Below are 72,089 nucleotides of genomic sequence, written 5' to 3'. Positions count from 1 at the left end.
TCCCATGCACAGTTATTGTGAGTTCTATTTCAGACTGCCTACAGGAACCAGTATTCGCCTGTGGCTCCTGTTCCTGAATACTGAAGACTCTCTGTTGCATAAGAAGACATTACGGATATCTACAAGTGTGAGTGTATCATCTACCACTGGTTGTATGTCCAGCATACCCTGTCTACTCACTCCATGAAGTTCTTAGATGAACAAGATCTTAGGCTGACATATAGTCTCTCCTTACAGCTCAGCAACTCATAAGAACATAAGAAAATGCCATACTGGGTCAGGCCAAGGGTCCATCAAGCCCAGCATCCTGTTTCCAACAGTGGCCAATCCAGGCCATAAGAACCTGGCAAGTACCCAAAAACTAAGTCTATTCCATGTTACCGTTGCTAATGGCAGTGGCTATTCTCTAAGTGAACTTAATAGCAGAGATCATGATTTCAGTACCTGAGGGACTTCAGCCCTGCCGGGCACATCAGCTCACTGCTGCCACCTCTGGTGGTTCTACTTCCAGTCTAATAAAGAACTATCTGTGTTTGTCTCAATTCTCCAGCCTAGCTGGTGGTCCCTCTCAGGATTTCCATTTGAGGACGCTGTCATCTGCCATCGGCCCAGGGATTCACTATTTCTACTGTTACTCCTTACACTAATAAAGCGGTATCATCATCTGCCACTCTATGGGAGCCAACCCACATCAGACCATATCAGATAGCCTACTCCCTGTGAGGATCATACAGGTTGCTGGCTCCTCTTTCTACAGGAACAAAGCATAATTCTTTGCCAACTCCTCCCTTCTGTGTTACGGTCCTGCCCGCGAGGAGCGCGGGCAGGCCCTTACCTTCATGCGGCTAGTCGAGCCACCGACGCTGCTGCCGCGGTCCCTCCACGGTGTCCGGGCTCCTCCCCGGCTGCCTGCTCCTCCGTGCAGCAGGGCCGACCCACCGCGAGCTCCCCCTCGTGGCCGGGAACCCCGCTGTCCGTCCGGGCTTCCCCCGACGTGCCTCTGCCTTCCCGGGGTCCTTGGCCGGCAGGGAGGGCGTCCCTGCCGGTGCCCGTGCTGCAGTCTGGGTCCTCGCCCGGCAGGGAGGCCGTCTCTGCAGGTGCCTGCAGTCTACTCAGCTTTACAGCCCCTGCAGCCAGCCTTACCTTCTCTCCTGCTTCTGACTCCACGGCTGGAAGCCACTCCAGCAGCCTGCCACTTCTCCAGCTTCAGGGCAGGGCTGCCTCCATGCTTGCCTGGCTTCCATGGCTCCTCCATGTGGCTGGGAACGCCACCAACAACTCAGCACTCATCACTCTGGCTTCCTAGGGCGCGAGCGCGCGCCTCCCCTCTGTTCTTCAAGGGCCAGCCAGGTGTGGCCCCTGCTGGCTCCTCCCTGGGCGTTGTCCACCTCAGCTCTACAAAGGGATTCTACGTTCAGTCTGTCTTTGCCTTCGCAAGGAGTTGGTCACTCCTGAGACCCTCGTTCCAGGAGCTGCCTTGTGTTCCAGCCTTCTGCAAGGTCTAAGTGTTCCATGTTTTCCGTTGAAGCTTCCTGTCCAGTGTTCCAATCCTGATGTCTTCTGTTGTTCCAGTCCTGATGTTCGCCTGTTCCTGCCTTGAGGTCTGATTCCTATCCAGTATCCATGATCCAGTCCAGATATTACAAGCCTTGCACCTGTTCCTGAAACCCGCCTGAAAGCTAAGTACCTTGCCTTGAATCTCCTGAAAGCTAGCACCTTGATCCTGTGTCCTCTAATGTCCTGGTACCTCGCGGCAAGCCACGCCATGGTCCGTGACCAACCCTCGGGGCGGGCTGGTTAGGGCCATCTTTGATGCAAGCCATGTACCTCGTTTCTAAGTCTCTGAGAAGTCCTTGTACCTTGATCCTGAAACTTGCCTGAAAGCTAAATACCTTGCCTTGAATCTCCTGAAAGCTAGCACCTTGATCCTGTGTCCTCTAATGTCCTGGTACCTCGCGGCAAGCCACGCCGTGGTCCGTGACCAACCCTCGGGGCGGGCTGGTTAGGGCCATCTGTGATGCAAGCCATGTACCTCGTTTCCAAGTCTCTGAGAAGTCCTTGTTCCTGACCCTGAATCCTGCCTTGGCTGCCGATGCGCAGCAACCAGCTTCTTCCCTGTTACCTTGATGTCGGTGCCAGATCCAGTTCCTGATCCAGTCCATGTATTCTGCCCTTCGTCTTGTCTGGCTCCTGAGCCTTCTGGTCCTGTTGGTCCCTGGAGTGGCCAATAGGTGGGATTCGTCCCTGTGCTTTGGAGCTTCCCTTCCTGCCAGCCGACGGGGCTTCGGATGTCAGTATCCCAGCATCGGAGTTCGCTTCGCCTGGATCTCTCCTGCATTCTCCTGTTCTCAGCGTGGTCCGCGACCAGCCTTCCTGGGCTGAGTAGGGCGCACATGGGACAGGGTGGTCCGTGACTCAGTCCCATGGGTGGTCTGAGTAGGGCGCCCTGAGAGACAGTGCCCATGTCTTCCTTCAGCCCTTGTTCCTGAGTCTACATCTGCACCCTCAGTACCTCACTTTTGAATCTACCTCCGCACCTTCAGTACCTTGCTTCTGAGTCTACGTCAGCACGCCCAGTATCTTGTCTCTGAGTCTTCGTCTGCACTTCCAGTATCTTGCTTCTGAGTCTACGTCAGCACGCCCAGTACCTTGCCTCTGAGTCTATGTCTGCACTCCCAGTACCTTGCTTCTGAGTCTACGTCTGCACTCCCAGTACACTACCTCTGAGTCTACGTCTGCACTTCCAGTACCCTATTCCTGAGTCTCGTCTGAATCTGTTCCAGCCTTCGCTGTCCTGGCCTCTGTCCGGCCTGCCGCTTCATGCCGTACCCTGCGGCAGGTCCGAAAGGGCTGGGAACGGTCGGAGGACTGTTCACAAGACCAACATTGCGTTGTTGGGTCTTCCGAAGCGTGCAGGTCCGGAGGAGGGCCTGTCGCCTGGTCATCACTCCAGTCTTGCTTCCGTCCTACCCATGCTTGGGCATGCCACGCCTCCCGCGGCCCTCTTCGGAATCCTCTGGGGTCGAGCCGCGGCCCAAGGACACACCTCTCTCAGGAAGTGGGATCGCTCTCCTAGCGCTCCACAACATTCTGGGGGAGCAGAGCACTAACAGATTGCTAACCTCTCCTCCTACAGGAGCCAAGCCTATCAGATTGCCAACTCCTCCCCTCGGGAGGAGCTGATCGCTATCAGATCACTATCAGATCGCTCATTCCGCCCTCCTGGTGGGGTGAGCGCCAACATTTAATTCTCCCAGATCAGTCCAGACAAGTGGGATATGTCCTCTGGCCAGCAGATGGAGGCAGAGAGAAAAGCTCAAAGCTTACTTTACTACCTCTGTAAGGGTCTGGTGCTGCCCTCAGCTCTTTAGTATCTGATGGCAAAACTAACACAATCAAAGGAAATTGTTAGTTTTGCTTTCCAAATCACTGTAATTGCCACCTGATACAACCACCAAGTTCACTCCATGGTTATTAACTCAGGAGCAAGAATCCTACACCAAGCTCATAATTAAACTAGCTCACTATTAGATTTCTGAGCTTAGCAGACAGACAATGAGCCCTTCATGCTGTGGCGTTTTTGGATGGGTTATGGAAAGGCAGGACTAAAGGAAAGGAAATTAGCCAGCAACAGGCAAGTTTAAGTTTACCTTTCTTATCATCCATGCCAGATCAGTCCAGGCAAGTGGGATGTCCCAAAGCTCCACCCACTCCAGGCGGGAGGAAGCCATGATTGCTCTCAGAACTCCTGCATCCAAGGCATAGTATCTCCTCACCTGCATATCCCTACAGAGGTGCTCAGAGCAGGGATGCTGTGGGGACAAGGACACTGTCCTGCTATTATCCTCTAGAAAGAGAGATGCTGATTTTGCCAATGAAGACTCTTTCCCCTCCTTGAGTGGGTTCCTTGAATCCTGCAAACTCTTGCTGAAATGGGTCCCTGGCTCTTCTCCTCAATTACTCCTGAAATTGATTACTTAGAAGCCACTGTGCTTTAATAGGACACAATAATATACCAAAAGACCTATCTGAAAAGAACCTGGTCACCTACAAAAATTCCACAGGTTTCATATAACTGAAATGAAGTTACCATTTCCATTCTGACCTACATTGTCTTACCTCATAAGTGAGAAAAGCCCAATTCCGAAAGCAGTGAAACACTACTCTTGAGACAAAGGGAATGTATTGGGCACAGAGATACCTTTCCTTTAAAATGACCACCACCTTGACACACTGTTTTACTACCTATGTTTAGGGGGACAAGCTCTGGAAGACAGGGATCATATGTTTTGGCGGGCAGTTATTGGTTGTAGAGGGGGAGGGGCAGGGGGAGGAAAGGACAGAAGGAGGGGCAAGTGGTGGGTATTTCTCTTTCAAAAAGTTGGCAACCCGATTAGCACCATTCTTTTTCCCCCTTGTTGAGAGAGGGGCAGTTTTGAAAGAAGCTTTTTCCATGGGTAGACACCCCTTTAGCCGCAGAGAATTCCTTTGAAAATCACCGCCCCCTCCCCACATGCATTGCTTTGACAACAAATGTACAAATAGTCCTGACAATAACGTTTTGAGATTCTTGAATCTGAAGAGTGAAAATGAGAGACAATGAGGATCAGAGATGGAATGGGAGAGGGAGAAGGCTAATCGTGTAGTTTCTTCCATGTGAATGAGGATACAGCACCCTCTGGTGACTCTTCTTTAGGAAGGCAGTGAGGACTCAAGACCAGAAAGTGAGCATTATTTGGACTTCTGAACCAGCTAATCATTCACTTGACTTCTTGACCATGGCCCCTCCCTTGGTCCAGAGAACTGGGAGAGCGAGAATTTCCACAGAGACAGAAGCGCATAACCTAGATTCAAGCTAAAATGCAGATGAGGAGAATAGAGGTTGAGATGTTAAGAGCACCTTGTAATGCCTCTTTGAACATGCTCCAGCCCTCCTTATTTCGGTCGCATTCGGGAAGCAGGCAGAAATACCTCAAGGATGAACTTGTGTCTAACATATATCCCCTTAAGATTCCCAGTCAAAGAAGCATGGAAATCTAATAGGACACTCAGGTGCACAAAAAGAGGTATCAGTAGTAGAAAAAAAACAGAAGGTAACATTGCCCTCTGCACAGGTCAATGCCAAAAAACCCATCTGGAGTATTGTGACCAGTTGCAGAGGCCACACTTTTGTGAGGATATTCAAAATATGAAGGCAGGACAGGATAGGGGGAACCAAGATGGCGGCGTGACGCTGGTGGTCTCAAGCTACTCCCGATTTTTCTTCTTATTGTCTAAAAAATGTATCCCAAATGTAAAGGGAAAGTTTGGGTTTCCCCCCTGATACCCCCCTTCCTGGGCAGTAACTCATTCCAACTTACATGTCCGTTGGACCAGCACTGGTTGGGACTGGAAAAAGCTCTGTTGCGAGCCTGGGTGAGGAAACGCCTGTCTCGCCAGGAGAGGCATCTCTCAGTCCTGAAGATTTTTGGCTTCCTCCATCAAAAAGACTTTCCACTCCACCTCCTTCAGAGATGCATTCTGATGATGTTCTTCTATCTCCTCTGTCAGTGGGGGCTGTTAGTAGAGCGGCTCCGGAGCATTTTTCCATCAACGCTGCTTGATGAAGTCAGCGGGGAGACCCTTGTAGATCCCTTGTTATCTTCACCGTTGTCAGCTCAGGGTGAGCCCCTTCCAGCAAACTTGCAAGAATTGGTGGGCAGTTCAGTGCTGTTCCTGCAGCTTTCCTCTGGTGAGTCTTCTCGTTTGATTAGCAAACCAGCTGTCGTAACTTTGGATGACATCTGGATTCTGTTGGAAGGCCTTGGTAAATCCCTCATAGACTCTAATAATAAAATTGACCTTTTGTCTTCTAAATTTGAGGTTTCTAAGAATGAATGTGACTCTCAGTTCCTGGACATTCAAGGAAAGCTGGCTAATGCTGAAAGCAAGATTAAAGACTTACAAGTCTTCATTGCTGCAGTTGTTAAGGATTCGAATATCCTATCTCAACAAGTGGAACTTTTAGAAAATCAAGCCAGACAGCTTAACCTTCAATTTCTTAATTTTCCTAAAGTTTTTGGAGAGTCCACACTTACTCGGGCGGATTTTCAAAGCCCTGCTCGCGTAAATCCGCCCGGATTTACGTGAGCAGGGCCTTGCGCGCCAGCGCGCCTATTTTCCATAGGCTGCCGGCACGCGCAGAACCCCGGGACTCGCGTAAGTCCCGGGGGGGTGGGTTAGGTAGAGGAAGGGAGGGGAAGGTGAGGGGAGGGAACAGAGACAGGCTGCGCAAAATCGGCAGCCTTGCGCGCGCGCCGATCCAGGATTTTAGAAGATACGCGCGACTATGCGCGTATCTTATAAAATCCAGCGTACTTTTGTTTGCGCCTGCTGCGCAAACAAAAGTACGCGATCACGCTGTTTTTAAAAATCTACCCCACTATGCTTAATAAGGGGTAGATTTTTAAAAACAGCGCAATCGCGTACTTTTGTTTGCGCAGCAGGCGCAAACAAAAGTACGCTGGATTTTATAAGATACGCGCATAGTTGCGCGTATCTTCTAAAATCCTGGATCGGCGTGCGCAAGGCTGCCGATTTTGCGCAGCCTGTCTCTGTTCCCTCCCCTCACCTTCCCCTCCCTTCCTCTACCTAACACACCCCCCCGGCCCTATCTAAACACCCCCCTACCTTTATCCATGGATTTACGTCTCCCGGAAGGAGACGTAAATCCACGCGCGCCAGCACGCTGCTGGCGCGCCGAGACCCGACCCAGGGGCAGTTCCGGAGGGCGCGGCCACGCCCCCGGAACGCCCCCGAGCCGGCGCCACGCCCCGGGCCCGCCCCCCAAACGCCGTGCCATGCCCCCCAAATGCGGCGTCCCTCGGCGACGCCCCCGACACGCCCCCCGACACGCCCCTTTTCAGAAACCCCGGGACTTACGCGAGTCCCGGGGTTCTGCGCGCGCCGGTGGCCTATGGAAAATAGGCGCGCTGGCGCGCAAGGCCCTGCTCGCATAAATCCGGGCGGATTTATGCGAGCAGGGCTTTGAAAATCCGCCCGTAAGTATTTTGTAGATGTATTATAATTTGATTCAGCGAAAATTCCCTCTATAAATAAAGCTGTTTTTCTTTCTTCACAAAGAGGGAGCACTCAGAATCTTCAACAAGCTTCCTTCAACATTATTGAAAAATTGTTTGAATTTCTTGAAAGTTCTGGGATTGAGATTGTTGAGCACTGTTGGTTTCTTTCATTTAAGAGCAGGATGTTAATGAGGTAATAAGAACATTTCTTAGGCATTTTTCTTCCTTTGGTCAGACGATTCGTATATTTCCTGACTTTGCTTGTTCCACCCAAGAATGGCACAAATGTTTTATTGCCTTATGCCCTAAAGTTACCTCTATGGATTACTCCTTTGAGTTATCCTTGTAGATGTATCATTAAGGATAGAGATGATTCCTTTGTTTTTTTCTTCCTGAGCATCTAAAATCCTTCTTAGAATCCAGAAATGTATCATCATCTTCCGAAGGTTTTTAGTAGTACTTGTATAATCTACTATTTTGAGTGCTGAATAACACGTTAAGTCAATTGTCTTGTCTGGTTTTTTTTCCTGTATTCTCCCAAAGAATTTCAGTTCCCTTTTCCAATTGTTTCTTAATGGGGATGTTTTCGAATATGTAATATTTTCCTTTTGTTCTCTTTTTCTGTTACTTAATGTAATTATTTTTCTAAGCATCTGTTTTCCGTATGCAATGCTTTTGCTTTGGATATAATTGAAATTTAATAAATATAAAGTTTAAAAAATGTAAAAAAAAAATATATGAAGGCAGTTCAGAGGTGGGACTATCAAAATGGTACATGACTTACAACTCAAGCAGAGAGACGCAAAGTATTAAAACTTGTACTGTCTTAAGGGTAAATGGAAAAGGGCATGCAGGCTAGAAATATTTAAATGTCTAACAGGCTTCAAGAAAGTACAAGAGAGTCCCATTTTCAATAAAAAAAAAAATAAATAAACTTGCAGGCAAGAGTCATGAAATTAAATCAGAGGGAGGGGTGCCCAGTGGGAAAAAAAAAAAAAAAGAGGAAATGCTTCTTTGCTGAGAGGATGTTAGTGTGAGAAGTAAAACAAACACACTTTTCCCTTTTGGGAAAGATAAAACAGGGAACAAATAATATATTCAGTGAAAGGAGTATTTTTATTATATCATTTACAAATGGATGCCAACAGAGCCAACTCATGCATGTGCTATCAATGCTGGCATAAGCTTGCTATTAAAATACAGGGGTTTATATACCCAATTTAGTTCCTTTTTTGCTTTGCGGTTAACTTGTTCTTCTGTGTCCTGGTACATTTCGGGGGGGGGGGGGGGGCATGAGGGAGAGAGGAGAAAGGAGGGGGCTGCTCGCTCTCTACTTCCCTAAATCTAGCAACTTGCACCTGTTTCCTCTGGAACAAGAGAAGGGGGGATATGGGGGCTGCTTTCAACATTTTATTTCTTAATGTCTCTTAATATTACTGCTTGCAGACTCTGCAGAAAGAGGTGATTTCATAGAAGCTATGCAGACAATTATGCACTTTGGCTCATTACTTAGGCCTGTTTATCTTTCAGGCTCCTATCATAGCCTTAATGACAAGGGCATTTTTACTCAGGTAATGTGTTTCTATAAGAGGGGATTTCTGGAGAATGTGTTTTAATACTGTTATCTTTCTATTATAATAAAGCTTTCTGGTTAGCCGGTTTCCAGCTTCTAGCTTCCTCTTTTTGCAGTAACTGCGCCACAATTTTTCACAGCTTCTAGCTTCCTCTTTTTTCAGGAGCTGCTTCAGACAAACTACATGATTTCTAACAGCAAGGTTGTGCTTTCTCTTATAGCTTCTACATAAAGGTTACAATTTTTGATATTCACTTTAGCTCTATCTACTATGTTTAGCAAAGCTTTGAGTACAATTCTAACAGTCAATTCTTCCCACCCTATCTATAGCACCATCCTGATTATAGGCTTATAGTAGCATAGGGTAGGTCACACACAGCATTTTATATTTATCATTATCAATGTAATAGCAACATCCAAATTCCATTTCTTACAGTCCCTCCTCTTTATTTTTTACACTTTTGTTGCTATTTCACACATACCTCTTGGGACCTTCCTCCAGTGTTCCTAACATCTCCTGGTACATGATCTCTTCCCTCTCCAGTTCCTGGTAAATCTCCCGCTCTCCCACCAATTCCGTGTTTTCCTCCAGTAATCTTATTGCATCTAAATAAGAGGGCGGGCCACTATCTTGTCTTTCTAACCTCTCCTTTTTCTTTATGTCTGTTTTGAATGCTTGGGTGGAGGGAAATGCCAATTGTACCACTGCGCATATGCCGGCCCATGGGGGGGGGGGGGGGTAGTACGGTTTCCCACAGCCTTCTTCCTCTGCAATACTACTACAGGTCCATCCGGCTCACCTGTAGATTCGAGTAGGTCTTTCTCTCCTTTGCCTCTGACTCATTTCACCAGCACTACAAGTACCCAGTTCTCCTAAGTGCCGGGACTGTAATACTACCTGCCTTGAGATGCAAGCAGCATGCTTTCCTGAGCTTGGGGAGAAAACTGGAGGTGTTCGCTGCTGCTGTGGTTTCAGGGCAGGGAATTGGAGAGCCATCCGGGTACATTTGGTGTCTTTCCAAGCCGCTTCGTCTTGGTACAGGGCCAGGTTGCACTTCATGTCTTCAGGGCTGTTATCCCACCCTAAGGAAACCGGGACATTTTGAGCAATGGGTTTTCCTGCTGCATACACAAAGCAGTCACTTTTGTTTAGGGATCTCAAGGTATATTTCACCCATTCCACCCAGACATTCAATTCTCCATATCCTGTCTTGAGCTAAGTAAAACCCTAGAGATAATCTACTGTTACCGTCTTTACTATTTTGGGGTCATTTAGGGGTGGTTCGAATGGCTTTATGGTGGGCATGCCTTCCCAAGAGTGATTTTTCTTCTCTTCAGTAAACACAATTCTGAACCTTGCTACAGGATCTGCTTCTGCCACACTTGCCCCCAACCCATAGGACCTTTCTACACACGCTCCCACCATACTTAACAAATAGGGGTTTTCTTTCCAAGCATCTGGCTTCACTGTTATTATTATTGGATTACACTCTAAGTTCCCACAATTACCAGGGGATTTTCCTCTAATTAAACTTAAGTATTTCCAAAAGGAGTTGCTTTCTAATGGATGGTGGGGCTTCCCAATTGCTTGCTGTATTCCACCACACAGCACTCCAGCTGGGGCATGGATTTTTAGGTGCAAAGATTTGCAAATGAATCATTAGATCATCTGGACACATATATATATCAGCTTTGCTCAATTTCCTTTGTTCTTCAACAGTCCCACACCTCAATACCTGGCAGGCATCAAAAATCAAGGTGCAGGGTGCATTACCTCGAGTCACATTGAACCACTGTCTCACTGGATAACCTTTACCTTCAAAAAAGCTATCCTGAATCTGGTAACGATTTAGGTTCTGGGGGGCGGGAATTCGCCCAGGTCGGTATCCAGCAAAACAGTTGTATATGAAATCCCAGTAACCACACTCTCCTCATCTTCTGTTTCTATTATCTTTCTTAACCAATTCTGCGTATTAAAACACCAGAAAATTTCAGATCCTATGAGTAGTAAATTTGCTACTGTTAAAATTATTACCACTATTTTCACCCTTCCCAGTCCCACATAGGTTTGTCAACAAACTTTTCCCACCAGCTTTTACTCAAATATTCTATTGACTGTTCCTAAAAGATGTGAGTTATTATTTCAAAGAATTATTTGAAAGAATTCAAGTTCCCTTGCCCCTCGCTTCCTTAAGAAATACCAAGGGTGTCTCCTACCATCTGTACTTGTGTATGCAATGTACCAGTATGTCACAAGTTCCCCTGTTCCTGGTCTTGTTAGTCGTGTTGCCCCTCTATCTATTCTGATTGTTTCTGCTTCAAAGTTTCCCTGCCACACAGTATATAAGGGCCCAATCAACCACCCATTAATTAAAGGTCCACATACATAGCATCAAACCTGGTTACAGGGTCCCAGGCAGGATTGTCGTCAGGACCTGGATCCCAAGTCAAAAAAAGTCTCTAGCACATCATCGTCCATTTATGTAACTAAATAGTTCTTTCAGTCTTTCTTGGCAATCTTTATCTTGAACGGGTCGTCTGTATCCTCCACGATCCAATCGAGGAGGACAGGCAACTCTGGGCAAGTCTTTGAGTCTGTCTGCTTTCGACCCCTGGGCATCAGGAGGTGGTTCCACGGGTTCATTTGGCATGGGAGTGATGTGTCCACCCTTTTCCTCCATTCTGATGGCAGTTTCTGTGGTCAGAACGGACGTTCCCACATAGATTGTAACTTGGATTCTTTCCACACTTTTATCAGCACCCAGTCTCCTGGCTGAAACCGGTGCACCATGAACTCCAATGGAGGGGTCTGGGCCAGAAGTCCTTTATGTCTTAGGATAAAGAAGAGAATAGTGCCAGTATATGGTGTCTCAATCCCTCCCATTACCCCTTGTAGAACTTTGGAGGTGAAATGACTCCTCTTTTCTGAGTCAATGTGTTCAACCAACCCATACCGTGGTATAATTTGTTCCAAGAGCACTTTCATAACCCCTTGTGCTGTAGCTGAGGCAATAGAAAAAGCCTCAGCCCTTCCAGCGAAATAATCTACAACTACCAGTAAGAATTTGAGTCGCTGGGATGGGGGCAGCTCAGTAAAATCTATTTGAATACTTTGAAAAGGCCTTAGGCCTGAATCCCCTCCTCCTGGGGCTATTTTTCTCAAAATTCTTCTATTGATTTTCTGACATCTGGGATACCGCCCTCATATCTGTTTAGCCACTGTGTAAATTCCTATGCAACCACATTTTCTACGTCGCCCGTATGACATAGTGAGGGCAAAGGCAGCGCCGGCGCCATTTTGAATATTGGCAATACGACCCGCGTGCAGGAGGTCGCTCCCGGACCCCCGCTGGACTTTTGGCAAGTCTTCTGGGGGTCAGGAGGCCCTCCCAAGCTGGCCAAAAGTCCCTGGGGGTCCAGCGGAGGTCCGGGAGCGATCTCCTGCACTCGTGACGTCGGGTGCCAGGAACCAAAATGGCGCCGGCGCTACCTTTGCCCTGTCACATGGTAAGGGCAAAGGGCCACCGGCGCCATTTCTATTAACGCAGCCATGGCCCGAGAGCGGGAGATCGCCCCGGGACCCCCCCCCCCCCCCCCACTGGACCCCAGGTAATTTAAAATATTTTGGGGGGGTTTGGGAGGGTGGGGGATTTGTTTGAAAGGGTCGGGGTGGGTTTTAGGGTTGTTTTGGTGTGCCGGTTTTCCCGCCCTCCCCCCCTCCCCCGATAAAACGATTTTTTAACAAAAAAAACCATGACGATCAGATTTCCACCCCCCCCCCCCCTCAGCCAAAATCGATCGTTAAGATGATCGATCACACAATTCACATCCCTAGTTTTTACTGCTTTTCTGTGCACTTTCCCAGTGCCGGAAGAAATTAGCACCTACCTTTGGGTCGGAGCTAATTTCTGAAAGTAAAATGTGCGGCTTGGCTGCACATTTTACTTTCTGTATCCCACGCGCATACCTAATAGGGCCATCAACATGCATTTGCATGTTGAGGGCGCTATTAGGTGCCGCGGGTTGGACGCGCGTTTTCCTCCCCTTACTGAATAAGGGGTAAGGGAAAACGCGCGTCCAATAGCAGGCTAACAATGCGCTCCATCGGAGCGCACTGTACTGTATCGGCCTGTATATTTGTGCCTTCTAACACTGTGACTGAAAATTGTTCTCCCTTTTCCCCTGAAACCACCAACTTTTGAGACGTTATATTGACCCCCTACTGGTAAGCTTACTACTGAGGATCTAGCAGCTCCTGTGTCTACTAAAAAAATTGTTTTCTTCCTTTTCCCTGGTAGGACCTAAAAGTAAGTAGCCCCTGACCCCCCCTAATCGCTGTCATTTTCCACCACTGAGAAAACTCTTTCTTCTCTCAGCATTTGGGGACACTCTCTCTTAAAGTATCTTTCCATTATAATAAAGCTTTCTGGTTAGCCGGTTTTCAGCTTCTAGCTTCCTCTTTTTTTTCAGTAACTGCTTCACTCGCTGGTCTGTAACTGTTCCTGGTCAATTTTCATTTCTGGCCTTGTCACAGAACACCACATATTTTCAGGCCTGGATTTGTCAATAGGCAAACTAGGCCTGTGCCTGGGGCAGCATACGTCTGGGAGGGGGGCAGCAGGATGGCTGAAAGTTTTCTATTTTTTCAGCTGTGCTGAATGCCACTCAGCAGAGAAGAGCCCTCTCGATCCAGTTCCTCCCCTCCAGGCAGCATGCAGGGCACAGGAAAGAAAAGGGATCAAACCTGCAGCAGACAGAGCAAAGGGGAATCAACAGCCAACAAGGACTGAATTACATAGTCTGGGTAAACAAATAAGCATGGGTGTAGCTTGCTTATTGCGGTTACTACCCTTAACTAATTAAGCTAGATATTTCACTTAGATGCAGCTCCAACACTGCTCTCTCTACATTAATGGTGGGAGTGGAAGGGAAATAGAACCAAAAGGTTACTAAGAGCCAAGAGTAACAGATAAGTATGAGAAAAAAAAAAGTGTGAAACTTGCTGGGCAAACTGGATGGGCCGTTTGGTCTTCTTCTGCCGTCATTTCTATGTTTCTATGTTTTGGAGTGATTAGGAGGGACTGAATAGAGATCATTGGAGAATGGATGCCGGGGAACGAGAGGGGGATCGGCTGGGGGGAGGGGGGTGTATGTCTGTGTATAAACAATGGGGAACAAGGGTAGGGGACAGTGTTCATGTGTGTGAGAGGGGATTGGTGCCAAGCTGTGTACGTCATATTGGGTAGGATGTTAGAGAGGAGATGCAAGGAGGAGCAGGACCGAAGCATGGTAAGGACACTTCCCTCCTCTCCTCCCCACCCACTGCAATTCAGATCTTCTCTCCCTTGATCTTTGATTCTATCCCCAGATCCTTCCTTCCTTCCCACCTCTCACTTCTCTCCAGGTCTTGAAACCCACTCCCCAACCCTTCCTACTCCCTCCTCGCCTTCCTCAATCCAAGAACTTCCCTCTCTCTCCTTCCCTTTCCCCATCCCAGATTCCTAATCTTCCTCATCTCTCATCTCCCTATCCCTAGTCCTCTTTCCTTCTCACACGTGCCCCCCTTTCTCCTCACTCCATTCCTGATCCTCCTCCTTTTCTCTCCCCATCTCTGACTCCTCCTTGTACGGAGAATTGAGATCACTTGTCTTCACCCAATAACAATAAAATAATAATTATAGTGTAAAGCTACTTTATTTTTATAATGTATATATAAAAGATGGAAATGTTGGCCAATTTGTTTCAGAATTGTTTAATTTTTGCAATAGGATTCAGCTGAGTTGCCACAGGAAACTAGGAGACTGGTCTTTAGACCGTCTACTCCCTGTTGTCCAACCTTGGAGTGAGGGGAGGGAAGAAGGGGTGACAGGGCCAACAGTCCCTAAGGTGCCAAAATCCTAAATCTGTTACTACATAGTTTATTATTACAGCTGCAGTTTCTCCTCTTGCTCCTGGATTAATACAGAGCTCTCCCTGCTCATTCTTTTGAGGAAAACGTCTTTGGTTTTCTCTGTCAGCTTTGGGAAATGTGCATCTCTAATATCTTTGTATTCTGCACAGCACCGGAGGAAATGCATTTCTGTTTCTATTTTTCAAGTGTTGCATTGCATATGTGTACAGAGTCTGGCTTCTTGGGGTTTCCAATTCAGTTTTTTCTTTGCAATTTTCTATTTCTAGTCTGTGATCACATATTCTGTACTTGGTGAGGGTCGGTCTGTTTCATTTTTCATTTGTGATAGAGGTGAAATATTCTGCTAGCATGCATGTTCTATTTAGGGATCTGTAGCAGTTCAGCTTATTCTGTTTTCCAATTCATATCTCTCAATATGAGATGTATTGGATTTCTGGGGCATGTTGCAATATTTGCATTGCCGCCTTTTTGAAGAACAGACTGTAGTTGTTTAAGTTCTGGGTGTTAGAGCTGGAATGATATAGCAGGTTTGCTACATAGGTGTAGGATTTTGTGTTACTTCACAGAGAGCCTGGTAATGAAGAGATGCCTCCTCCCAGATCTCGTCTTTCCCAGGGCTTCCTACCAAAAGTCAACTTTCATTACTGCTGCTTCACATATGTGCTAGTTTTTGGATCACAACTGGATGGCACTCACACCAATCCAAAACTGGTCTCATCTCTGGATTTTTCCTGTCCCTTCACTTTGATGCTGTTCTGGTGTTCGCTATCTACCCAGCTATCCAGAATGATAGAGGTGGTAAAGCTGACTTGTTGAGTGGCAATATGATTGTGTCGCGCTCTCAGGAAGCAATGACAAGGTCTATCCACACAGAATTGTATCAGGATATTTACATGTAGAGGGGATGGAGAGATCTGAGACAGGACAGCAGGGCAATGCAAGGCCATGAGCTAGAATAGGGGAGCTGCACTGGCTTATAAGACAGGATGGGGGGACTGTGCTGGGTCATGAAATGGAAAAGGGGGAACTGTATCAGGCCCTAAGGTTGGATGGTGGGGGGGGGGGGGGGGGATGCTATGCTGGTCCATGAGACAGGATTGAGGACTGTTTTAGGCTTACTATTCATTCTTTGCTTTTTCATTTGACGTACTTTCTAGAAAAAGCAGTATATTTTGTCATAGTTGACATTGAGGCCAAGCCTTGCAATCTAGATTCCATCTTATTAGCCCTTTAGTTTTACAACTGATCCAGCAATCCTATGTCTCTCTTGTTAGTACAGGGACTCTCTCCCAGGTGCATCTCTCCGCTTCTAACCCTTTCTCCCTAATGCTGGCAGATGCCCCTGGACACATTTTTCCTCTTCTACCTCTCTCTTCTTATTGTCACTGGAACTGCATTCCTACCTGCCCTCCATCGCTTCATCCCAAGTCTCATCTTCCCCAGTGCTTCCTGCCAGAAGTCACCTTCGGTGACTGCTGCTTCACATGTTTTAGGTTTTAGTTCACAATTGGGTGACAATCATACCAATCCAAAACTGGTTCCATCTCTGGATTTTTCCTATTCCTTCATTTCATCCAGTTCCAGTGTCTGCGAGTATTCCAGTGAATACTTAGTGCTGGAGCTGCGTTTACATCTGCACAGATCATTATTCTTTTCTCTGTCAGACACTCACTTTTAGATCCCCTCCAGGAGGCTAAGCTTCCCCAATAATCAATAAGACTTGCATAGAAATCCAGATACTCTTTCACAAACTGCAATCTGCAGAAAACAATCATGTACACCTCATGATGCAATAAGTCACATATGAAACTGATGCTTATGTTCACAGATGAGCCATGTTGCTATTATTTAAATGACTGTTTCTCATACACATCGCAGGAACTGATTTCTTTTTATGAGATCTTCCGGTGTTCCCTCAGGAAAGATGCCTCATCAGCTCTGCCAGTCTCTAGGGGGCAAGGGCCATTGCTATGGCTTGTAATGTGTTCTCCAAATATGCTGGTATTTTACATGTCTGCAACTGCCTAGGCCCTGCTCTCTGCAGAGTAGAACTGCTAGATCCTAGTCAAGGCTCCCCACCCCCGTCCCTTTCAGGCTCAAGCACTCGCAGCCTCATAGGCTAAATAAAAAATGTAGCATGGTGCCCTCGACAGCTTGGTGCCAAGGGTGGTCGTCCTTCTTGCCTACCCCTTTTGACTGCCCTGGTCCTAGTGGTCAACTCTGCATAGTGCACTCTATACAAGAAATTTCAGGAGAGAAATCCCCAGCACCTAAAGTTGGGGACAAATCTCCTAGCCCCTGCCACTATCATGGAAGAACTTCCCTGCACTTGCCACAGGCAGGAGAGAATCCCTGGCCACCCTGTAGATAGGTAAGTCTCCTCCTGTCCACATCACCAACAGGGTGACTGATGTGATTAAGAGGAGATGAGAGCTACATGGGTTATAGGTATAGTTACCAGGTGATTCCTGTTATTACAGACAGGCTGAACCTAGCCTGCTTCAGATAGGGGATTTATAATTTGGCTTTTCTAGGGAGTCCCTGATGATTTGGAGCTGCCGTATACTTCTCATACACTTTGTATGCTGCTGAATACAGTTTCAGCCTGGAAAAGGCAACACATCTGCAAAGATCCCCTGTGCTCTGGCTACCAGGGATACCCCCTGTGGTGGAATTGAGAAACAGGAACCACAGGATCAAATTGTGAAGGAGTGTGCTAGTGGTTAGAGAGAGCAGCAGGCTGAGAAAAAGGGAAACCCGGATTCAAATCCCGCTTCTCTCACACACCCTTCCTTTGCCTCAGGTACATACTTAGAATGTAAGTTTGCTTAGGCAGAGTAATAACATAAGAACATCAAGTCCAGCATCCTGTTTCCAACAGTGGCCAATCCAATAATTATAATACCTAAATTGTAATTCATCTTGAGCTTGAATTTAGAAAAGGCGAGTAATTAAATCTAAAATCCAAATCCAGCAGGGAATCCCCTATCCCGCAGTCTGGAGAGAGAGAGAGAGACTCTGTCAGAGGGTCTGGGAGAAAAGAGGAGAATGGGATAGAGAGAAGGTTAGAAAGGGAGATGATGAAGATGAGAAGAAGGGATGGGAAGATGGGTGGGGATGAAAAAATGAAGAGGAAAATGAATACAAATCGGCTAGTTAAGGCCAGCTTGATTAAAAAAATAAGAGTGATAGAAGATGAGAAGGGAAGAACACAGGTGATAAGGGCAGGAAAGGAGGGAAGAGGGAAAGAGAAGAGGAGAGAAGATGAGGGATGAAGAAAAGGGAAAAAATAGAACGTAAGAGAGATGAGAAAGGAATAGGCAAAGAGAATAGGGAGAGAGCTGGGAAGAATGGAGAGCAGAGGAAGAGGGAGGTGAGAAATAGAAGGAGGAGGAAGAAGGGAGGAGGGGAGGGCAGGGGAGCGGAGGGAGGAAGATAGGGATGGATGGGAAGAGCAGAGGGAGAGATATGGGAAGAAAAGAATGGACAGCAGAGGGAAGGAGAGAGGGTGGAGGAGAGAAATGGGAGAAGGATGGAGAGCAGATGTACTGCAATGAAGAGGGCTGAAGGGACAGCATAGGGAGAACGATGGGGTGGGACTAGATGAGAGCTGAGGACGACGGATAGAAAAAGGGAGATAAAGAGAGGACGAAGGCAAAGAAGCATGGAGGGGAGGAAAGGGAAGAGACTGGGAGGGATGGCAAGAAGGAGAGAAAAAGAGGGGAAGGAATACAGAAAGGAGGAGAGGGATGGAATAAAGAAATGAAATGGAATTCAGGAAGGAGTGGAGGGAATCGAGGGTGGAAAAGGGGCTGGGATGGAAGTGATAAAATGAAGAGGGCAGAAATAGAATACTGCAGGGAGGGCAGCAGATGGAATATACAAGAGAGGGCAAGGAGAGAGAAAGGAACAGAGGGAATGAGGCAAATGGAAGATAAATAGAGACAGGAATTGACTGACAGAGAGAGCAACTGGAGAAGAGATGGCAGCATGCAGAGAGGGCGGATCCAGAGTCAGTATCTGTGGCAAAAGTAAACGGTGAGCAAAGAGAGCTCATTGTTCCAGCTCTGGCTCCTTGGGATTCGGAGGAAATCAGCTTGGGGCTCAAATTCCTCTGCAGGGGTTGCTATCTCACTCAGGTCAGCCTGAACAGGCTGTTCCATTCCTGGTTTTGCCCATTGCAATGGTTGGTGATGTAGCTCCTGCTTTTTCCTAGGGAAATCAGAACTACAACTACGTGCATGCAATGGGGCAAACCCACAAATGGATCAGCTTATTGCGCAGGCTGATCTGGTGAGATGGCAGCCCTACCCCTCCAGTGGTATGCACCTCCTCCTCAAGGGTAGCAAATGGGTCCGGTTTTCAGGGTAGCTCTAATGAATACGCATGAGATAGATTTGCATGCCGACTGCCTCAGCTGTATGCAAATATATCTCACACATATTCATTACAGTCCCCGACGACTGGAAGTGAATACAACTACCCTAGGGGAATGGGAGAGAAAAATTAGGGGCTCAGACTTCCGGGGCAAGAAGATATAAACGGGAGCTCAGCCGCATGAGGCAGGGAGTTAAGACAGAGAATACGACTGAGGCTCAGCCGCTACTGCGGGGAAATAAAGAGGAGAAGTTTAGGGCTTACGTTCCCTTGAGAGAGGGAGATAACCTTGGGGCTTAGATTCAACTAGGCGCATGAACACTATACAGAATCTAAATTTCTACTTCCACCTCGTCAGTTTTTTTTAATTACTATTATTGTAAATTCCCTCCTTTCAGCAATGTTGGACTTGTGCAGTTTTCCTCTTACTGCCCACAGAAATCTCCCACAGTGCGGCCGGATTGCACTTGTAGCTCCGGAACACAAAAATCTGGCAGGGCTCGTTTTTAAAAAAAAATTTTTTTTAACCAGAAATCAATTTTATTGGCTGCAAAGGTTACAGCACGCGAGCAGAACTCCAGTCGTCAGAAATTGCCAGTATCAAACTTACAGGCTCATGCAATTTGGAAGCAGGCTGGGTTGTAGATCTAGGCAGCCAGCCCCCCCCCCCCCCCCCCCATCCCATCCCATCCCATCCCATCCCATCCCATTTCATTTCATTTCATTTCATTTCATTTAGCTTGCCTCTTCCCCTAGGGGGTGCTTGTCAAACCGGTACTCTGCCATACCACTTCTGCGCAAGCCGGTCACATGCTCATCAAGCTCCTTTATGGCCTTCACGTGCTCATCCAGCTAGTGATTCTCCAGGAAGGAGCCACATGTGGGTCCTTCCTGTCAGTTGACAACTTGCCCAGATCCAGCAGTGACTGGCCGGGCTCGTGCTCCTTGCTGAACTACACCTCCCAGCATGCCTCCAATCACGTGAGGCATGAGGCCAGAACTGGCGCTGTGCTGTTTTGACAGAAAGACGAACAGGGAACACACTCGGCTGCCCGGGAGAGGATCGCGGTCGGAGACACGTTTGCCGTGCAGGGAAGGTTTGTCAAGTGAAATCTGGTAGGGGTCACCCTACAGGGGAAGGAGAAGCGCCGTTAAAACGGAGGCAGTTCATGCGCTTCCTTGAAAGGCAGGCTGTCTCCCACATTCATATCTTAATTACTTTTGGAACTAGAACACTCAGCTTTTTATTAGGGAAAAATAAGCTACCTAGACTCGGCAGTATGGTTTAGGACTTCTACTCCCCTCCTTCCCCCTCTACCCCCTGAATGACGATTGTTCGCTAACTTTGAGAACTTCTGCCTGACAGGGTGCAACACCTGCCATATGCTGAGGGGCTGAAGGATGAGAGGGGATAATGCCAGCTGCATGCCAACGGTCAGTTGGCTGATTCTGGAACTACTTTTTGCTGCGGTGCAGGTCTCATCTGCAGTTCGTTCTCCCAATATTGTGCTCATCTTTGCTGACGATCTGGGCTTTGGAGACCTGGGCTGTTATGGGCACCCATCATCTATGACGCCCAACCTTGATTTGCTGGCTGCTGGAGGTCTTCGATTCACTGACTTCTATAGCAGCTGCCCAGTCTGCAGCCCCTCCAGGTACTATCTGCACACAGAGACATGAACCCTTGGGCTAGTGCTAGCATCTTTGAGACAGTTTTGTATGTATTTAGGTATGTGATTCAAGGAACACCCTCTGCATTTGTCACCATCTCTGTTCTGAGCACTTTAATTAGAACCAGATATTTCATCTCCAGGTGGCATAGTTCTGGGATTGTAACCTGGGACTCTGGGCTCAATCCCTTGTTAGCAGAACATCTGGGAAGGTAGTTAAGGTATCTGTGCTCTATCTTTCTGATCCTTTTTAAATGAGTTCCTGAATACATAGGAAGATTGTAAGGATGGATTTGCTCCAATGTTTTCACTCTGTAAGGTGATTTTATGACTTGTTACCATTTAAACAGGTTTTATTGAGGTCCACATTCATAAGCATTTAGGAAGCGAACTCAGAAGTTAGCCAGCTAAATGAATATTTGGGCATATATCCAGCTAAATTCTAGCCTCCTGTAGTTAGCCGGCTAACAACTCCTCTGTCCTCAGAAAGCCCCTAGCTAAATTCTAGCCTCCTAATAAGTTAGGTAGCGAGAATGCCTCCTAATAAGTTAGGTAGTGAGAATTTAGCTGGCTTAAGTTAGGGGCTTTCCGAGGGCAGAGGAGTTGTTAGCCGGCTAAGTTAACCGGCTAACTACTGTATGACTTAGCCAGCTCCGTTTGGTTGGGCCAAAGATCTGTCCTAAAGTTAGATGGCAATAGTTAGCTGGCTATCTTTAAGATAGCTGGCTATATTCAGTATTGAATTGGATACACCTCCAAAGTTAGCCAGAGCTAACTTTGCTAGCCGGACTGTGTCTGAATATGGATCTCTTCATGTCCATGCAAAGAGAAGCCTTAGAAACTTGTATTACAACTGTTGGCTGAATCTCTGGACCCTGAGGGTTGGGGGAGGAGAAGAGAAGGCATAGGATTTGTAGTATTAGAGAGGGTAAAGCTCATGCAAGGAGGAGTGAGAGAACCAGGAGATGAGAGGTGGGGGAATTGTTTGAGGAGTTTGGAAGCAAGAAGATTATTTGAGCTATAGTATAAATTCACAATGCTTCCTTTTACCATAACACCCACTGGAGAATTTTAGCTTCAGTGCTGTTAGAGGCATTGGCCTTTATAATGAGGATATGCTCCTTCCCTCCTCCCCATCACAGCAGGATATTGGGGTGGAAAGGGATGGGGGAGGGGATGATGTGCTGTCCTTTGTGACTCTATAGGAAAGGAACGAGACAAATTATTAGTGATGAAGGGAAGCAAAGCAGAGCAGAGGGGTGGACTGTCAGTTCAGGCTGTCCACTGGCTGTTAAGGGAATGCTTGATTTTTGTGGAGTGAATTCCCAGATCTACCAGTAACTATACCTTTGGCCAGTAGTTCTCACAACAGTCCTTGAGCCCCCCCCCCCCCCCCAAACCATTCTGGTTTTCAGGATATTCCTAAGGAGTATGCATGAGATATTTGCATATATCAATCTAGTCCGTAGACCCAGTGTATACAAATATATCTGATGCACGTTCGTTAGGGATAGCCTGAAAACCAGACTGAGTCAGGGGGAAGGGGGCCCCGAGGATTTTTTTTTTGAGAGCCACTGCTTTTACAATTTGTTACCCCCCATTGCAGAGGTTTGTGGAATGGTAACATTCTGCATCAGCAGTGACCACAGACTTGGTCTGAACTCCACCCAGCGGTGTAGCATGGCTATGTCTTCCCTCATATATACTGCCCCTGTGGTGTTGTACTTGCTGATGCAGAAACGAAACGCTTGCAGGTTTTCTTCTGTATAGTGCCTATGCCAAGATAAATTGTGTGGATAGCTTTCAGGGTTCAAGAACTGCTGTATATACCATAACATCAACCGAGGGGAAGATGGATTAAAAGAAAAACATGCACTGTATTGAGAAATGAGTGGTATTGGACATATCAGAATTGACTGTATTCCCGTCTTTCTATCCCTCTTCTCCCTCTTCCCTTCACTAGAGCTGCTTTGCTGACTGGCCGCTACCAGACTCGCTCTGGGATTTATCCAGGTGTTTTTTACCCAGGGTCCCGGGGAGGCCTCCCACTCAGTGAGGTTACCATTGCAGAAATGCTGAAGATGCAGGGCTATGCCACTGCCATCATTGGCAAGTGGCACCTGGGTCTTGGAGCCAATGGGAGCTTTCTACCCATTCACCAGGGCTTTGATCGATTTCTTGGAGTGCCCTACTCGCATGATCAGGTGTGCAATGGATTCAACTGCTCTGTACTGGAATTGTCTGAATGGATTCCATTCTGTGAACTGGAATGTCAAAATACGCCACTATGGAGTGGCCAGGAAGAGGTGCTGGTTTGGGGGAGTGTGTATATTAAAACAGTTAATTTGGTTGAAGAGTGACCAAAGGTCCATTGCATTCACCTTTCTGCAGCTGTCTTCCCAGCAGCAACTTAGTCATGATCTAGGGAAGAGGAACGGAAGAAGTGTCACAGCAGATTTTATCTCCCAGTGGAAAAATATTTTCATGATTCCAAAAGTGTCATCTTCCTGGATCAGTGCCTAAAATCAGAGAGAGTTCTCAGGCCCACTGATCTTTTGGTCCTCCAGAAACTCATCCAACCTCCTCTTAGACGTGTCCATAGGTGTAGCTAGGACAGTGTTCTTCAGGAAACAAATTGCACATCCCAGCCATAACAAATCTCTGTGGAGATGATGAAATCAGCATTTCAGGGAGTAGCCTCTTATTCTGTTAATTACTCTGGAGGTAAACAGTTCTGCAAGATCAATGTGTGACCTACTAAAGAAGGCCTGGTCTGGCAAGACTTTTCTGATCGGGCAATGCCTTCATCTTTTTGCTGAGTTTGATTGCTCTTCTCGGTATTTTTTTTTTTTCGGTTCCTTGATATCTTCAGTGAAGTGTAGGCTTAGCACTGTACCATATGCTGTGGATGAAATTAACAAAGGACCTGCCACTGGGGTCCATCCCATGTTTAATTCACACCAGCACTGGCCTGGCTTTGAAGGCTGAGAGTAGAAAGCATTCAGCATTTCGACTAATCCTGTACACCCTTTGTATCAAATAAACCTGTATTTTCAATTTTATTCAGAAAATAATAATCATAAACTTTTTCTGGTCAGCATATGGCCTCTATCATCTTATCTTTAAATATTTATACCCTTTTTTTTAACCCAAAAGAACTTACAAATTTGATAAACAATTCATAAATAGAATTTATAAACAAATTCAAAAATATCAATAAAATTCATAGAGCTTCAATAAAAGCAACAAAATTAGACCCTGTCTTCCAGCTACGTGTCCCATGTCATAGGGGCTACCGGTGTTGGGGGAAGAAATGGGGGAGGGGGGTAGCTTTGTCAGGATAAGTGTGTTAGGTACCAAATGAAGACATGTTGATAGCCTAAGCTATGCCAAGTTTAAGAAGTCCTAGAACAATACCAAACAACGTAAAACTTGAAATTTAGTAGGTTTTGTTTTGGGGGTTTTTTTGTATTTATTGGACTCTCTTAATCTGAAACCCTAAACTGAAATTTAACTAATTTATGCCTACATCTGGCACTACCCTCATGGGGGCAGAGGGTGTTTGGGGGAAGGGGGTAGTCTCCCTTGTGGGACCTAAGAGAATCAGGAGGTGGAAGAGCTACCCTCATGGTGCCAAGAGGTAGGAGGGAGGGTTGGTCCTCTCTGTTGGGGGTTGAGGCAACAGAGAGGTCTCCTTCATGGGGATGGAGGGTTTTGAGGGTCTCCCTCAGGGGAATGGAGGATGTGAAGACTGTGTTATGTGTGGGGGACTCCCACGTGGATGCGAGGATCTCCCCATGGGAGGGATGGAGAAGGGAAGGGTCTGCTTGTGGTGTTATGATGGGTTAGGTACCAAAATGGCGGGAGCTGCTGCTGTGTCTCCTACTTGTAATATAAAGGGATTGCAGGAAGGCTCTTTGATTAGTCTGATTGCTTGTCTTTCTTGCCTGGTTTGTAAGACTTGCTGAATTATTGCTTTCTGTCCTGGTCCATTTATTGTTCTCAGGGTCCCTGCCAGAATCTCACCTGCTTCCCTCCTCACACAAAGTGTTTTGGGATGTGCGACCAGGACACTGTGCTGCTCCCTCTCTTTCTGAACCAGCGAATCATCCAGCAGCCTGCTGTGTTTCCGGACCTCGTGCCTCTCTATCACACCTTCGCCGTGAAATTCATCTCCGATTCTGTCCAGCGCAAACGCCCATTCTTTCTTTACTACGCCTCCCATGTAAGCATCATCTTGTTAGGTGACACAGGCAGACAGTATGGGGGACTGAGACAGAAGGACAGACAGGGCCAGGAGCTAAAATAGGAGGATAGACAGACAGTGCTGGGACAGAGAGATACAGGGCCATGAACCACGAGATTGGTAAGAGAGATGGTACCAGTTGCGGGCAGATCACCAGAGATAAGGAGCAGGGTCTGAGAATTTCTCTGTATGACAGGCCGATATAATAAAGTGTGCCCAACCTAGCATACAGATGAACTCGTGTTTTGGACACGATAGGCTAGTACCTCATGCAATAAGGGGATTAGCGTGTCCAAAATGCATGCCCAAACAACTGCTAAACCGATAGTGCTCATCACGTGTAAATGCCACGTACATGAGGCTATTGGCCATTGCACCCTGATGCAGAAAATCCCCCGGTACCCAATGCACACTTGTTAATGCGGCAAACTTAACTCCTGCCCCAGAGCTGGCGTTAAGTCATTCCGCGGGTCAAGGGCTCATGGCAACAGCAGATTTAGAAGCAGACATTGAATGAAAATAAAATGGGTTCCTCACAAGGAACTGCGCTTTCTCTAGCATCCTGCTATTTTGCCACTGCTTCCCATACCCTTATTAACAGCCTCTCTCTCATCCCGCACTACTGTGGCAGCATTGTGTGCGACCGGGCTCCGTGCAACTTCCACCTCACAAAGCGCACAAATGCTTTGGCCCATGGTGCTTGTTGAGCAGATAGACGAACACCATTATGTCTTCCATCAATCTGTTTTGCATTAACCCACACCCATCCATGATAAGTGGTCTTCCAGGTTTCCAGTTCCATTCCTGCCAATGCAGATTGCTTATTTCAGAAATGAACATTTCAGACCAAGCTGTCCCTGTGTTGCGGTGCCAAAATAAAGTATCTCTGTTGCCGCTGAATTTCTCCAGAACACAAACCAGAATTTCACTAAGCGGCTGATGCAATTGCCGGCACACAGCCATGTCTCCCGGGCACCCAACACATTTGAGCGCTAGGAGGCACAAATCTTCCCTGGTGCGTCCTTTTTAACGCAACAGCTCATTTAAATATTGCATCAGGCACGCAGGAGACGTGGCTGTGCGTGCATTAAAAAACCGGGCACCTAGTGTGGACGCACATTTTTACACGCATCTTATTGCATCGGCCCCTGTGTAATGAATTCTAAGAGGTCAATATTCTTTGGACTAGTCAGCAGGAAAATTACCTGGATAACTGTACCTGGATATCCAGTGGAACATAGCTGGCCCAGTGTTCTCTTGAATATGCCCGGTTATAGTTACACGGATATTGGAGGAGTAACTTAGTGGTTCCCTGAGAGCCAGGGAGGCTAGGGCTCAAATCCTGCTGCCGCTCCTTATGATCTTGGGCAAGTCACTTCAGTCCTCCATTGCCTCTGGGGACAAGGAAAGCACCTATGGCATCTGAATGTAATCCACTTTTGAAGAGGCTGACCATTCACAAAAGGTGGAATATAAATGTGAAAAAAGATAAAAAAAATTACCCAGGTAACATTAGAACAGGTGTCTTTCCTATCAGACTCAACCAGCTAACTGTAGTTGGGCAGTGCTGCAAGGCTTGCCAGCTGGAATTTAACCTCCCCTCTGGAATGCCTTCATCTCCACCTCTCTTTATCTGCTAAATTTTGTGCAGCTAATGAGCAGGTGGAATATTCAAAGCTTGGGTTTTGTCTGTGTTAACTTGAAAAGTTATCTGGACAAATCCTGTGAATATTAACCTCCTAATTGCTATTCCCACAACTAAATGGGGAAGGGTTTTCACAGGTAGAGTTAATGTTCACTTTTCTTTCCTTGTTCTCCTCTCTCCCAGCACACCCACTACCCCCAGTTTGCGAGCAGTAAGTTTTCTGGGGAGTCGCTGCGGGGCCCTTTCGGCGATGCACTGATGGAGTTTGATGGTTCCGTGGGATGGCTGTTACAGGCACTGAGGGACCAGGGCGTAGAGAATGACACCCTGTTACTCTTCACATCAGACAATGGGTGAGTGTAAGAGACTGCACACACACCCTGTGCTGGGCCACCTCTTGATCCCAAGATAGGGGCACAGCTGTATTTTGTGTTGGAGGGAGGGGGGACATAAATATGCCTGCTGAAACACAAGTATAAGTTTGGTTGTTTGCCCAAGTTAGTGTGATGTTACTTGTTTCGGATATGATGATGTCGCATTATAGTACCTGTCTTGATTACTGTGCTGTTACCTGTCTCAGACGTGGTGATACTTCCTTATGTTCTCTGTCTTGTTCATGCTAATGGTTCTTCACATTAACTGTTCCAGCGATGGCCATGTTTCTCCTCTCCATTTCTGTGCTATTCTCTCGGTTTGGTGGTTTTCTCATGCCAATCATGCTTTGTGTTTTTTTTTTTTCCTGAATTTCTTTCTTTTAATTTAGTTTAATTAAAGACTTACTAGGCCAGAATTCCAAAAAGCTCAATTACATACCCACAAATTAAATTATATAGTAAAATCTAAACTTGCCTAACATACAATAAGAAAATAATACAGCCATAAAAACACATTATAACATAAAATTATACATCAAACCAATGCAGCATAAAAAAATTAAACAAATAAAACAATTTGGTGTCAAATGAAATGTAAATACCTTTGGTCAGCAGCTCATCCAAAACTAATAAATAACATTACATCATCTACCTAATGATAAGAACAATTTAACTATTAAAAGTTATATAAAAAGAAATGTATCTCCTGCAGAAAAAACAATTAACTGTCAAAGACTATATTAATAAGCCAGGTTTTTATTTGGTATCTTAAAGACAAATACATTAACTCCAGTAGGGCTTCTCTCTTACTATACCATTCCACATTTGTGGACCTATCTATGAGAAAGCAGTGTTCTTTGTCTTAACTACTCGAAATTAGGGCAGGGTAGATACAGAAATGCTTCCAGTGTCAATTCTGCTTGCTATTCTTGTAACCAATGGGGAACGGTTTTCATAAACAGAGTTAATTCTCACTTCTTTCTTGCTCCCCTCTCTCCCAGCACATCCATTACCCCCTCTCACTGACATGAGAAAAAAAAATGATTTTCAGAAAACGTAAAGCTACAGAAAACACCTACATGAAAAGGCTGCAATTCACCCTGCTCATGCGTCATTACTTATGGTTAGTGTTAAAGAAAGAGTCCTCATGGAGGTAATGTCTCCAAATGAGTTAATTTTGCGCATATCTTGACAGGGATGCCCTTTTTAATATTTGCATTGTGCCAAAGAGAGCCTCCTTCTGGAGTATTGCAGGGTGTTATATGCACAGGCAATATGTCTAGATGTGCCTGGAAATTCTTTTATATCAGGGCAGTGGAATCCAATGCAATTGGACCCATGTCTGTATCTTTCTGCCACATTTTCTTGGTCTCTGATGGCATCAATACTTGAGGATCTTTTTTTCTCTCCATACAATCTACAGAATAGTCGTTTGTACTGACATTTCTATCAGCAATGCTTTCCTTGTGCTTTTCTCCTTTAACACAGTATGTGGTTTTCTTTCATCAGTCTTTTTATCTGCTGGAATAGGAATGTTGCAGGTGATCACAACTTCTTCACTGTATACAGTTCTCTCAGGGTCATGATGTTATAATGTTTGCACAATTTCCAGTGGATTAGCCGTGCCGCCTTATGCCTTTCTGTATACAGACCTTCTGACATTAGTACTTGACATCCAGCGACAAGGTGTGTAACATTTTCTAGTTCTGTTTTACAGAATCTGCATTTATCTGTTTTATCTTTTTTTTTTCTATGCTGGCAGTGAAATATCTTGTCTGTAATCCACTATCCTCTGTTACAATTATCAATCTCTTATCCTGAGATTTAAGCCATTCCTGAGTCAGATTTTGATCCACAAGGGGTTTCCAGAGCAACATTCTGTTTCCTACTGTTGTCAGACTGAGAGCACGTATGGTACAAACATGCTGGGACTGATGTCTCAATGCAGGTTTAATTGTTAGATAAGGCAATAACACAATGTTTCCCTGGCTTATGATGCACTGCAGGTACAAATAAAACAAGTAACCCTCATGATTAGAGAAGAACTTAAAGCTGGTCCAGATATCCAGTCCATATCAGTTCACAGTAATTCCTCTTCATAGACAAATACAGACAATGACATGACACAAATTCTGCTCACAGACTTTGACAAAGGACTTCACATCACATAATATATATTAGCATACATAGTAAGAAGGGCTCACTGGTCTTCCTCTGGGGTCCCTTGGCCTCCTAGACATCTAAATGCTGAGAGCACCTTCCAGGTGTTCCAGCATTCCTTTCAAATCCCCTGTGGACCAATTGGAATCCTCAGGGATGGAGCCATACACCAGGCTAACAGTAGTCTGAATCTGGCTTTCTCAGAGCCATTCAGTGGCTCCATGACAGCATCCCAGCCCCTAACCATGCAAACTCCAGTTCAAGGCTGGCTGGTCCTGACAGTTTTCCCCCCTTCTAGGGATGACCTTCAGGTACCTTTATGGATCATCTGGGTCTGCATTTAGGGTCACAATAATGTGATCTGGCACATCAGGAACAGGGTCCAGATCAAGAATTCCTGCAACAGACGTAGGTTCATTAGTCCTAGATACAGAAACAAGAACACATTCTGGGAATAGGGGTTTATTGGGAGCAACAATCACAGTGCTGGACACCACAGGAATAGGCTCTGCACCAGTGGCTGCTAAAACAAAATAGATTGGTTAAAGATGCATATAGAAAAGCACCTTTCAACAGCTCAGGTTTGTCTAGTGTCTAAAAACTAGGATCCTCAGTTACAGGTACCCAGGCCCAACATCACCAGCTGTGCAAACCATGCAATTGCACAGAGTGGCACACCCGAGGGTGGGGCAGCATTGGGAGCAAGGAGAGGCCCGTGCTACCGCAGGTGGACCTGATCCAGCTGGCAGTGGAAGAAGCAGGAGGTCTGTATGGCCAGCGGTGGACTCCCCGTCCCAATGATGGCAGAAGATACAGAAGGCCCATACAGCCACCGGCAGGCTCCAGTCCACTGGCGGCGGAAAAAGCAGGCGGCCAGACAAGAAGACAAAATATGTCCAAGCTCCTCCTCATGTGTTGGCCCTGCAGTAATTCAATACTTGCGGTGCTAGCACTACCTGTATTCTCATCTTGCAATGCACGAGATAAGAATACAGGAAAGTGCTAGCACCACGTGTGTTGAATTACTGCGGGGCCCACATGCAGGAGGAGCTGCAGAATGGCAGTTCTCCCAAACGGCAGCAGCAGTGCTGGAGGAATGACCCATTGACCCTGACTGCCTGGTCTGCATGTGTGTGTGTGTGGATTAGAGGCTGCCTGTGATGGGTGGGTGCATGAATGGGAGGCTGCCTGGGATAGGTGTGTGTGTATGTGTAAGTGAATGAGAGCCTGCCTGGTTTGCACATGTGTGTGTGAATGGGAGCCTGCCTGGGTTGCTTGTGTGTATTTGTGAATGGGACTCTGCCTGGATTGTGTGTGTGTGTGTGTGAATGGGAGCCTGCCTGGGTTGCTTGTGTGCGTTTGTGAATGGGAGTCTGCCTGGATTGTGTGTGTGTGTGTGTGAATATGAGCCTGCCTGGGTTGCGTGTGTGTGTGTGCGTGTGTGTGTGAATAGGAGCCAGCCTGGGTTGTATGTGTGTGTGAATAGGAGCCTGCCTGGTTTGCACGTGTGTGTATGTGTGTGAATGGGAGCCCTCCTGGGCTGCATAATTGTGTGTAGGATTGGGAGAATGACTGGGTTGCATAATTGTGTGTGGGATTGGGAGACTTCAGGGGATGTATGCATATGTTTGAATGGGAGCCTGACTGGGAAGGGTGTGTGTGAGTGCACATGCAAGCATGGGACCCTTTCTGGGATGGGCATGGTGTGTGTGTGTGTGTGTGTGTGTGTGTGTGTGTGTGTGAATGGGAGCCTGCTTGGGTTACATATGTGTGTATGAATGGGAGACTGCAAGGGATGCATGCATGTGTTTGAATGGGAGTCTGCCTGGGATGGGTGTGTGTATGTGTATGTGTGTATGCACATTTGCTTGTTTATTTATTTAATAACTTTTATATACCGTCATTCGAGGACCATCACAAAGGTTTACAAAATTTTGAAATGACAAACAATGTAAGATGAAAGAATAATAGACAATGGAATAAAATAAAGTAATAAAATCCAAGAAAATAAAACAATATCAGTGGTAGATTCAAATAAAAGTTTAAAGAATAAAATTATCATAATAAAAGGCCATCAACATTCTGAGATAAGAGGAATAAATAATCAGGTTTATATAAGAAATGTTCTTGATAGATACTGAAAAAGAATCATGTTGGGTCCTGATAAGCCTTCATAAATAGCCATGTCTTTACCTCCTTCCTAAATGTTTTTAAGTCTGGTTATAGCCATGTCTCTATTGGACGGGAATTCCAGATTTTAGGTCCTGCCAATGATAATGCACGATATCTTACTTGGCAGAACTGGGCTGAATGCATAGAGGGATTACTTAGGAGACCTTTTTTAGCAGAGCAGAGATTGCGTTGTGGAGTGTGTAGCCGAATGGCGGCATTGAGCCAGTCAGTTTGTTCACCAAATAAAATTTTGTGTAGAATACATAAGATTTTATATTCGATACGACCAGTGTAATGATATTAGGATTGGAGTTATATGGTCGTGTTTCTTGTTTCCTGTTAGAATTCTGGCTGCGGTGTTCTGCAAAATTTGGAGTGGACATATAGTGGAAGTTGGTAAGTAAGTAAAAGTGAATTACAGTAATCGATGTTAGCAAAGATTAGCAGCTGAAGTATCATTCTGAAGTCAGGAGGGTTTAGCAATGGTTTTAATTGTTTTAAAGTTTGAATTTTGCTATATCCATCCTTTATTTTGGTGGATATGTGTTTTTTGAAATTCATTTCGCCATCGATAATCACTCCTAGGTCGCGAGTATGAGGAACAGGGTTTAGTATAGTCAATTGGTCTTCTAATTTGAAAGAAGTTGACTTTTCGAGAGTGGGTCTTCTATCTAATAAAATTATTTCAGTTTTATCAACATTAAGTATAAGTTACATGTGGGATAACTGTTTGATGATTGTTAAGTACAATGCTGTAGGTTTATAGGTGGATTCAAGAGATTTATGGATCGGAATGAGGATCTGTATATCGTCTGTATAGATGTAATGGGTGAGTCCAAGTCCAGAGAGAAGGTGGCAGAGGGGGAAGCATGTAGATATTGAACAAAGTGGCGGAGAGTGCTGATCCTTGTGGTACTCCAGTGTGGGGGGTTATTTTGTCCAAGGTGGAATTTTTGATCTTTTCTTGAAAATGTCGGTTGGAAAGATAAGAATTGAACCAATGTAGAAATTGTATTTGAAAGTCCAATGTCAATTAATCTGTCAAGCAAAATGGAGTGATTGACTGTGTCAAATGCTGCTGATAGGGATGGGCAGGGTGTATGAGTATGAGAATGGGTGCCTGCCTGGCATTTGGGTGGATGTGAATGGATGCCTGCCTGGGGTATGTGGATGTGAATGGGTGCCTGCCTGGGGTGTGTGAATGTGAATGAGAGCTTGTCTGGGTTGTGTGTGTGTGTGTGTGTGTGTGTGTGTGTGTGTGTAAGAGAGAGAGAGAATGGGGCTACAGGTGGATCCCAACCTGCCAGCAGCTGAAATGAAGAGGAGGGCCCAGGGCTGCTGGCAGATCCCAATCAAAGAATAGCTGGAGACGCCTGGGGGTTTGTCTGAAAGGGGAGCATATGCGTGTATGACTTTGTGTGTGTATAAGAAAGAGAGGAAACAATTTGTGCATCCCACTCCCACTAATGCATGATATTCTCAGGGTCAATGGAAATCAAATGTTCCCCAGTATGGAGAGCATGAATTCTTAAAATCCTTTTTAGTTTTATTTTTTGGGTGTTATTTAATGTCTGCTGTTTTGAAATATTTTATTGATGTTTGGGACATTTAAAAAAATTATATGTGAGTTTTTAATTATTCGATCTTTTATTTGTCATCTGTTTTGGAATATTATTAGTATGTTTTTAGTATAATGATTATGTATTTATTTTATTCCTTGATTTTGTTGTTTGATGTTTGAGGAATGGTGATGGTTCTAGTTTTTTTGTTACACTGCATAGAGAGTCTAGCTTCTTATGGTTTCCAGTTCAGGTTTTGTCATGTTTCTATTTCTACTTTATAGTTTCTCTATTCTGTATTTGGTGAGGCTCTCTTTATGTTCTGCATGTGTGACTGAGGTGAGTTATTCTCCTAATAGGAAGTGGTAGGGCTTTCGGAGGGTGAAACCCACACACAACATGCATTACAATAGGCCTAATATCATATGGGGTCCAAGTGTGTGTTTGCAGGGATTTCTGGTTGGCATCACAGCAGTGATATGTTTACCTCAGAATACTGTATTTTGATATATTTTTCATGGAAAATATTATAAATGCATAACTCTTAACTGTGTGTGTGGAGCTGATCGAGGTGGAAGGATAGGGTATGGAGGGGCATTGTGCAAGGCTATAAGGTTTCCCAAATCTCCTGACCAGGGCAGTGAAGCTTCCCTTAAAAGTTCTACAAAACTGGCCAGTCCTTGAGTGGCCACTACCAGTCCAGGGCTTCCCCTCTAAGCAGGAAGCTTTATTGATTTTACTTTGAAGGCTTCATTTCTGAAGGGGGGGGGGTGGAGTACTTTGGTTAGGGTATCTTTGGCATTGGTCTCTTGTGCCAGCAGAAGGCTCTGGATATGGTGGTTCAGGCTTTGTCCACGCAGCAGTGCTTTCTGTGGGTTAGCATCTTCAAAGCTGCAGGCTTCCTGCAGGCACATTAAGTAGAAAGGAGGCCGCAGCAGTTTTCCTGAAGAGGCCGGAGCAGGACTTGGCAGTGCTGCCAAGCTTCTCGAGCTTCTGCAGGGTAAAGTCCGAGGAAAAAGGAGTTAGTCACACTGTTTTGCAGAGGTTATCGAAGCACTCCCAGCAGCTGAGCAGAGAAAAGTTTCAAGCGTAGGAAACACTTTCAGCCTCCTTACCCAGTTCCTAGCCGCTCCTGCCACTTTAAAGTCTTCACCAGTGCCGCTGGAGATGCTGACCCAGTAGTGGCATTCAGAAGGAACCTGGAAAGATCCATGGGATCATCATAAAAATACTTAGAAACATAAACATGATGGCAGAAAAAGGCTGTGTGGCCCATCCAGTCTGCCCATCCATCCAGTTAATTTATCATTATAATTCCAATCACTTCCTTAGAGAACTCCTGTATTTGTCCCATGTTTTCTTCAATTCAGATGCTGTTTTTGTCTCCGCCATTTCCACTGGGAGGCTGTTCCACACATCCACCACCCTCTCTGTAAAGAAATATTTCCTGAAATTAATCCTGAGTCGTCTTCTGTATCTTAAGAGGAAGGTCGCCTAGCCAGGATCCCCAAGTTTATACATTTAAGGACCACAGCAGTCGAAAAGTCAGGTTATTCTGATAACAAAAATATCTTTTGTCCATAAACAGTCTGTAAGAAAATTTTTACTTTGAAAAACACAAATCTTTTTTTTTTTCTTATGCAAGTATAAAACAAGGAGTGGATTACAAACCAGCTGCAGTGCTTCAGAGCGAGCAGGCTTTGCAGGGCGCCACGCTGGATGCATTCCACTCCACTTTAAGACAAACAAGAATCGGAGAGAAAATCCTGGCTCCAGCCTGAGCAATAACTACACTCTCCGCCCTCACACTAATCCTGGAGGAGAGCTAAGCCCTTTACTTCCAAAGAAACAAACTGCAGGTCGGACTTTTCCTTTTTTTTCCTCAGTTGCTTCTAGCAGCATGGCCTAAGCAGTTTTTTCTCTGGCCAGAGCTAAACTCCGAAAGGCGGCGCATAGGATTCTCAGCATGTGGTCAGGCTGAAAGCCCCTACAGTTCAAACACGCTGGGATTAATGTCTCAGTGCAGGTTTTATTGTTAGATAAGGCAATAACATAACATTTCCCTGGTTTATGAACCACTGCAGGTACGAATGTAACAAATAACGTTCATGGTTAGGGAAAAGCTTAAAGGCACTCCAGATATCCACTCCAGGTCAGTTCACAGTAATTCTTCTTCATAAACCAAAAGACAGTGCTTTAAAACCTAACTTCTGTTCACAGACTTTGACACAAGGCTTCAAGATTTCACATCACATAATGCACAGTAGCATACGACATAAGAAGAGCTTGCGGCTATGCCTCTGGAATCCCAAACAGTTCCTTGGCCTCTTAGCCATCAAACGGGCCGAAGCAGTACAACGTGTGCCAGTAGTGAGCGCCATTGTCTTAATGTGCGCCCAACCATGCCCCCTAGGCACCTGATGCAGTATTTAATGAGAGGCAGTGTTAAAAAGGGTGTGCCAAGGAAGAATTGTGCGTCAGTAGTGCTCAGTAGCTTATTGCTTCAGGCCCCCAACTGCAGCGAGCGCTCAATTCGAGCATCTGTTTTGATCCAGCTTCTTTTTTTTGTTATTTTGCTGAGGTTGCTGATGAGTACTATATTAGGCACCCCTTGCTACGGACATCTTAAAGAAAGGTGGGTTTCTTCTGATCAAGTCTAAATATACATTTATTTTTCTCCACTGCAAGCAGTAAATGAAAGTGTCACAACAAATTTAAGGAGGAGGACAAACTTATCGTAACACAGAGGAATATCATATTTTTTTTTATTTCTCATGAGCCCTTGACTAAGAGTTGACTTTATTCCACCTCCGGGGCTGGAGTTAAATTCCCTGCATTAAAAATTGTGTGTTGGGCGCCCAGTGCTTTCCTGCATCGGGGGGGGGGGGGTGCTAATAGCTAATGTCCTCATCTACATGTAATTTACATGTGATGGGCGCTATCGGTTACACATTTGTTAGGGTGCATGTTTTGGGCACGCTAATCTTCTACATCGGGTGCTAGTCTAGCGTGTCCAAAATGTGTGCCCTTCCCTGCGTAAACCCGTGTGCTAGGCTGGGTGCACTTTATTGCATCAGCCTTGTAAATGCTGAGAACACCTTCCAGGTGTTCCAGCATTCCTTTTGAATCTCCTGAGGACCAATCGGGATCCTCAGAGGCGGGGCCAGACACCAGGCTAACAGTAGTCTGAACCTGGCTTTCTTGGAGCCATTCTGTAGCTTTGCACACAGTATCCCAGCCACAAACTAAGCAAGCACTAGTTCAAGACTAGCTGGTCCTGACAACTATAACTGTGCTTTCCCAATTGGTTTTCCTTGTTTGTTGCTGAGATTTTTTTTTAAAAGTTTATTTTCTTGTTTTGCAAATTCCAATGCTTCTTTCCTGTCATGTACTATTCGATTTACATTCATTCCTTCTACTTGCCCAAAGGATCATCCAAGCTTATAGATGGAGACCAATTTCAGACATTTACTTTCATAAGAACATAAGAAGTTGCCATACTAGGTCAGACCAAAGGTCCATCAAGCCCAGCATCCTGTTTCCAACAGTGGCCAATCCAGGTTACAAGCACCTGCAAGTACCCAAGTAGATCCCATGCTACTAATGCTAGTAATAGCAGTGGCTATTCCCTAAATCATCTTGATTAATATCAGTTAATGGACTTCTCCTCCAAGAACTTATCCAAACCTTTTTTAAACCCAGCTACACTAACTGCACTAACCACATCCTCTGGCAACAAATTCCATAACTTAATTGTACGTTGAGTGAAAAATAATTTTCTCCAATTAGTTTTAAATGTGCTACTTGCTAACTTCATGGAGTGCCCCCTAGTCCTTCTATTATCTGAAAGAGTAAATAACCAATTCACATTTACCCGTTCTAGACCTCTCATGATTTTATAGACCTCCATCATATCCCCCCTCAGCCATCTCTTCTCCAAGCTGAACAGCCCTAACCTCTTTAACCTTTCCTCATAAGGGAGCCATTCCATTCCCTTTTATCATTTTGGTCGCCCTTCTCTGTACTTTCTCCAGTGCAAATATATCTTTCCTAGTATATAGACAGATGGACTCAGGGCCAGTGGGTTATGCTCCCCTGCCAGAAGATCTTGACTGGTTCCTCTGCAGGGGATGGCAGTTCAATGGGCCCCACTTCAGTTTCCTTCTGGGTTTGGCCTGGATCTGGTGCTTTTTTGTGGGTGGAGTATTTCCAAGGTTTGCAATCCTTTCTTCAGGTGCAATCCTTCGCTTTGCCCACTCCTGTCAGGTCAGACCCTCAGCTTATGGCCGCTATCTCTTCCAGTCCTATGTTTAGGCGCTGGAGCACACTTCGGTTCATTGCGGGAAATCCCAACAGGAACCCGGATGGCACAGATGATGAGGCAGATCCTGATTCCCTGTAAGATGGCAAAATTCCTCCGGGATTGGAACCATATCTGACCATGTGGTTCTTTCATAGAGATGAACTGCCGGCCCTGATTTCCTAGACCATGAAGATGCTGAGTTTTCCTGGTGCAGATTCAATGTCTGAACTGAAGAAGAATCCCATTTTGGTTTCCTTGCGTAAAGCCTCTTGTTTTTTCCCTGTTGTAGACACCATTCAGGAATTGATTGATCTTGAATGGGGTGCCCCAGAGGTAAGTTTCACAGGGGGTCGGACACTGGAAGGCCTGTACCCCCTGGATCCAGCGGTGAGGGAGTGTTTACGTTTTCCCCAAAGTGGATGCGCTGGTCTGTGCCATCGCTAAGCGGACGACAATCCCTGTGGATCGAGGAGCAGCCTCTAAGTATGTGCATGAATGATGGATTGAGGCTAAGAACATAAGAACATGCCATACTGGGTCAGACCAAGGGTCCATCAAGCCCAGCATTCTATCTCTAGCAGTGGCCAATCCAGGCCATAAGAACCTGGCAAGTACCCAAAAACTAAGTCTATCCCATGTTACTTTTGCTAGTAATAGCAGTAGCTATTTTCTAAGTCAACTTAATTAATAGCAGGTAATGGACTTCTCCTCCAAGAACTTATCCAATCCTTTTTTAAACCCAGCTACACTAACTGCACTAACCTTGACTGTTCCTTGGAGAGGCCTCACCTGGAGTACTGTTTTCAGTACTGGTGCCTGTATCTCAAAAAGGATAAAGACAGGATAAAGGCAGGCCAAAGAAGATTGACCAAATTAGTGAGGGGTCAGCATTGGAAGACAGTTTTAGTTGAATGTAGAGGGTGAAAACCAGACTGAAGTGGATCAAGAATGGCTTTTCATGAAAGAAAGTCAAGACAGCAGTGGTTAACAGCATGTTCAAGTAGTTTGGAGGCAAAAGGGAGAAGGAAGATAGGACGATAGCTGGCAGGTCAGGTAGGATACAGAAAAGGTTTTTTAAGGAGTGGCATGATTATGGCTTGCTTGAAGGCAGCAGGAAAAGTAGCAGTGGAGATAGATGGAAGAGATGACTGAACTGGAGATGGAGCTGAGGAATTGGGTAGGGGCAGGGTCAGAGGAACAAGTATTGAGTCTGGAGGAAGAGAGAAGATGAGCAGTTTCCTCCATTTTGACTTAAGGAAAGGAAGAGACAGTGGCAGAGGCTAGGGGAAGGGTAAAGGAAAGAAGTGGGGGAGAGGCAGGTAAACGTGATCTGGTTGAGAACTCAAAATTAATTTTGTGAATCTTGTCATGGAAGTAGTTAGCCATAGTTTGGCAGAGTGTGAAGGGAATGAGGGAGGCGAGGGAATTTTGAGGAGGGAATTGAGTGTGGCAAAGAGACAGCAAGGGTTGGACGTAAGAGTTTGTCAGCTACACTAACTGCACTAATCACATCTTCTGGCAACAAATTCCAGAGCTTAATTGTGCATTGAGTGAAAAAGAATTTTCTCTGATTAGTCTTAAATGTGCTACTTGCTAACTTCGTGGAATGCCCCCTAGTCCTTCTATTATCCGAAAGTTTAAATAACCAATTCACATCTACTCGTTCAAGACCTCTCATGATCTTAAAGACCTCTATCATATCCCCCCTCAGCCATCTTTTCTCCAAGCTGAACAGCCCTAACCTCTTCAGTCTTTCCTCATAGGGGAGCTGTTCCATCCCCTTTATCATTTTGTTTGCCCTTCTCTGTACCTTCTCCATCGCAACTATATCTTTTTCGAGATGCGGCAACCAGAATTATACATAGTATTCAAGGTGCAGTCTCACCGTGGAGCAATACAGAGGGATTATGACATTTTCCGTTTTATTAACCATTCCCTTCCTAATAATTCCTAACATTCTGTTTGCTTTTTTGACTGCGGTAGCACACTGAGCCGATGATTTTAAAGAATTATCCACTATGATGCCTAGATCTTTTTCCTGGCTGGTAGTTCCTAATATGGAACATAACATCGTGTAACTACAACAAGGGTTATTTTTCCCTATATGCAACACCTTGCACTTGTTCACATTAAATTTCATCTTCCATTTGGATGCCCAATCTTCCAGTCTTACAAGGTCCTCCTGTAATGTATCACAATCCACTTGTGATTTAACTACTCTGAATAAGTTTGTGTCGTCCGCAAATTTGATAACCTCACTCGTCGTATTCCTTTCCAGATCATTTATATATATATATATATATATATATATATATATATATATATATATATATATATATTGAAAAGCACTGGTCCAAGTACAGATCCCTGAGGCACTCCACTGTTTACCCTTTTCCACTGAGAAAATTTACCATTTAATCCTACTGTCTGTTTCTTGTCTTTTAACCAGTTTGTAATCCACGAAAGGACATCACCTCCTATGCCATGACGTTTTAGTTTTCTTAGAAGCCTCTCATGAGGGACTTTGTCAAACACCTTCTGAAAATCCAAATACACTACATCTACTGGTTCACCTTTATCCACATGTTTATTAAACCCTTCAAAAAAATGAAGCAGATTTGTTAGGCAAGACTTCTCTTGGGTAAATCCATGTTGACTGTGTTCTATTAAACCATATCTTTCTATATGCTCTATGATCTTTAGAATAGTTTCTACTATTTTTTTTGGCACTGAAGGCAGGCTCACTGGTCTATAGTTACTTGGATCGCCCCTGGAGCCCTTTATAAATATTGGGGCTACATTGACCACCCTCCAGTCTTCAGGTAGAATGGATGATTTTAATGATAGGCTACAAATTTTAACTAATAGATCAGAATTTTCATTTTTTAGTTCCTTCAGTGCCCTAGGATGCATATCATTCGGTCTAGGTGATTTGCTACTCTTTAGTTTGTCAATCTGGCCTACTACATCTTCCCGGATCACAGTGATTTGGTTCAGTTCGTCTTACTCATCACCCTTGAAAATCATCTCCGGAACTGGTATCTCTCCAACATCCTCATTAGTAAACACGGAAGCAAAGAATTCATTTAGTCTTTCTGCAATGGCTTTATCTTCCCTAAGAGCCCCTTTAACCCCTCGGTCATCTAATGGTCCAACCGACTCCCTCACAGGTTTCTTGCTTCGGATATATTTTAAAAAGTTTTTATTATGAGTTTTTGCCTCTATGGCCAACTTCATTTCAAATTCTCTCTTCTCCTGTCTTATCAATGTTTTACACTTAATTTGACAATGCTTATGTTGTATCCTATTTTCTTCAGATGCATCCTTCTTCCAATTTTTGAAGGATGTTTTTTTGGCTAAAATAGCCTCTATCACTTCACCTTTTAACCATGATGGTAATCGTTTTGCCTTCCTTCCACCTTTCTTAATGCATGGAATACATCTGGACTGCGCCTCTAGGATTGTATTTTTAAACAATGTCCATGCCTGTTGAACACTTTTAACCTTTGCAGCTGCACCTTTCAGTTTTTTTCTAACTATTTTCCTCATTTTATCAGTTTCCCTTTTGAAAGTTTAGTGTTAGAGCTGTAGATTTACTTATTGTCCTCCTTCCAGTTATTAGTTTAAATTTGATAATGTTATGATCACTATTGCCAAGTGGCCCCACCACCGTTACCTCTCTCACCAAATCCTGTGTTCCACTAAGAATTAAATCTAAAATAGCTCCCTCTCTTGTTGGTTCCTCAACCATTTGTTCCATGAAGCAATCATTTATTACATCAAGGAACTTTGTCTCTAGCAAGTCCTGATGTTACATTTACCCATTCAATATTGGGGTAATTGAAATCTATATTAACAGCAACAAAAGTGGAACAAAATATATTTAGAGATGATGGTAGGTAGTGGCAGGATGAGTTTGTGGGGGAGGGTGGTTTAGTGTAAAAGTTATCAGGTGATGGTCTGAGACCAGAAGAACTGAGGTAGAGAAGTCTGAAAGACAACTGTTGGAAGCAAATCTTGGTCAAGGCAGTGGCCATGCTGGTGAATAGGAGTGGTAGAGCAGAGTCAGAGATCAAATTAAGAGGTTAAAAAAAGGAGTTTTGAGGCATAAGAGTTATGGAGGTCATAAACATGGAGGTTAAAATCACTAAGGATAAAGGAAAGGGAAGATGGGTCAAAGAAGAAGGAAAGCCAGGAATCAAAGTCAGTGAGAAAGGAGGAGGGAGGTTTATCAGGGAGTCGATAGATGACAGCTACCCGGAGAAGCAGTGGGGTGAATAGGTGGATGGAATAGGCTTCAAAGGAAGAAAAAGAGTGGGATTGAGGTGGGAGAAGAGGTTAAAATCTACACGAGGGGGAGAGCAGCAGTCCAGCACCACCACCATGGCCTGCTGGGCGAGGTGTGTGAGACAAGAGAGCACCTGAAGAAGTCCTTTAAGGAAAGCCAAGTCTCCGTTAAGGCAAGGAGATGAAGAAAGCGAGAGGTAAAAAAGTCACGAATAAAGGCAAGCTTCTTGGAGATAGAGTTCACATTCCCCAGGAAGCATAAGAAAGGAAGATAAGTGGGAGGGAGAACAGGAATAGTGTTAAGATTGGAGGGGTTACAGCTTGATATGAGACGATGGCATGAAAGTTGCCTTGAAAGGCCAGGACTGGGATTGATATCACTAGTTGGAAGGAGGAGGAGCAGAAAAATATGGAAATGATAGGTAGAGATAGTGACAAGGATGAGAAGGTGTTACAAACAGTGGATGTGGCAGGATGAAGGGAAGAAAACCTTTAAGATGAAGAGCAGTGAACAGTGCAGATGACAGAATGGAAGGAAAGATAGAGATTGTTGGGATAGGGGAAGGTAGACTTGATAGTAGTAGTGGTTTATAGCATGGAATAAGAATAGGGAGGATTAGCAACAGTGAGACAAAATATATTGGAGACATAGGGAATAAGAAGAGGCCTGCAATCACTTCAGAACCTGAGGGTGGTTTTCTAAATGGAAGATATCAATTATACTTGGTGAATACAATTTAGTTTTAATTGTATGATTATTATGTGTTAGTGTTAGTTATTAAAGACAGCAGGAGTAAAAGATAAAACAAGGGCTGGATTGCCTCTTTTTTTGTTTGCTCACTCCTGTTGAAGGATGATATACACAGCTGCATTCCCACTCCCACAGTTCAGCTGCCTTTCAGTCAGACTACTGAGCACAGTAGATGTGATGTCTACTGTGCGCAGTAACATCTCTGGAGTTAAGATGAAATCCAGAGCCCGAAGTGTTAATAAGAATACTCAGTGGGTTCATTGCCAGGCCAGGCCTTATTTATTTATTTATTTACTTACTTACTTACATGTCAGTCATGCGGTGAAGGGAAATCCCGGGTGGCTCATAATCCTATCAACCAAAATACGAAATAATTTAAATAAAATAACAACATTCAAATCAGATGGAGAGAAGCGGGAAGCAGAGAATATGTTCTGGCTCCGCATATGATCACAAAACTATCCAGGGATCATTAGGTTTCGAGGAGGTTTTTCCACTTGTAATTTATACAGCTAGTTGTAATGAGGCGTTTCTCCTTGCCTGAATACACACTTGGCTTGAGGGGGGTCTATGATTATATTAACAGCAACCCTTTAATAATGTCTGGAGCTGGTTGTATTTCATCCTTTTCAGACAAGTGTGTGTTGCAGAATGAATGCTTCTGAAGATCTTCCTTTGTTTTGATATCTGTGTGGTACTACAGATCCTTCATGTTTGGTCATTTGAATCCCATACAGTAGTTTTGTGGTTTCCTCATGTTACAGTGACTCAGTCGTAACATCGTTTCTTCATGATTCTTCGCTCACTTTCTGTGCTGTTACCTGTCGTGGTGGTGGTGGTGGTGGTGGCGGTAGGGTCCTCTATTTTCCTGTCTTGATGACAGTGACATTTTCTCATGTTACCTGGTCCTCTTATTGCAGTCCTGAGACAATGCGTATGTCTCGTGGTGGGAGCTCTGGCCTGCTGAAGTGTGGGAAAGGAACCACCTATGAGGGTGGCATGAGGATGCCTGCAGTCGTCTACTGGCCTGGCAAGATCTCACCAGGTATGTGGGGTATTAGTACAGCTCCTGATTCCCTGCAGCAGATTTTTCAAGATTCTGTGGCAAGCGTTAGCAAATCCTGTGGCAGATTTTTAAAGATTCTGTGGCAATTATGTGCCAAAGTTGCATAATTAATGTTTTAATCTCTCAGTATGCAAAAAAAAGTCAACTTTGTATCAAACATCTTTCACATTGTTTTTAAATACAAACTAATATAAGTGGCAAACACAAGTAAGAAAAAATGTATACAATCCTAAATATGCTTGAAAATACAATCAAACCCTTATCAATGTGGAATACTCATGCATTTATTCTGAAAGGCCCCTGATAATGTTGATGAAAGCAGAAATTCACTGATTTAAAATGTGAAAATGTGCTTGCAAGCCCTGATCAATGTGGACTACTCATTCAATGTAATATGCGCTGAAAAAATGTACATCCAATGGTAGAGCTTGAAAAGATGGACTCAGACAGTACAAAAGAAACAATTCCCTCCAGGAATATTCTTATCCTCAAACGGCATTTATAAGCTCAATCATTGATGAACTTATTCTCAAAATTAATTCCTTCCAGGAATATTCTTGGATTTAAATGCCATTTATAATTAGACCTCAGGCTGAAAAACCATTCCCAACAAGGATCATGTTTCTCTGTGTAGAACAGCTGCATCAGGGGAAATCCTACAGTAAATATATTCATATTCACTAGAAAATAAAGAACACAATCTACTGTATAAACAAAATGTAGAAATTTAAAAAGGTTTTAGTTCATTTTACCTTCACAAGACTTTAAAAATGACCAACAGCATAAAAGCTGCAATCGCCCATCATGAATTCAAACAAAAGTCACATGATGCCTAATCACTCAAAGAACATTTTATAAAGGAGGATCTAAAGGTGCCTCATAATAGCATGTTAATCACAAGCTAATCAAGATGTTAAAGGTAGAATTCCATATAAACGAGCTACATCAAAGGAGGCCTTATCAGAAAATTCTCTACTTGACCTTAGCTTTGAAACCATTAGGCGCTATGGTATTAAGTGGAAAAATCCACCTTTATATGATACATAATAACCGAACACTAATATCCCCCCCCCCCCCCCGTGCTCTTCATTAACTAGCTGCTGTGTAACAAAAAAGTGCAAATGTTCAACAGAGTGTTTCACCATAATCCTTTGGAGGAGCTTCCAATTGTGATAAGAACATGCCATACTGGGTCAGACCAAGGATCTATCGAGCCCAGCATCCTGTTTCCAACAGTGGCCAATCCAGGCTACAAGTATCCAAAACATTAAGTAGATCCTGTTATGACCGGCTGTCGCAGACGGCTGTGACTGCTATTACTTCTTGGGCTGCTGCCCTCTCTCCTTTGGGGAAACTCGCGGCTGTGGCTAGCCACTTTCGACATGGCTCCATTCCAGGACTCCCCAGGGCGGCGAGGACGCAGCCGACCACCATGTCTCTCCCAGACCTTCCTTGGCGCGCGCACGCTGCATGGCCCTCCTTTAAGAACGCCAGGGCGGGAACCTCAGGGGCGTCTCCTCTTGATGACATCACTAGCCCTGGACTCTTAAGCACCATCGGGGCCTGGCTCTAATCGACTTGGCAACGAGTTCCTTCCTTGCTGAATCCTGCTGATCTCTTTACGGACACTGGTTCTTGGTTCCTGCTCCTCCTGGCGTGAGACACTCTCAGGTACCCGCACTTTGGGGGTCCTGCTCCTGTCTCTGGCTATATGCTCCTTGGAGGGCTCTGTGCCTCGGACATTGTCTACCAGTTCCCCTGCTTCTCGGGGTTGTTCCCGAAACTACTCTACTCGTGGAGACTCAACATTGGTGTACCCCGCTCTGCAGACCATTGTCTTACGATTCTGCATTGTGGAGACCCAACGTAGGTGTACCCCACCCTGCGGACCATTGCCTCACGACTCTGCTTCGTGGAGACTTAGTGCTGGTGTACCCTGCTCCATGGGCCATTGCCTTTCGCTTGTGACTGAGCTGTGCCCCCCGCTCATTGGGGTAGCACGTTGTGTACCTTGTGACTGTGCCATGCTTCCCTGCTCCTCAGGGCAGCGCCTTGTGTATTCCTGTGACTACGCCTCACTCCCCACTTCTCGGGGTAGTGTCCTGCTTTATCTCAGAGACTGTACCGCACTCCCCCGCTCCTCGGGGTAGTGCCATCTTGCACAGCCAGAGACCTCTGGGCTTCCCCGCTCCTCTGGTAAGCCTGCGTCATTCCTCCCGTGCTGACTCTCTCTGTGGCTCCGCACTCCTCCATACCCTGACTGCATTCCCTGCTCCTCGGGGCCTGCTCTGCACTTCACCACTAGGAGGACCTATTCTGGCAATCGTATCCACACCCCATCTCCTGCTCTCTCTGTACTCTCTGGGCTGTGTCTCCTATTGCTGCAGACCTTGCCTCCTGACAGTGTGCCTCAGTGGGGCTCCTCCCCATGGGTGGTACCATCTCTCACCTTGGGCCAAGGGCCAACTAACCCACGAATCCTAACAGATCCCATGCTACTAATGCCAGTAACAGAAATGGCTATTCCCTAAGTCAGCTAGATTATCAGCAGGTAATGGACTTCTCTTCCAAGAAATTATACAAACCTTTTTTAAAACTGGCTACACTAACTGCACTAACCACATCCTCTGGCAACAAATTCCAGAGTTTAGTTGTGCGTTGAGAGAAAAAGAATTTTCTCTGATTAGTTTTAAATGTGCTACTTGCTAACTTCATGGAGTGCCCCCTAGGCCTTCTATTATCTGAAAGAGTAAATAACCGATTAACATTTACCCATTCTAGACTTTATAGACCTCAATCATATCCCACCTCAGCCATCTCTTCTCCAAGCTGAACAGCCGTAAGCTCTTTAACCTTTCCTCATAGGGGAGCCATTCTATCCTCTTTATCATTTTGGTCGCCCTTCTCTGTATCTTCTCCAGAGCAACTATATCTTTTTTTGAGATGTGGCGACCAGAATTGTACACAGTTCTCAAAGTGCAGTCTCACCATGGAGCGATAGAGGCATTAAAACATTTTCCGTTTTATTCACCATTCCCTTCCTAATAATTCCTAACATTCTGTTTGCTTCTTTTGATTGCCACAGCACACTGAGCTGATGATTTCAATGCATTATCCACTATGATGCCTAGATCATTTTCCTGGGTGGTAGCTCCTAATATGGAACCTAACATTGTGTAACAACAGCAAGGGTTATTTTTCCCTATATGCAACACCTTGCACTTATCCACATTAAATTTCATCTGCCATTTGGCTGCCCAGTCTTCCAGTCTCGCAATGTCCTCCAGCAATTTATCACAGTCCTCTTGTGATTTAACTACTCTGAATAATTTTGTATCATCTGCAAATTTGATTACCTTAATGTATTGATATTGCAATGATGTTCAATAATATGGGTCTTCAGAGTGTGAGATGTGTTAACCACATACAAAAAAGAGCAAGGGCACTGAATGACATAAATAACACAGCGGGATATACAAGTAGTGCAGAATTTTTAAAGAAAATAATTTACCCATTTGAGGTTAAACAAAAGCTGTGTATTTAAAACCATTTTATAGTCCATTTATATCTCACCCAGGCACTCCTTCAAATGCTTCCTGGAACAATAGGGCTTTCAGTTGTGTATGAAATGAGCAATAATTTTCCAATAACCAAAGAGATTTGAGTAAAACGTTCCCTAAACAAGGGCCTATTATTGAGAGAGCCTGATTTCTCGTCGTTTTCAAGTGAGTAAACCTTGCATCAGGGATTGATGATAGGCTCTTACCCTGGGAACGGAGAGCTCAAAAAGAACGTTTATAGCTATGAATGTTACTTTTGTAAACTGTTGTGATCTTTACATGGAATGATGGTGTATAAAATGTCTAAATAAATAAATAATAGCTTGGATAAATAAAATGGACCATTACATTTCAAGGCTTTAAAAACTAAAGTTAAAATGTTAAATCTAATTCGGAATGTTATGTTATAGCTAAAAAATATTCACCAACATTACATGACCCACACAGATAGTGAACCAATTTTACCAAATCAGTGACTGCTCACACACAGGGGACAAAAAAGAAGACTCCAACAAATCTTGCAAATTTTTACCTCATTTATGAGTAAAAAAAATGGAGGTTTCTAAAAAAAACCAACTGAATAACATTGTAAAATAGACCAATAAGATTTAATAATATCAGTGACCTTTTCTATGTAGATGTTGTATAGCAACACATAAACCAATCCAGTCTGTATATATAGGAGATTTCTTAGATAATAAAAGGTCCTGATTAATGTATAAAGCTCTCTTATCCATCTAATTACCGACTTTTGGGTAAGCCCTTTGTGAAAAACGTTGCATTGTATCCAAAGCCTGAACTTTAAAATCCTCTGCACACATGAAAGAATTGGCCAACGGGAATGTTCTCGCCTTCATTTTGATAGCTGTCATTCATTCATGACGGAGACTTGTGTTGGTCACCTTTCAGAAAACAGAAGTTTCAAAACCATCATCAGTAATCCTAATCAACATATCTAATGAATAAGTAAACCATAAATTAACATCACAAGTATTCAGAAAAGAAAAAAATTCTAAAACATCAATGGACCCCCGCCAACCTAAAAAAAAAAAAAAAAGAAAGAATGTCATCTATATATCTAACCATCAACAACTCACCATCAGGAAAACTCCCCAATATGTGGTTATGTGCGGTAGCTATCTATGAGGTAGAGCACTCTGTGATCCCCTCTTTTAAAGCAGCCAACTTTATTCTTCAAAATCTTATTTGTATTTGGTTTTTTATTATTATTTTTTATATATGTATTGCAACCATGTACTTCTTGTTCACCAATGAACCGTGCATTTCGTTTCAAGTAAGTGTCTTCCCCCTGGCGGTCAGCTCGACCCTATGCAGCGTTCCCACTTCCTTTTGTAAATACTTATCGGTTCCGACTGAACTCCTGCGTCTCTGCAAGGTCGAAGCCACCTGCCCGACACTGGCCATGTTTCGACTGCTTGTCTGCTTCAGGGACCATGGAGGAATCTCGCTCACCGCTTACGGTTCAAATTTCATTTGCCGGTTTGAACAGAGTGATTGATCTATATATCTAAGCCAAACCCATATGTGTGACTAATATTGTGATGGATAAATAAACCGTTTCTCAAATTCAGTAACCTAAAGGCAGGCAGTAATAAGGACCATAGTGGCCTCATTGCCATTCCCTTAATTTGCTGGTAAAATTCATCACTAAGTTGAGAAAGTTTTGGTTAAAGCCAAATAAGCTAAGTGAACCAGAAAATCTGTTGGAACACAAAGATAGGAGATCCCCTATCTAAAAAAGTGCAGCTTCAGTTTGAGGGATATTCATCAGTATCTAAACTCACCAATAAGTTCGTCACCAGACAGAGGTGGAACCTGGTCTAATAACTGAGATGAGTCACATACATTCGAACGATTGAGCAGAACAAAAGGTTGAAGAAATCCATCTATAAGTTTGGACAAGAGTTCTAGCAAAGATCAGATTTCTGAAAGAACAGGGGGACCAGGAGGTGCTGTAAGGGATTTATGGATCTTAGATAAGATGTAAAACACAGGGGTACATGGATGTGTTTCCACAAGAAACTGAGCTTCCTTTGTGGTGATAAAATGATCAGACTGCTCAAAGCAATCTCACAGACTAATTTAACCAAATTTAATGAGGGATCATAGGAAACTTTCAGAAAATAAGAGGTGACCAATAACTGTCTCTATTCCTCCTGTTCATAGTTGCAAAGATTGGGAATAACCCTATACCCTCCTTTATCAGCCAGTTTTATCACTACATTGTTATCAGAAACCAAACACTGAACCACTAATCTTTCCTATCTAGTAAAATTAACAAGGTTGGAAAAGAGATGGATTGTTGCAAAATGGTCAGTCCTATGTTCAAAAGCCACAGTTAATGGATTAGTTACCTGGAGGTGCCCAGCTAGATATTTTAGGTACAACCGAAGGGTCCGAAACCATAGAAGGCTTGCTATGAAAAAAACAGTTTAATTTTTAACAACTGAAAAAAATGAAATAAACTAGATCTCACTTCAGAGGAGTCGTACAACACCATAGGCACAAAAGAGAGCACTTTATCGAGAACAGAGACTGAGATAAATTCAGGAAAGAGCCCTGGTTTTGGGTGCACGCTGTTTCTGAGTGCGTAGATACACAGGGCTGTGGGACTTGTTAGGGGGCCTGCCCCGGAAGCCAGGGTTTCCACATTGGTTGATACGGACCCCTAAAAAGGTACATGTCTGCTGATTGTCCTCATTGGATGAATCATCCGAGAACAAATCAAAACATAACCACCTTTTTATTTATTTATTTATTTATTTTTTGAACCAGCAAGATTGAGATTGCCAGGGATAAAAATACCCATATACTTGAGCACTATCATTTCTCTTGAATTTCTTCAAGCTCAGTTGTTTTAAATCCTTGCAGAAAGATTCAATGGACTGTTTTAAAGTCGGCTATTTCTGGATTTTAAGTCTGAGTTCATTAATATCTGAGTCCACCTTTTCAAGATCTACCAGCGAATGCACATTTTTTCATCCATGTATTACATCGAATGAGTAATACATATTGATCAGGGCTTGCAAGCACATTTTCATATTTTAAACCAGTAGGCCATTCAGAATAAATGCATGAGTATTCTATAGTAATAAGGAACTGCATGTATAATTTCAGCTTTTTGTGTAGCTCTGTAAATTGGGTATTCCTCTGAGAATTTTACATTCTTTAGTGTTCAACGCACTGAAGAACAGCTTACTTTATAATTGGGATTGTTGATGCTCTGTCAAACTTTATTTTTTGTTAGAGACTGGTATTGCTTTTTGTATGATTCTTATCTAAGGAATGTTTATTTTAAGTATGTAATATTTAGATTTAATAGAAGGTTGTATTCTCATAAATATGTTTTACTTTGTATAACCTTTTCTTACTTCTGTTTGCTCCTTTATATTAGTCTACTTTGTATCTTGAATATATTAGCCAATTATGTTTTTACATAGTTTTAAAATAACAACTACTAAATTTACTATGTTTAAAAATCAGTTATCTCAAGTAAAGTCATATAAATTACAAGCTTTTAATTATGAAATGTCACTTTTGTTTTGGATTGAAATACAATGGAACTATCTGATTTTTTTTTTTTTTTTGATTTTTTTATTTTGATATATATTTTCTTGAAGAAACTGCACTCAACATCAGCAGAGTTTCCCATGCTGTTAATTAAAATTAATGCTTTCTCTGCCGGTTGTGGGACATAAACAGCGGTAGACTTTCAAAGTACATGCAGGTCTATGTCAGCTGGTGAATGGTTGGCCACACATGCAAATGCGAGAAACTTTGTATAAAGAGGAATTATTTTAAGCGTGAAAATCCTCAGAGAGGTGGCCATGTTAGTCTGATGTAGCAAGAAATGACATAGGCAGGTGGCATATTATAGACTAACTGATTTATTGGCTCATGCAATAAACTGGTTAGTCTCTAAGATGCCACCCACCCCTGTCATTTATTCTAAAAGGACATCATTCCTCCCAGGAATTGTATTAAACTCCTTCTTTGGTTTGACTTAAAAAGAGAGATTTGAGGGATCAAACACTGAATATCCTCTGTGCAGCCAAGCTCTCCTCCTCCCCTCCTGTTGCCTTTGATAAAGGAGGGGAGAAGGGAATAATAGGAAGGGAGAGGGGCCAGATTAGGGAGCAGAATGGCAGGACTCTTATCTGCTCTAGCCTCAGCTTCCCCCTTTCTCCTTCTATTCCCATGCAAACTACCTGGAAGCAGAGGGGATTAGTGGCCAGAGGAGTTGAGACAGGGGACTGTTGAATCAGCCTTGCAGGTACTGTAAATTTCCTTCAGATACTGAATTAGTTTGGGGGAGTTTGGAGTTTCATTGTGTGGCAGGTTGTAAATTATGTAGCAACAGGCTAATTATGCAGTTTCTCGGAGGGGTGGTGGGAGGCATTGTGTATTAGTTAGATTGTTGGTCAGAGTGTGCCCTTCTCAAACATTTCATATATCACTTTCCTCCTCAGGAGTGACCCATGAGCTGGCCAGCACTCTTGATATCCTGCCCACGTTGACAGCTCTGGTAGGGGCTCCTATTCCCAACATTACCCTGGACGGATATGATCTGAGTGAGGTTCTTTTCAGGGGTGGAAAGGTGAGGCCTCCTTCCACTGACCCTCCCTGAGCCCTCCTTTAGCTCTATCCCTTCCTCAGCCCCACCTGTTTTCATGACGTCCTCCTTCAGCATGCCTGTTCTCTCCATCATGCTTTCTCTGTTCTGCAGTTTCTCTCCTCTCTTTCACCTCTGACATTGGGGCTGACATTGTACGGTGAGCATAACTTTGCCGACCTCAGTCCCAGGCCTCTGTCCACGTTAACTTGTGAAAGTCACTGAACCTTCGTTTCCTCAAGCTTCAGTTGTAACCTCTTTAGGAAATGGACATTGCAACCGTGTGACTAACCTTCTGTAGTGCTGAGTACACTGATGGTGCTATCACAATGAAAAGGATTACTATTACCACAACCTGACTCCTGGAGCTAGGACTTCCATTGCTTATTCAGTCTGCCTGCATAACTCCCTCAGCTGTGTTTCCTGGGACTATCGCTATGGCTCACATGACTTTTCTTCATTCTCCAGAGTAAACGGAATATCATGTTCTTTTACCCACCATCTCCGAAGGAAGACCTGGGTGTCTTTGCAGTGCGATATGGCAAATATAAAGCCCACTTCTTCACACAAGGTAGCTATTGCTCCCAGGCTGCCAACTTCTTATCCAGATCTTCCAGCATCTATCTACTGAATGACTGATAAGTGAATTTTGTTTCTGTCCCTGTCATGCCTACCTGCTGAGTCACTGTTGAGTGAATATTACTTTTGCCCTGATTCACCTACCTGATGAGTTAGTGATGAGTGAATTTTACCCCGTCTCCAGTACTTCTTTATTTATTGACGGGATGATACAGTAAAACACGCGAGAGAGCCGGCGAGCGCCCATTCTTCCGACGAGCAACCAGGCCACTCTCCTGGGCGTGATTCAGTAAGCAAGAGCATGCAAATGAGGGCCCGTGGTAAAAAGGAGGCGCTAGGGACACTAGCGCATCCCTAGCGCCTCCTTAATGACAGAAGTGGCGGCTGTCAGCGGGTTTGACAGCCGACGCTTAATTTTACCGGTGTTGGTTGACGAACCCGCCATCAGCCACGGGTTTGGAAAACAGACGCCGGCTAAATTGAGCGTCCGTCTTCCAACCCTCAGGCCGCAGGCAGATTTTTTTTTTTCTTTTTTTTAAGAATTTTTCTTTTTTTTTTTTTATTTATGGGGCCTCCGACTTAATATCGCTATGTTATGTTATGTTGACAATCACATGAATCTTTGGAAACTCTGTTAAACATCAAAACTTTGTAAACTGTTGTGATGGCGAAACTGAACGACGGTATATAAAACTTGATAGATAAATTCAGAGGTATTTATTGTAAAATTGACATCATTAAATAATTTTAGACCTTATAAGTTATGAAAATTCTAACAAGTTGAGTTGATTTGTACACTGCAGTCTCTGCTAGCTGCATTGCACAAATCTACTCCTTTTCATCACTTGTAAGATCTAAAATTCTTTAATGATGTCAACCCACCTCCCGAAAACTGACCCCGAATCAAAGTGCCCCCTTACAATGGTCCATATATAGAGTATCAGACTGAGCCTTATAAAGGGAGTTTCTCTGTCCCTCTCCCTACCAAGGAGCTACAGCAAAGCAGTGTGTGTAACATATGTGCGCTGGCTGAGGAAAATTAGGGGTTCTGCGCATCAGTGCTGGGAACTTCCCGGCTATTTAAAATTCGCTTAGCTCCCATGCGGCCCACTTACAGGTGTATGTGGCCATTTTTGTGCGCATAAGGTTTTTAAAATCTACCCCCTCTATCTGTTGAACTATTGATGTCCCCTTCTCTCTGGCACTGCTCTATTACCTCACCTCCCAAATAATGGCACCCAGTAACACAATGAATATTTTTCTGATCTTGCCAACTAAAAGAATTGTAAGCTCACACACGTATTACTTTTTCTGTGCTCCAGGTGCTTCTCACAGTGAGACGACTCCAGATCACGATTGCCACATCACGGCCTTGCTGACTCGCCATGATCCCCCACTGCTTTTTGACCTAGAAGCTGACCCAGCTGAGAACTATAACCTTCTGGCAGGAGGCATGAAGCCCGAGTACCTGCAGATCCTGAAGGAGATCCAGCAAGAGAAAGAAAATTTTGAAAGCAAAATGGTGTTTGGAGAAAGTCAGCTGGAGAAGGGGGTAGACCCCTCTCTGGAGCCCTGCTGTAACCCTGACTGCACTCCAAAACCTTCCTGCTGCCATTGTGCCTAGTGATTCCACACAAAAGTGACCACCTGGGATAATAAGTTTTGAAAGGTGCAAATAATTGTGACGGTATACATATACGGCTACTATCAATATTATAAACAAGAAGAAGAAAGGACCCTACTAATGAAACATTCTGTCACATTATTTACTATATAATCCACAACTATTAAATATATCAAATATTATTACGGTAATCATAAACATATATTTTTTGTTTTGCAAAATATGCAGTCCTAAAACTAAACACAGCCATACATCATTAGAACACCACACTTACATATTATAAAAACATAATAATACATATTCTAGTAGTTCATACATATATCAATTTAAAATTTACCATAACTAATGGCTTATTTGTTAACACAAGACTATTATTACCTATACTGAATAAATATATCTTTTTACAATCTCAAGTGGAACCACATGTTCAATATATTGAAAACAATGCATATATAAACCATATCACTCCTAACCATTTTTCAGTTATTAACTCATAGGTACAGGTCGATATTTATGATAACTAAATTGTTAACATAAAAGCTTTCTATCTGTTCTAGATAAATGTTTCATTTTTCTCTCCCAGAGTTACTCTGCCTTCTCCATGCAAATATTTCACTTTGTTTAGCTCAGACGAGGGTTTCTTTTTTCACCATCACTGATGGCTTCTTCAGGGGATTCTATTTCAATTATCATAAATACTTCACTGAACAACTAGCAGATGAAAGCTGAAAAATCTGTACAAGCTGGTATTATTAAAATGATGTGCAAACTTTAAAAGTACATCTATTAAAGATTCAGCTACGACAGGTAAGAGCTGACTCATCCTGGTGGATAGTGTCAGCTGATATTACAGCTTTATACACCAGAATTCCACAAGAAGAGGCTTTATCCATAGTTGATAATGTTGTGGAGACAATACAAACAACTCCACAAGTAAGACAGTTAAGAGCATAAGAACATGCCATACTGGGTCAGACCAAGGGTCCATCAAGCCTAGCATCCCGCCTCCAACAGTGGCCAGTCCAGGCCATAAGAACCTGGCAAGTACCCAAAAACTAAGTTCATACATGAATTGTCAGAAATAGTACTTACAAAGTCCTTTGTTTTTGGAGAACTGCATCAACAGTTTAAGGGGTGGATTTTAAAAGCCCTACACGCGCCAGGCATATTTTTAAAAGGCCCGGCGATGCGCGTAAAGCCCCGGGACGCGGGTAAGTCCTGGGGCTTGCAAAAGGGAGCGGGGCGGGGCCAGAGGCCTCCAACACAGCGGCCATTGCGAGCAAAAGGTAAGACAAGGGTTGGGGGGGTTAGAGTAAGGCTAGGGGGGGGGAAGGTTAGGGGAAGAAGTGGGAAGGTCAGGCCTACGGGGAAGGCAGCGGGGCTCGGTGCGCACACAGTGCACAATTGTGCACCCCCTTGCGCGCGCCGACCCCTGATTTTATAACTTGCATGCGCCTGCAATGATACATAAATTTTGGGGGGGGGGAAGCAGCATTATTACCTGAAAAATTTGTGATTTAACTATCCCATGTGATTGACACTGGTATATATTAAGTGAAAACACTGCATGCATGCAAAACGTTTTTGGGCAAAGAAAAGTTTAAGATCTTTGTAGTGATAAATGAACAAATGGGGCATGTTTTAGTATTTTGTGTTTAGGGTTATAGGGCCATTGTTTTGTTTTTTGTTTATTATTTAGATTACAATATGATGGATGATTGATTGTATAGTGGTTTATGTTTGCGGACAGTGCTGAGAACAGTTAAAAACTGGATGAATGTATCTGTGTGTCATGGTGATATTGCTGCAAAGAGCAGGTAGGGTCATCTAAGGTCTTCTGGTATTTGTAGCAGTAGTTATATGAGCAGAGATATACAATTATTGGCTAATTAAATTAGTGTTCTCTATAAAGGTGCCCGTAAAAAAAAGTTTTGAAACGCCATTACAGACAGGTACATTTTTAAAAGGAGCACGCGTTCGCCCATAACCGCGTGTATTGGCCACACGAGCAAAAATACACTCAATCATATAAAATATTCCTACTGCGCGTGTTTGTGTGGCACTTTTACGCGTGTACTTACAAGTGACCATGAGAGAGAGAATCTCTGTTAGAGAAACAATCTGACATTCTATTTTTTATTTATTTGTTTATTTGTTTGTTTTTCTATACCGACATTCAATTCAAAATATCATATCAGTTTACACCAAACAGAATTATCCTCAAATACACTATTGAGGATAGAATACAGTTAAACAGTTAAACCTTAAATATGCAATTAAAATATCATTTGAAAAAGTATCATAATAAAAAAAAAAGAAACATTCTATATTTATTTATTTATTTATTATTTGTAGGCTTTTATATACCGTTGTTTGGTACTGGTCATAACAACGGTTTACAGGTATATACCTCCCACTGTAAGAGGGTCACTTTCGACTCAGGGTGGGTTTGGGGAGGGGGCAGTGTTACAAAGGTCAACAGACCCTTGCGCCCTAGGCAGACCAATGCAACACTGCCCCCCCCCCCCCCCAAACCTACCCTAACTTGAAAGTGCCTCCCCTTACAATGGGAGATACAGAGTGTCAGATTGTCTCTTCCCTTCCCCCCCCCCCCCCCCCCCGCTGTTCAGGATCCCTCTGGCCCAAAATCTCCAGACTTGTTGCTCGCGGGCGGCCCACATATGCATGTATAGGGCCATTTCTGCGCAAGCAACGCTTTCCAAATCTACCTGAGAGAGTCTAGCGATGAAACTGTATTTTCCTGCCCCCAACAGTGGAGAGCAGTGTTCCATAGATGCATTTTTAAAGTTTGCACTTCATTTTAATAATACCAGCTTGTACAGATATTTGAGCTTTCTCTGGTAATTCGGTGAAGTATTTATGATAATCGATATAGAATCCCCCTGAAGAAGCCATCGATAATGGTGAAAAAAGGAATCCTTGTTGGGACTAAGCAAAATGAAATATTTGTGTGAAGTAGACAAACTCTGGGACAGAAAAACGAAACATTTATCTAGAAGAGATAGTTTTTACATTAACAATTTAGTAGGTATAAATATGGATCTGAACTTATGAATTAAAAACTAGAAAATAGGAGTGATATGATTTATATATGCATTGTTTTCAATATATTGCGCATGTGGTTCCACTTGAGATTTAGTTATTCAGTATAGATAGTAGTCTTGTGTTAGTTAACCATATCTAATGGTTTACTTGTTAAGAAGTAAAATGGTATATGTATGAACTATTTGAATATGTAGTTATTATGCTTTTATAATTTGTAAATATGGTGTTCTAATGACGTACGGCTGTTTTTAGTTATAGGACTGCGTGTTTTGCAGTATATGTATTTGTGATTGAAGTAGTAATATTTGATATAGTTAATAGTTGGTGGGTTATATGTTAAATAGTGTGACAAAATGTTTCATTAGTAGGGTCTTTTTTTTCTTCTTGTTCTTTATGACAGGTTTTGAGCCACTGCTGGGTGACTGGAACATTCAAGCACAAACCTAGAGAGGATGGGGTCCCTAAACCAGTACCTTAACAAAGTAAAAGTGCCCTCTTTCTGAAGGCCCTTCATATGGTATAAGCCATATCCCTTCACAAACCTGCAGCTGTTCTAGGGCGATGGCCAGGTGTGGATATATATAACTCAAGAGGAATAGTGTTAGATTTCTGGTTATTCTTCTAGATGGCTGTTATTTTTCTAACCTCAGACTTCTTCTTCTCATTGATTTCATTGATCTTCATTACTGATGGGCAACTGTGCAACTTGTAGTAAAAGACCCACTCGCAACAAAAGGTATCGCCAACTATATCTCCAAAGAAAACTCTTCACCATCTACTGTAAAATTTTGTATGTGAAACGGGACCGCATCAGTAAGCCTTAGATGACGTGCTCGGTGCAACCAAGCCGTCCGGTCTTCTCAATCATTTGCGGCCCGTCAAATTGTTTTGTAAAGTTCACCATCCGGTGTTGACTAAAGATCTTATTTATATAGCCCTTTGACGCTTAGGATATTGGTCAACATTCAATCTAAGTGACTCTTATAAGAATTCAAAGCTGATGACTTGACATCGGCCGTGTTTCGCAGCCCCTCGGCTGCTTCCTCAGGAGTCAATGATATCAACAAGAGTCTGTTCAGTCGGGAACCATGTCTCCATCAATTTGTTTGAAAAACGCCGGGCTAGAGACTCTAGCCCGGCGTCAAAGGGCTATATAACTAAGATCTTTAGACAACACTGGATGTTGAACTTTACAAAACAATTTGACGGGCTGCAAATGATCGAGAAGACCGGACGGCTTGGTTGCACCGAGCACGTCGTCTAATGCTTGCTGATGTGGTCCCGTTTCACATACAAACTTTTACATAAATAAATTTTACAGTAGATGGTGAAGAGTTTTCTTTGGAGATATTGTTGGCAATACCTTTTGTTGCGAGTGGTTCTTTTGAGCATACAGGTTCGCAGTGCTGCTCGTTGTGTTTTGTCTTATAACAACTTGTAGTAAATACATAGCCATATTTCTCAAGTTCTATTTCCTCTGCCTGTAGACAGTAGGTATCTTTATACAGACATTGCAAATAACTTTGCTTGTGACTCTAATTACATTATGTAGACTTACAGGACAGAGGGGGAAAGAGAAAATGTATCTAATACAGAGCTGAGACTTTATGTGAAAGGGACAGGTCAGAATAATACAAGAGTGATCTAACAATTGGCCTAAACTGAGATTAGAGTATGGAGAAAAACAGAGAAGTAGATAAATAGAATGGAGCAGCAAGTGTGTAGGATTGTGGATGAAGTGTATAATAGATGGGCAATGATTTCATCTATATTCATCTACAGATCTATATTCTAGTCAGGGATATACAGGCAAATTTTTTTTGTTAATTTGTTTTTTTTGGAGGATCGTATGTGTTTATTTTAGGTTTATTTTTATTTTTTCATGGAAGTGAAAAATACATACAATTTTTTTTTCTTTTGTTTTGAAAGGAAAGAAAAATGGGCTCCATCCCATTTTATACTTTTTGTTTCAAACAAATACACATATCTGCTAGATAGATGATGTCATAAAGGGATAGATTGATTTATAGATGATAGAATGCAGGATGGACATATAAGATTCAGACAAGTGAACTGGGAAATGGAACTTTGGATGATAGCATGGTGGATGGATACAGTGAAGAACAAATGATAGGTAGAAAAATGGAAGCTTGGCTGCTGTTTGATATAAATGGATGATGTAATGAAATGGGTAAATTAATATATAGATATAGAGAGATATATAAGAACATAGGAAGTACCATGCAGGGTCAGACCAAGGTCCATTGAGCTTCACACCCTGTCTTAGACAGTGGCCAGTCCGGTTCACAAGTACCCAGCAGATTCCCCATAGTTGATCTATTTCTTGGATGTCACTCCTGGGGATAAACACTGGATTGCTCAAGTCTACCTGGCTAAGAATTGTTTACGGACTTTTTCTTCAGGAACTTTTGAACCCCAATATATGATGGGAGTGGAGGAGTAGCCTAATGGTTAAAGCAGTGGGTTATAATCCAAGGAAACCAGGGTTCAAATGCTGCTGTCACTCCTTGTGACCTTGGGCAAGTCACTTTACCCTCTGTTACCTCAGGTACAAAATTAGATTGTAAGCCCTGTGGGGATAGGAAAATACCTACAGTACTTAAATGTAATCCACTTTGAAGTGCTGAAAAGTGGTTTATAAAAATCTAAATAAAAATGATAGCTACTTTGACCACCTCTTCTGGTAACAGATTCAAGAGCTTTATTGTGTGCTGAGTGAAAAAATACTTATTTATTTGAAAAATTGTATATAACACTTATAAATTACTAAGTGGTTTATAATAAAATATTCATAACTAATGCAATAAAGATAATACACACATTTTATTTAAACATATACAATAAAAACAAAAACCAAAAAGAAAACATTGATACCCATGACTACTAGAAGTTTTCTAAAAAATAGTATCAAAAATTGCTACAATCATCATACCCATGGCTGCAGAGGTTCACTTTCTAAAATATAGCCCATTCTATTAATACGTTATACTATTACATCTAGGGCTACAAGAAGTTAACTTCCTAAGATTTGAATACTCCCATTATTCCTGCTTTCTTTTTGTCATAATCTAGGAAAGTCTACATGGTAAACATATATTACTATAAAATATTATAAGCCTAATTAAAATGATGGTTTTATCAATTTTCTAAATTTTACAAGCGAGATTTCTTTTTTAATCTCTAATGGTAATAAATTTCATAATGTAGGACTCTGGATCATAAAAAGCCACTCACGTGATTCATCAAGTTGTATTAACTTAAAAGAAGGAACTTCCAAAATTAATTGAACTCCTGACCATAAGGATCTCGTGGGCCGATATAATTTTAAATCTGCATTAAAAACCAGAGTTATAAGCCCATTTATCCCCTTAAAAACAAAAATAAAACCCTAAACTTAATTCGCCAAATTATAGGCAGCCAGTGATATTGCAATAAAATTGGTGTAATATGTTCTCTTAATGAAAGCCCAGAAATAATTGTGGCTGCTGAATTTTGTACATATTAGAGAGCGTGTATCGTAGACTGTGGTAAACCAAGAAGGAATATATTGCAATAATCAATAGGTGTCATAATTAACGAGTGCATGATTGTTTTTAAATCATCCTCTTTAAGATACGGATGTATCCTGCGTATTAAGCGAAGTTTGTAAAATGAGTTGCGAACAAGTTGATTTACTTGTAGGCATAGAGCTAAAGTGGTATCCATCAAAATTCATAAATTTTGAGCTTGTTTTACAATGGAAATCATATTTCCATTAATGGAAAAATTATTTGGAACTTGTTTGCCAGGTTCCTAGCTAAGTATAGATTTTTGGGGGGTTTTTTCATATTTACAGTTAACTGATTTTCTGTCAATTTTTGGCTAACAGTCATGATAGTAGCTTTCACTTTTTCTAAGGTCATCAAAAAAGAACCTTTAATAGATATGTAGAACTGAATATCATCAGCAAAAATACGGTGATCTATGTCAATGCCAGAAAAAACTTTACAGATCGGGGCAATCCCTTTTATCCTACAATCATGTAGCTCTTTTCTTTGATGGGTATATTCTCCAAGGGCACACAAAAACAATTTATATAGCTGGGACTGTCTTCCTTTGCCAATAGTTCCCTCCTCCTTGTGTCCCCAGGGATGAGTCGTTTCTGTGTGTGTGGGGGGGGGGGGGAGGGATGGAAGGGGGTGGGATCTAGTGTTTCTGGCCCAGGCAGTGAGGTGAATCTTTGATCAGTGTATAGATGGTTACTGTAGTGTTGAGGTTTCACTAGGACAGATGACGCAGGGCACAGGACTGGGTGTTGAAATAATAAAAGTTTACTAATTGTTTCAAAAGGTAATCAATTTTCAACTTGAATAAATAACTGAATGTACAGCTGGATATATCTCTTGCTCTGTGTACGTCCACTGGCTCAGGTTCCTGGGTGATTCTTAATACTCCTTCACTGAGCATGTGACAGACCCAGTCTCTGGGGTAATCCTATTCTGCACAGGGTCCCCTTTAGAAATATACAGTCCTACCTGAGTCCACCAGTTGATCTGAAATGGTTTGCAGCCTGCACCTGTGTCCCAGGGGGATTTTAAGATCCTGTGGAGGGTCTTCCGCCTTCTTCACTCTTTTTTTCCTTGTGACTATCCAGAGAGAAGGTCTGTTGATGCCAGAGACCAAGCACAACTGCCCAATCCCCACATGAGAGGAAGGGTGACCAAAATACCTCCTTTCAACAAAGAGAATAATTCTACTAAACTGTCCAAAACATTCTGAGGAGACAGTGTCACTGCAGTCCTTCTCTGACCTAGAAGGTCTTCAGTTTCCTGGCTTCTGGATCCAGGGAAAGGCCATCACCAGGAGAAATCCAGGCTGCACTCCAATAAAACAACTCTCAAAAGCAGAAAAATATTAACAAAGCTTCTTTGCACTAAATGGAGGGCTTTCCAATCTAGCATGGGGTACACAGAAAGGAATAGCCTTCCAAAAAGATACTTAGTGAGGGGGTAGGCCTCACTCTGGAACAAAAATAACAAGAGCTCACTCTTCAAAATCCAAAATCAAATGTCTCGCCTGTTCTAGCTTTAGTCCCTACTTATAACAGAGAGGTTCAGCCACTCAGGATGCCTCTGGGGGAGGAGCTGAATTGTGGTATTTCTGTAAGATGATTTGTAGGCTACTAGAGACATCTAGAGGCTAACCCCATAGGGGTGCCCCAATCAGTTATAATTCTGCCGATTTCTATAGTCCTAGTGTTGTTTCAGAGGGTGAATAACTGTTCCTTATTTACCCAATCCACCCCATTCGTGATTATATAAATCTCAATCATATTCCCTCTTGAGTCATTTCTTTTCCAAGCTAAAGAGCCCTAATCTGTTTTAGCCTTTCTCCATAAGGGAAGTTTTCAATCCTTTTATCAATTTTGTCACCCTTCTCTGAACCTTTTCTATATCTGCTATGTATTTTTGAGATGGGGCTACTAGAACTGCACACAGTACTCAAGGTTAGTCACATGGGAGAGGAAGTGACATCACCCCTCTGATATAGCCACTTAAGAAGTGAGCTTCCCATGTGGTTCTATTAAAAGCTGGTATCTGAACATTTCACATCACTGTAACCTGCTCTGCTTGTTTGCTGCAGTGGTGGTAAGCTGAGATGATCATTCAGAAGAAAATGCCTGAATTAAGAGTACTCTGATATTGGCTGTAGCATGAAAGGCAAAGAGGCGCATGTCGCAAAGACGGACCTGTAGTGCAAACTGAGTTGCAAGACAATTTAGATGAGAGGCCTGCTAATGTATCTAGCACATTCCTCTGGGAGGATTTCCCGCAATGGTTTCAAAAGTTAAAAACAGAAATCTCAGTTGGTAAAAGTGAGATTTTGGAGACTGTGTCAAATATGAAGCATGACATACAGGAAATCAGTAATTGGGTCAATGACCCAGAGCTCCTCCAAAGTTGGGATAATTCTGCTGTGGTAGCCTGGGCAGCAGGAGAGGCTACTGACAATGGAATTGGCAGCAGAGGTAATGGTTGTCTCCCGTAGACAAGCTGGAAAGGGGAAGACCCGTTGAAGAAGCAGGATGTGAATTGATGGCAAATTCTGCCCAAGGCAGTAATTCAGCCCAGTCGTTCTGTCTAGAGTTGACATAAGATTGCAGAAATAGTTTAAGCGTCCTATTCATTCTCTCAGTCTGACCGTTAGAATGAGGATGGTAGGCAGAAGTTAAGTCCAAGGTGATGTCAAAATTTTTACATAATGCTCTCCAAACCTTTGCAGTAAATTACACTCCTCTGTTGGATAGGATATGTTTGGGCATTCCTTGAAGATGGAAGATGTGTTTAATGAAGAGTTTTGCTAACTCAGTAGCAGAGGGTAATCCTGGTAATGCTACAAAGTGTGCCATTTTGGTAAAACGGTCGACCGTAACCCATATGGTGTTATTGCCGTTGGATGATGGTAGATCCACTACGAAATCAGTAGCGATATGGGTCCATGGTTCATCCGGTGATGGTAGATGCTGTAATAAGCCCCAAGGATGTCCGGGTGGTGGCTTTTGCTTGGCACAGACAGTGCAGGAACCCGCATACGCTTGCCCATCCTTTTTCATGGTTGGTCACCAATAGTATCTTTGCAACATTGCTAAGGTACGACTCTGTCCTGGACGGCCTGCCAGGCGGGAATCGTGTGCCCATTTCAACAGTCTTTTTCTTAAACCTCTGGCCACCACTGTCTTCCTGGCAGGTACCGTGTGGGTGGCTGCGAGAACCACTCTTTCGGGATCGATGATATGATGGGGTTCATCTGGCACGTCCTATGGTGAGAAGGAGCATGATAGGGCATCAGCCCGGGTATTCTTCTCTCCTGGACGGTATTTCAGAAAGAAGTCGAACCTGTTGAAAAACAGAGACCATCTTGCTTGATGGTGGTTGAGTTGTTGAGCATGTCGAAGGTACTCTAGATTCTTGTGATCGGTGTATACTACTATTTGGTGTTGTGCGCCTTCTAACCAGGGACACCACTCTTCAAAAGCCAGTTTGATTGCGAGAAGCTCCTTGTCTCCTATCCCATAATTTCTCTCAGCAGGTGAGAATCGCCTAGAAAAGAAGGAGCAAGGATGGAGCACATTGGATTCGCTGTACTGACTTAGAACCGCCCCCACACCAACGACGGATGCGTCAACCTCCACGATGAAAGGACGGTGTGGGTCAGGGTGGCAGAGACATGGCTTCTTTTGAAAAGCCTCTTTGAGCATCATGAAGGCTGAGATGGCTTCTGGAGACTAATTGGCAGGATTGGCTCCCTTCTTGGTGATAACAGTTAGAGGGACTGTCAATGATGAGTAGTTTTTAATAAAGGATCGGTAGTAATTGGTGAATCCCAAGAAGCGACGCAATGCCTTCAGGCCTGTGGGTTGAGGCCAGTCCCGGATACTCATAGGTTTCTTGGGGTCCATTTGAAAACCATTCTTAGAAACAATGTATCCCAGGAAGGGTACAGCTTCTTTGTGAAATTTGCACGTCTCAAGCTTTGCGTAAAGGTGGTACTCACGCAGGCTTCTTAGGACTTTCTTAACATCCTCCTGATGACTTTGCAGATCCTGAGAAAAGATCAGTATATCATCAAGATATACTACTACGCATTGATACAGTAAGTCCCGTAAGATGTCGTTCATCATATTTTGAAAGACTGCAGGTTCGTTACTTAAACCGAAGGGCATGAGGAGGTATTCAACGTGTCCATCACGGGTGTTAAAAGCAGTCTTCCATTCGTCTCCTCGAGTTGTAAGCTCCTTATAGGTCCTTATAGGTCCAATTTGAGGTCCTTATAGGTCCTTATAGGTCCAATTTGAGAATATTTTGGCCCCTTGGAGTCTAACAAACAGTTCAGATATTAAGGGCAGGGGTTACCTGTCCTTGATGGTAATCTCATTCAGACCCCTGTAGTCAATGCAGGGGCATAAGGTGCCATCCTTCTTCCCTACAAAAAAGAAGCCTGCACCAGCAGGAGATTTGGAAGGCCTGATAAATCCCTTTTGTAGATTTTCTTGTATATAGGTAGACATAGCTTTGATCTCAGCTACTGAAAGAGGGTAAACTCTTCTTTTGGGAGGTTCTGAATTTGGCTTCAGATTTATGGCACAATCGAACTCTCTATGTGGCAGAAGAACATCAGCTGCTTGCTTAGAGAAAACATCCTGGAAGGAGGCGTATTGTGGAGGTAAGCCAGGTAATGATGGAATAGTAGGCATGCAAATGAGCGGTGAAACTTCAGCAAGACACCGACCATGACAGTCTGGTCCCCACTGAGACAGTTCCAAGGTAGCCCAATTAAATTGTGGCATATGGGCTTGACGCCACGGCAGACCCAATACCACCAGATGCATGGCTTTTTCCAACACTAGAAAAGGAATTGATTCTGAATGTAGAGCTCCAGTGCGCAGGCCAATGGCCTGTGATCAATGAAACGTCTCCAGGAAGTGGTTCTCCATGGATGGATGACAATAGCAGAGGCTTAGCTATTGGTGTGGTAGGAATCCGTAGATGTTCGACCACTCATTTCAGAATAAAATTACCTCCGGCACCGGAGTCAATGAGAGTGAGAGTCTGAAATTCGAGACCTCCACAAAGCATACTGGTAATGATAATGGAGGAGTAGGAGAGGTAAGGCCCAGGAGAAGTCCTGCAGATCCCAGGCCTGTCAGTTTCCCGGACAAGTGGGACAGGTTTGGACTGCATGACCTAATTGGCCAAAGTACATGCACAACCCCATGCACTTGCGATAATGTCTCTCCTTAAAGGTCAAGTGGCTTTGGCCTAGTTGCATAGGCTCTTCCTCCTCTAGGAGTGCAGATGGTAAGCTGGAAGCAATAGGCACAGGTTTAAGATGGTTAGCCCCCCTCTGTAGACTTTTGTGGACTCTTAGCCTCTTGAGTACGATCGTGGATACGGCGGTCAATTCTCCCTGCTAGTTCCATCAGGGACTCAAGGGAATTAGGAAAATTACGAGCCACCAATTCATCCTTTATGTGAGAGTTGAGACCCTCCATGAATATAGCATGTAAGCATTCAGTGTCCCAATGTAGTTCGGATGCTAGAGTCTTAAATTCAATAGCAAAGTCTGTAAGTGGCTTGTTACCTTGCTGAAGGTTGAGCAAGGCAGATCCAGCAATGGTCTGGTGAGCTGGGTCATCAAACACAGACTTAAAAAGTTGTAGAAATCCTGGTAGGTCATTCAAGATAGGATCTTCATGTTCCTATAGCGGTGAAGCCCAGGCCAGGGCTCGACCTTCAAGGAACGACAGGATGTAGGTGGTCTTTGAAGCTTCAGTGGGAAAGAGGGTAGGCTGTAATGAAAAATGCATGCTCCATTGATTAATGAACCCTCTGCACATCTTGGCTTCACCCGTGAAGCGGGTAGGTGTGGATAAAGGTACAGTGGTCTTAAGGGTTACCACTGGTGACAGCAATTCCTTCACAGGAGGAGCTGAAGTGTTCAGTTAAACGTGTAACTGATTAAAGGCAGTAGCTAGGCTCTCCAAAGACTTTTGTTGTTCTGTGATCCGCTGGACTAGGCCAGGGATGGCCTGCAGGGCTGTGAGCTGAGCCGAGTCCATGGAGTTAGCAATCTGTTATGCTTGAGGCATTGTGGACCCTTGGTCGCAATGGAGATGACTCCTCCCATGGGGAGGAGCCGCGTGGGGAACCGCTGCGATAGGCTGACACAGATAGCAGACACAGAATGGATAGAGTCTTTATTGTACTGCTGTAGATAGATGATGAAAGCAGGAAGATAAGGCACTGATCCACAAAGTGCCAGTACATTCAACAGGCTCAGAAGTATAGCCTCACCCAGATGTTCACGATAGGCAGGAGCCCGCAGTGCCGTGGCTGGTGGGTGGAGTTGGAGCGCCGGATCATAGAGGTACTCATGGAATGAAGGCGTCTTCCTGGTGGTAGAATGCTGGGACTGAAGGTCTGTGGTGCAGGATATAAAGTAGATAGGCCCTCGAGGAGCGAGTACCCAATGGTCCAATATCCTGAAAGTAGAATAGAGAGAAGACTCCCAAGGAGTGGTTGTCTTAGTTAGTGAGGAACCCCGAAGGGAAGTTGGAAGCGAGAGACCCCTGAGGAGCGGGTGTCTAGAGCTTCTACTGGAGCGAGGCCCTTAGCGTGAAAGCGGCATCTAAGCATGCAGCTTAGAGGAGTCAGAGTAGCAAAGCGAAGTCTTTGCTAACTCAAAGTGGTAGTGGAGGCAGAGGCTAGATATACCCGGAGGTACTGACATCATGTGATTGGGCCGCCCCCGAGGTTCCCGCTTGACGTGTATTTGAGCATAGGAGATGTGCGCGTTTGCGCCCTAGGAGGCCACGGGAGTGAGCATGGCAGATGGGGATGCCCATGCTGGTCTGGAAACGCCGAGGCCCTCGGCACTCGGCACCGGAGGCAGCCATCTTGCCCAAAGAGATTGAAAGGGGAGAAAAAGAGGTAAGGCAGAGCAGTCGCAGCCGTCTGCGACCAATGGTCGCAACAGAACGAAATCACTGTGAACCTGGAAGATGTAGTAGGCCAGATTGATAAACTAAAGCGTAGCAAATCACCTGAACTGGATGGTATGCATCCTAGGATACTGAATGAACTCAAAAATGAAATTTTCCTGGCGTGTAGCCAGATGGACTCAGAACGAATGGGATAGTATCCGCGTGCTAGCAGTTGGAGACGGATCTGACGTCAGCACGGGGTATATATATCCCCACAGGAAGCGTAGCAACTTAATAATTTCCGTCTCCAAAGCAGTTTGGCGTGCCTGCAAGCTAGTTGAGCGTGCTTTCCAAGACTACTTTAATTTTTTCTCTTTTCTTATACTTCTAGATTCTACTTTCTGTAACACTTTTGAGCCCCGTGCTCCTGCGGTGATACCCAAAGGTCACTCCCCCAGTTGAGCTGCCCGGGGTGATTCCCGTGGTCCCCCCGGAGGTTAAGTCCTCGGTCCGGCCGAATCGCGGCAGGGACACAGCCCCCGGACGAGGTTCGGGTGAGGCTTACGAGGCGCCTCGGTCCCGGCGTGGACGAGGCAGCGGGTGCATATCTTCAAACGCGGTGGTGAAGGTGGTTGCCCGCTCTCCCCGCAGCCGGAGACCGCCTGGGTTCCAGCCGAGAAGCGCCGAGGTGCAGGTGAGGCGTACATCTCTTGTTTTGGGTCTCCGAAGGAACAGAGGATCGGCGGCGTGGCACGCCAAGGAGGGCGCCATTTTGTGGGCCTCGTTCAGGTAGGGCGCTGGTAATGGGCGCAGGTTTATTCCTCCTTGTGCGTATATTGCCTTATTGCTGAGAGCATATTGAATGCTATTGTACGTATATTGCTAACCGCATATTGCTGAACGCCTATTGAATGCAATTGAGTGTATATTGCTAACCGCATATTGCTGAAAATCTATTGAAAGCTATTGAGCGTGTATTGCTACCGCATATTACTGAACGCCTATTGACTGCTATTGAGCGTATATTGCTGACCGCATATTGCTGTACGCCTATTGAATGCTACTGAGAGTATATTGCTAACTGCATACTGCTGAAAGCCTATTGAGAGCCATAGGGCGTGTATCGCTAACAGCATATTGCTGAGTGCATATTGCATACATTTGGGCTGTTTTCTTGGCCACCTATTGCTGAGACCATATTGCTGCCGCATATTATTATTATTGTGCGCCTGTTGTATTAAGCGCCCTTTGCTGCCGCATATTATTCTTATTGTGCGCCTGTTGAATTAAGCGCCCATTGCTGCCGCATATTATTATTATTGTGCACCTGTTGTATTAAGCGCCCATTGCTGCCGCTTATTATTATTATTGTGCGCCTGTTGTAATAAGCATTCAGCGCATATTTTTCAATGGATCAGAACGCAGCAGCGTCTTCAGCGACGGCGCCGCCTGCTTCAGGCATTAAAGCCCTTGGCCTCTGCTCTGCATGCCAGCTTAGGGCCATGCGCAGTGAAGAGCCAGACTCCCTATGTGCCCAATGTGAGGAGGCCGTGGGACCCTTAGGCCAGGACCGGTCTCAGCCACAATTTGTTGACAGTTCCCCAGGGGCTACCCCGGATTTAGGGGGCAGTCTCGACCAATCTGGAATCCCGGAGGATCTTGTACCCCGGCGATTAGAGGCTGCTTCAATTTCCTGGGTGGATCTCTTTAAGGGGATTCATGCCTTCGTACAGATGCAAACGGCTTCCCGTCCAGGCCCTGTGGTTCCTGCTGTGCCTGTGGTTCCTGCGGTGGCTGCGACTGTGGCGGCTGCTGCGGTGGCGGCCCCTGTGGATCCCGTTCCTGGACCCTCACGCCCTTATCGCGAGCGGGACCTCCCGCCGCTGGACAGTCCGGATCAGTCAGACCAGGAGGTCTCACCGGACGAGTCCGAACTCCCGGACGAGGGGGACCTTCCCCCAGGGATTGAGCCATATAGAACCATGAGGCAGTTCTTCCCTAAAGAGGATCTCTCCGAACTGGTGTCTCAGTGTCTGGCGGAATTGGATATTACAGGTCCCAGCGCTTCGGTGCCCTCTGCGCAGAACCCCCTCTTGGATGCTCTTCGTCCTACAGCCCGCCATTTTCCATTCTTACAAGCGGCACAACAATTGATAGATTTAGAATGGGCGGCACCAGCGGCTTCTTTCAAAGGGGGCTGGGCTCTGACGAGCATGTACCCATTGGCACCGGCGATCCAGGACCTGCTGGCGTGCCCTCAGGTGGACGCCTTGATTAGCGCTGTGATCAAGCGCACTACCATTCCAGTTGAAGGGGGGACGGCCCTCAGGGAGCCTCATGACCGGCGACTGGACGCCATTCTGAAACAGATTTTTGAGGTGGCAGCTCTATCTTTGCGGATCGCAACCTGCTGCACAGTGGTGACGCGTGCCTGTTTGTCACAGGTTAGAAACAACGCTCCAGCGGCAGACATGGAGTCAGCTCTTTCGTTCCTCACGGACGCTGCATCTGACCTGGTCCGGACAACAGCCAAGGGGATTTCTTCCTCCGTAGCTGCCAGGAGGCAGCTCTGGATCCGGAAATGGTCAGCTGATGCGCCTTCCAAGACACGCCTCACCAGATTGCCCTTTAAGGGCTCTTTCCTATTTGGCAGCGACCTTGATAAGCTGGCCAGTACATGGGGAGCCTCTTCAGTGCCTAGACTGCCGGAAGATCGGTTCAGAAGGGGCCAGCACACCTTTCCAAGGCCCTCCAGGGGCAGGAGTTCACAGTGCTTTGTTCCTTACAAGGGTCGCTACCAGGCACCACGTCCTCAGGCCAGGAATCAGTCCTTTCGGACCAAGCAGCGCAAGAGGGGAGCAGGCCCGGGCTCGGGTCCCAGCCACGCCTCACAATGAGAATCCGCCGATTCATCTGGGGGACGGAGCCATAGGGGGCAGGTTTAACCCTCTTCTACCCCAGATGGGTCGAGATCACGTCGGACCAGTGGGTCATCGCCATTATCCGGGAGGGATATTATCTGGACTTTCATCATCTCCCTCCGGACAAATTTGTGGAATCTTCATGTCCCATACACAAGAAGGCAGCGTTGGAAGCTACCCTGGCGAGGCTCCTGTCCTTGAAAGCCATCATCCCAGTACCTGCCTGGGAAGTAAATTCTGGACACTATTCCATTTATTTCATGGTACCCAAGAAAGGGGGCACTTTTCGGCCTGTGCTGGACCTCAAGTCAGTCAATCAATACTTACGGGTACCGAGGTTTCGCATGGAGACTCTGCGCTCCGTCAAGGCTGCAGTACGGCCAGGAGAATTCCTCACGGCATTAGACCTGTCAGAGGCATACCTGCATATCCCGATCCATCTGGATCATCAGCGCTACCTACGCTTCAAGGTTCTCGGACGCCACTTCCAGTTTCGGGCTCTGCCTTTCGGGTTGGCCACGTCACCACGGACATTCACCAAGGTGGTCGTAGTGGTAGCAGCGGCACTCAGGCGGGAAGGAATTCTGGTCCATCCCTACCTGGACGACTGGCTGATCAGGGCGAAATCTCGAGAGAAGAGCCTTCGGACAACCAACAGAGTAATCGCTCTTCTGGAAAGCTTGGGCTGGGTAATCAACCTCAGCAAGAGCTGCCTACAGCCTTCCCAGTCACTGGAATACCTGGGAGTACAGTTCAACACCCGGGCAGACACAGTCAGTCTCACTTCCAAGAGGAAGTTGAAACTTCAGCAGCGTATCCAGTATTTGATGAGAGTCAGTCGGCCCATGGCCTGGGATTATCTGCAGGTTCTTGGTCTCATGGCATCCACCCTGGAAGTGGTACCTTGGGCGAAGGCCCATAAGAGACCTCTACAACACTCCCTGCTCTCTCGCTGGAGCCCCCGCCTGCAGAACTATTCCACGCACCTTCATCTGCCAACCAGAGTGCGGACCCAGTTGCGGTGGTGGTTGCAGTCCAACCACATGAGCAGGGGGTCGAAGATGTCTTCACCCACGTGGACTTTGCTCACCACAGATGCCAGCCTGAGCAGCTGGGGAGCACACTACGAGGAACTCACCGCACAAGGGCGGTGGAACAGAGAAGAGTCAGCGTGGAACATCAACCGTCTAGAGGCCCGGGCAGTCGGATTGGCATGCCTTCGATTTGCTCACAGACTGAAGAACAGAGCAGTCAGAGTGATGTCCGACAACGCCACCACGGTAGCATACATCAACCGTCAAGGCGGAACCAGAAGTCGTCAAGTATCTCTGGAGATCGCCTCACTGATGGCTTGGGCAGAGGCGAATCTGCAGGACATATCCGCCGTCCACATTGCCGGGAAGGACTTCCTCAGCAGAGAACGTCTAAATCCGGGAGAGTGGCAGCTGTCACCCACAGCCTTCCAGATGATTGTGGATCACTGGGGGATTCCGGACATGGATTTACTGGCGGACAGGTCCAATGCTCAAGTACCCAGATACTTCAGCCACAAGCGCGACCCGTTCTCACACGGAATCGATGCCCTGGTTCAGACATGGCCTCCAGGGACTCTGCTATACGCCTTTCCTCCGTGGCCTCTGCTGGGCGTCATCATCCACAAGATTCGGAAACACCGGGGCCTAGTTCTTCTAGTAGCACCAGATTGGCCAAGAAGACCCTGGTACGCGGACATGAGAAGACTACTGGCAGGGGAGCCCCTTCCCCTGCCTCCTCTCCGGGACCTTCTACGTCAAGGTCCCATCCTCCACGGGGATCCAGCTCAATTCTCTCTTACGGTCTGGCCATTGAGAGGGCTAGACTGAAGAAAAGAGGTTACTCGGAGCCCGTGATAAATACACTCCTCCGAGCTCGCAAGTTTTCCACATCCCTCACCTATGTAAGGATCTGGAGGGTATTTGAAGCATGGTGTGACACTCATGGCACCAATCCACATGCGGCCACGATCCCTATTGTGTTGGATTTCCTCCAGGATGGACTTCAGAAGGGTCTCTCCCTCAGCTCCATCAAA

At 44.6% G+C, this 72,089-nt stretch overlaps 1 protein-coding gene across 2 annotated transcripts; it reads left to right on the top strand.

Moving 5' to 3' along the window:
* Positions 1 to 19,855: 19,855 nt before the first annotated feature.
* ARSA (arylsulfatase A) lies at positions 19,856 to 53,964 on the top strand. 2 transcript variants are annotated; one of them, XM_029616176.1, is made up of 9 exons: positions 19,856 to 20,038; positions 20,289 to 20,577; positions 22,556 to 22,796; positions 24,599 to 24,817; positions 26,667 to 26,836; positions 43,010 to 43,134; positions 51,206 to 51,333; positions 51,817 to 51,919; positions 53,250 to 53,964. In XM_029616176.1, the coding sequence occupies exons 2-9, from the start codon at positions 20,324 to 20,326 to the stop codon at positions 53,549 to 53,551; spliced, it is 1,542 nt and encodes a 513-aa protein (XP_029472036.1). In that variant the 5' UTR covers positions 19,856 to 20,038; positions 20,289 to 20,323; the 3' UTR covers positions 53,552 to 53,964. The 2 variants fall into 2 exon arrangements, with proteins under 2 accessions (XP_029472036.1, XP_029472035.1); XM_029616175.1 differs by having other exon boundaries at positions 19,857 to 20,019.
* Positions 53,965 to 72,089: the final 18,125 nt, after the last annotated feature.

Source organism: Rhinatrema bivittatum, chromosome 9 (genome assembly GCF_901001135.1).
Source record: "Rhinatrema bivittatum chromosome 9, aRhiBiv1.1, whole genome shotgun sequence".
In the NCBI taxonomy this organism is placed as follows: domain Eukaryota; kingdom Metazoa; phylum Chordata; class Amphibia; order Gymnophiona; family Rhinatrematidae; genus Rhinatrema; species Rhinatrema bivittatum.
This window is presented reverse-complemented; position numbering and strand designations above follow the sequence as displayed.

What these genes read in the sequence shown, in the direction of transcription:
- ARSA (XM_029616176.1), top strand. Translation starts at nt 20,324, where the DNA reads ATGAGAGGGGATAATGCCAGCTGCATGCCAACGGTCAGTTGGCTGATT. An exon ending in CCAGTCTGCAGCCCCTCCAG is followed by an intron (nt 20,578 to 22,555) that starts GTACTATCTGCA and finishes TCCCTTCACTAG; the next exon opens with AGCTGCTTTGCTGACTGGCC. An exon ending in AGCCCACTTCTTCACACAAG is followed by an intron (nt 51,920 to 53,249) that starts GTAGCTATTGCT and finishes TCTGTGCTCCAG; the next exon opens with GTGCTTCTCACAGTGAGACG.